We start from the raw sequence: 64,833 nt of genomic DNA, 5'->3' as shown, positions 1-64,833 counted from the left end.
AAAGAGAGGCTTCACGGTTCTCCAACCTGCGTAATCCCTCTTGAGCTCTTCGATGTTTCCCGGGGTCAACAGCTTAGTGTTCAGTTTCCATGTTCCCTTGCCCGCCCGCTGTTCGTCCTGTAGGTGACAGTCGGCCAGCAGGAAGCAGTGGTCAGAGAAGAACACTGGCTTGACGTCGGTGGATCTGACCGAGAGCGTTCGGGACACAAATCTATCCTTGAGCGGATAGACCTGTCTGCCCGTGACCAGGTGTATCTACGCTGCGCTCCATCTGCAGGGATGCTGAAGATGTCGTGCAGCTTGGCGTCTTTGACCGTTTCCATCAGGGCTCTGGACATAGCGTCTGGTTTACTGTCCCCCCAGCCGGATCGTCCATCTGCATCAATGATGCAGTTGAAGTCTCCGGCCAGAATGACCGGCCTGGACGTAGCCAGCAGCAGTGGAAGCTGTTGCAGGACGGCCAACCGTTCACTCTTACCCACTGGGCCGTACACATTGATTAGTCTCACGGGAGCATTTCTGTATTTAACGTCCAGGCAGTATACATCCGCAGTAGCAAACCCACACCATCCCAACACTACCTTCTTAATAAACAAGGTGTGGTCGAGTGGTGTATGATCCTCAATCTTCTTCACAGTCACCCTGACTGTATTTCGAACCCCCTGCCCAGGGCTGCGGGCAAATGTCGAGGCCATAGCTCTGATGTTGGCTGGTCCCTGAATTGGCGTTAGGCCGAAGCCAGCATGAAGATCCACGAAGAGCAGGTCAGCACAACCAAACGATCCTCCAGCGTCCAATCACGATCCAGCGATGATCTCTTCACTAGCTCTGAAGACTCGCAACTCGACACCTGTCCTGATAAGAACAGATACTTGATCCTAGATGATCTCTTCACTAGCTCTGATAATTCGCAACCTGTTCTGATAAGAACAGATACTTGATCCTAACCTCGTCCTGGGAGAACCCCCTTGGTGATCATGGTATCTCCCCTGCCAGGTAAGTATGGAAATCATTCTTTACACGTATTTGAACAAGTCGGGGTTATTTTGCTGAATTGAAGTGGTTGCACAAATGCATTTATTTGTGGGGCAACACAGTCCAAATTCAGGCACCAGATCAAGAAAGCAGTGAAATGTTCTTTTACATAAATCAGCATTGTAATGAACAAATAGAACAGCATAGAGTGTCCAAATACCGTTCCTAGTGTTTACAAAGCATGGAAGGTTTATTAATATCTTAACTTGACATTTGCATATCTCTAGTGGCTGATTTTGTGGGTGGATGAATGAGATGCTGCTGGGGAACGGTGTGTGGGGGGATGCAGGTAGTGTTGTAGATGGTAAAATAATTGTGATTCTGAAAAAAACTGCACAGAGCTGGTATCCCATTATCAGGTCACCTTTTATCTACATGTGCACAGTACACTGGCTGTGGGTAGCCAGCTCAGAATCAATTCCTGAAGTGAGGAGACCGAATTTCCTATTTTTTTTTCTTTTCTCTTAAACTATTTCAGATGGTGGTAATTCTGTGTGAAATTGTGCTCTGTTATTATCCTTATGCAGCCTGTTTTGGAAGTCAATTGCTCATTCATTCTCTTTGCCCAATCTGTCTAAATCATAGAAACCCTACAATGCAGAAGGTGGTGATTTGGACCATTGGGTCTGCCCTAACCCTTCAAACAGCATCCCACCTAAACTCAGTGCATCACCTTAACACTGTAACCCCAATTTACATGGTCAATTCACCTAGCATTGCACATCCCTGGACACTACTGCATAGTGAATCCACCTAACCTGTACACCTTTGGACTGAAGGAGGAAACCCACATGGACACAGGGAGAACATGCAAACTCTACTCAGACAGGGGGCGGAATTGAACCCAGGTCCCTGACACTGTGAAGCAGAGATGCTAATCACTGAGCCACCATGCCAACTTTCCCACAGATGGAAGAAACTGGAACCAAATCAATGAAAACAGAGGAGTAGTTGTGGCTATATCTTCACCCCAATATTGTATAATGTTGCAGAACCATTGGCATTACCTCAGTGTTCCTTAGCTTGTTGTCAAGGAAGAGCTGAATCTCATGGTCATTTTTACAATGAACAGACTTGTATAACAAATCTGTGTAATCACTGGATGGCTGTCTGTGAAAAGGATTGATGTTTACCCTCAGAAACTCAATCAAAAAGTAAAACTTGCTGACTTTACAGGTTCATGTCAGTCTCATTCATACCTTGTGTTGATCCCGTGGGAATTGTGTGAAATAATTGCTGGAATAGGGAAAGGTCCAGCAATTCCTTTCCCTCCAGCTCAGTCTGAACAGCATCAAGAAGCTGTGACTCTGGGACTGGAACAGATCTGCAGCAATCTCGGTTGGTTCTAACAAGTCAGTCTGACAGAGAGAGAGAGGTTTGTGTGTGGATGTGGGGATGTCACGGGCTGGATCCTGGTCACTGGATATCCCACACTTAGTCTAGGTTCAACCCTCCCTGTTCCACTAAACTGCCATCACCTGACTGGTCGCACTGTATACTGCAAAGATTGTGCATCCTGACAACATCAGTCTCTAAAAATTGTCACATGCCTAATAAAGGTGTGCCAGTACAGCTACAGTGCTGGCGTGGAATACAATGTCTACTGTATGAGATAACTGATGTATGGACAGTCCACAGTGTGCAACATATGTACTGTCTACAGTAATACAATATCTACAGGAATGCAACATCTATAATATTTGATAACTAATATACGGACACTCTGTAGTGTGCAAAGTGTGAACTTCCAACAGTGATTGCTGTCTACTGTGTGTGACAATGACATGTGGACAGTTAGCAGAGTGCACATTTGTATTGTCTACAGTAATCCATAGTCAACAGTGTGGGAGAGTGATATTTGAATATTTAGCTGAGTGTAGCCTGCATTGAACACATGGGTGCACAATGAGATGCTGGGTCCTTTCCAGTCTTTACCATTGGATGATGCACCATTTGTTGAAGTCGAAGACTGAATGGAGCCTTGTGGAGATCTGTGTTAGAGGCAAATATTTAACAGACAAATCAACAAAATTGCCTTTGGACTCTGACAAGTTGACCCGACCCTGCAACCAGACATGAGATAGGGACCAGAGATAGTCAAAGTGAATGCAGTGGGAGCATCAAAAAACGGCCTTTTAGGGACTGGGAGGTAGATTACTTAATTAATTTTCCCTTACAAATGTGATTTCTTTCAGAGTTTTGTTAGCGGGATTTCTGCAAGTGTCGGGGTCTCTAGTGTATTTGATGAGAGTGGGACAGGCACACATTGTGCAGATGGTCACTGGTTCCAAACTACGACCTGATCCTGACTGATTTTACACACACTGTTGATGCAGACCCTGTCATTCCCACAGGAGAACAGTTACAGCGCTGACCAATCTCTGACCCAGTATTTACACATCCTGTTGATGCAGACCCTATCATTCCCACAGGGGAACAGCTACAGCGCTGACCAATCTCTGACCCAGTATCAAACACAGACTGTCCACTTTGGTGGCAAGAACAGGAAGGCAGATTACTACCTCAATGGAATCAATTTAGGTAAAGTGGCAGTACAGAGAGATCTGAGTGTTCTTGTACACCAGTCAATGAAGGCAAGCATGCAGGTACAGCAGGTAGTGAAGAAGGCTAATAGCATGCTGGCCTTCATAACAAGAGGAATTGAGTATAGAAGCAAAGAGATGCTTCTGCAGCTGTACAGGGGCCTGGTGAGACCACACCTGGAATATTGTGTGCAGTTCTGGTCTCCAAATTTGAGGAAAGACATTCTGGCTATTGAGGGAGTGCAGCGTAGGTTCACGAGGTCAATTCCTGGAATGGCGGGATTACCTTACACTGAAAGACTGAAGCGACTGGGCTTGTATACCCTTGAGTTTAGAAGACTGAGAGGGGATCTGATTGAGACATATAAGATTATGAAAGGATTGGACATTCTGGCAGCAGGAAACACGAGGACCAGAGGACACAGCTTAAAAATACGGGTTAGACCATTTAGGACAGAGATGAGGAGAAACTTCTTCACCCAAAGAGTGGTGGCTGTGTGGAATGCTCTGCCCCAGAGGGCAGTGGAGGCCCAGTCTCTGGATTCATTTAAGAAAGAGTTAGATAGAGCTCTCAAAGATAGTGGAATCAAGGGTTATGGAGATAAGGCAGGAAGAGGATACTGATTAGGAATGATCAGCCATGATCTTATTGAATGGCGGTGCAGGCTCGAAGGGCTGAATGGCCTACTCCTGCACCTATTGTCTAATGTCTAAAGTCTAACGCTGGGAATAATTACACACTTGAACATATGGTTGTTTGTGTAATAAACATATGTTTAAGACAAATTGAATATAGCTTTATGTACAACTGAAGACAGGTAATAATAAGAAATAATTAATAACAAACAGGTTTATTGTTTATTGAACAAATTGCAGAGCATGGAGTACAGGTGTTGGAATGCCTTGTTGCAGGCGTACAAGAGTTCTTTGAAGAAGTAACAAAGAGGATTGATGAGGACAGAGCAGTAGATGTGATCTATATGGACTTCAGTAAGGCTTTGACAAGGTTCCCCATGGGAGACTAATTAGCAAGGCTAGATCTCATGGAATAGTGGAAGAACTAGCCATTTGGATACAGAACTGGCTCAAAGGTAGAAGACAGAGACTGGTGGTGGTGGAGGGTTGTTTTTCCGACTGGAGGCCTGTGACCACTGGAGTGCCACAAGGATCCTCTACTTTTTGTCATTTACATAAATGATTTGGATGTGAGCATAAGAGGTACAGTTAGTAAGCTTGCAAATGACACCAAAATTGAAGGTGCAGTGGACAGCGAAGAGGGTTACCTCAGATTACAACAGGATCTGGACCAGATAGGCTAATGGGCTGAGAAGTGGCAGATGGAATTTAATTCAGACAAATGCGAGGTGCTGCATTTTGGGAAAGCAAATCTTAGCAGGACTTATATACTTCATGATAAGGTCCCAGGGAGTGTTGCTGAACAAGGAGACCTTGGAGTGCAGGTTCATAGCTCCTTGAAAGTGGAGTCGCAGGTAGATAGGATAATGAAGAAGGCGTTTGGTATGCTTTCCTTTATTGGTCAGAGTATTGAGTATCGGAGTTGGGAGGTCATGTTGCAACCACTGTTGGAATATTGCATGCAATTGTAGTCTCCTTCCTATTGGAAAGATGTTGTGAAACTTGAAAGGGTTAAGAAAAGATTTACAAGGATGTTGCCTGGATTGGAGGATTTGAGCTATAGGGAGAGACTGAACAGGCTCGGGCTGTTTTCCTTGGAGCGTCGGAGGCTGAGGGATTACCTTATAGAGGTTTACAAAATTATGAGGGGCATGCATAGGGTAAATAGGCAAAGTATTTTCCCTGGGGTTGGGGAGTCCAGAACTAGAGGGCATAGGTTTAGGATGAGACGGGAAAGATATAAAAGAGACCTAAGGGGCAACTATTTCATGCAGAGGGTGATGCGCGTATGGAATGAGCTGCCAGAGGAAGTGGTGGAGGATAGTACAATTGCAACATTTAAGAGGTATTTGGATGGGTATATGAACAGGAAGGGTTTGGAGGGATATGGGCCGGGTGCTGGCAGGTGGGACTAGATTGGGTTGGGATATCTGCTTGGCATGGACAGGTTGGACTGAAGGGTCTGTTTCCATGCTGTATGACTCTATGACATGAGTGAGGTCACATTTGGAATACTGTACGCAGTTCTAGACGCTCTACTATAGAAAGTAACTATTAAACTAGAAAGAGGGCAGTAAGGATTTACTAGGATGTTACCTGGACTGGAAGGTTTGAGCTACAAGAAGAGATGAGATAGGATGGCACATTTTCCCCTGGAGCGCAGGAGATTTAGGGGTGACCTTATACAAAAGTATAAAATCATAAGAGGCGTAGATAAGGTAGGTAGCCAGCAGCTTTTCCCCAAGGGAGTCTAAAACTCTGGGGCATATGTTTAAGGTGAGAGGGGAGAGATACAAAAGGGTATAGAGAGGCAGTTTTCTTTACACTGAGGATGGTGAGTGTCTGGAATGGGCTGCCAGAGGTGGTGGAAGTGAGTGCAATTTCATCATTTAAGAAACATTTAGACAGGTGCATGGATGGGTTAGATACGGGGGGTACATGGACGAAACACAGGCAAAAGGGACTAGTTTAACGGTGAAAACTGGATAGCATAGTCACGCTGGCCGAAAGGCCTGTTTCTATGATGGCGATCTCTCGGACTCTTTTATAAAAGCTTCACAGTCACAGCTCCATCTCCCTGTGCTCGACGGTGAATATCACCCACACACCGACACTCACCAACTGCTACTGAAAGTTTCTACTGAATACTCCACATCGTTCCCATTCTATTTCACAATTCCAGGAATTGTTTTTCTTGAGTCAATGTAATATCTCATGTGTTTCACTTGATGGAGGTGAGAGAAATACACCTCTCAGTAATATCAAGTCCAAATAGTTAGCAATTTCTTCATCCTTTGATCACACAAATACTCGGACACCAGCCCTGCATTCTCTGAGTGATCGGAGCTGCTTCTTTCCATCTGAACTGAACTGATTCCTCCATAATCTAAGAAAGAAATTAATGATTAATAACCAACCAATTAATAAAGTTCAAATGACAGAATCATTCATAATTTTCCAATTGAAACACACATTTTGAAATCAAACTTTGAGCAGCTACACATTAACAAATGGGTGTAAGTGGTGGGGGAGAGAGAATCTAATGAGCTGCTGCACACACAGACAGTGCTGTAAGAAACTAAGGTGTTGATATTTGGGGAATGATGTAAATTGAGGATGTAGTTGGACTGGGGGAAATCACATTGGACTTGTAATGCAGTGACCTAGAGTACAAATACCAGCAACTGTCTGAATTTTATCTCAAATAATTAATCCATCTGGAATTGAAAGTTAGTTTCATAGTCACCATTGTAGAACCTAATCAGTGATTGCTGTAAATACACATCTGCTTCACTCATGTCCATCACCAAAGGGAATCTGGGAATCTTACCTGGTCTGGCCCAGAGGTATTTTCAGAAGATATTAAATAGTTCTGACTGATACATAATGTGTGGTTAAAGATGTATGTTTCAGATATGAATATGGAATGAAAATGGGATGGATATCTGGTTTCAACTTCGGCACTAAAAAGTTTACAACACACATAATTAACACGGTAATGACTCCTTCCTAACGACTGGTATCAAGACAGATATGGGCAAGGATTTTTATTTTGCTGATTTTTCATCACTTCACACTGAAATGTTGATTGCACTTTGAACACCACCTCAAAGACGTGCTTCAAATGGCAAATGGCAAAGACTGGGGAGCATCAGATTCTCAGTAGCAACACAAGGGACCAAATTCGTTAATTCGTGAGGACATTGTCAACCAGACTAGACCTGAAACTCACGCAAAGGGAACCAATAAGAAATAACAACTTGTTTCAACTTAATGAGATGGGAATCGCGGAGGCCATGGGGCTCAGCAGGTGGAAGAGCATCCACCAGAGGGTGGTAGTGAGAAGTGACTGAGGAAAATTCTGGGAGTTGAATCACTAGAACAGGGAAGGAGATTGCTGACTGTTCAGTGTCAAAGAACAGCTGGATTAACCCCTGGAAAGGGAGGGTGAACAGCAGTGTGTGTGATTCAGGTGGGAACTAACAATCAACAACTTTAAGGCAGAGCAAAGAGTGTCTTTCAGCAAGGTGACGGTCCTCCAGGAGCAGTTGATGTTTGTCTCAGTGTGCGTCCCGGGGAATAGACTGTAGAACACAGAGTCTTGCGTCATGGAGCTACTCAGGACAAACCTTGACAAAGGCCACTGCATCTTTCTCCAGACTTCTTTTGCAAAGACAAATTCCAGAAGGAGATGTGTGACAGTCTCTCTCCCTCCCACAACCCCTTAGAGAGTAGCATGCTGAGGCGAAGAGAGTCCGGGTGTGAGAGAGGCGCAGAGAGAGAGAGAGAGAGAGAGAGAGAGAGAGACAGATAGACAGAGGCAGAGAGAGAGAGACAGAAAAAGAGAAAAAAAAGAGAAGAGGATTCAACGACATGAGCAGGGCTGTCTAGTTGCCTACATGCAGTTGCCTTGGTGAGACCACACCTGAAGTCATGTGTATAGTTTTTGTCCCTTATCTAAGGAAGGACATTCATGCATAGAAGGAATGCAACAAAGGTTTCCCAGACGGATCGTGGGATAGCAGGACTGATGAATGAAGAGTGACTGGATCAGTTAGGACTATTTCCACTGTAGGTTAGAATAATATGGGGCACCTTTTAGAAACCTACAAAATTCTAACAGGAAAGGTCAGGGTAAACACAGGAAGGATGTTACCAAGGTCCAGAACAAAGGGTCAATGTCTAAGGATCTGGGGTAGGCTATTTCGAGCTGAGATGAGGATAAATTTCTTCACTCAGGTTGAGGTGAGGCTGTGATATTCACTGTCAGAGAGAATGTTTGTTGGCTAAAACACTGAATGGTTGGAAAGAAAAAGTTAAATATTGTTCTCAAAAAGAACAGAAATTTCTGGTGAAACTCAGCAGGTTTACAGATAGAGAAACAGAGTCAGCTGTGAAGAAGGATCACTGGACTCGAAACATTAACTTTACTTTCTCTTCACAGATGCTGTCAGGCTTGTTGAGTTTCTTCAGCAGTTTTGGCTTTTGTTTCAGGTTTCTACTATCTGTATTTCTTTGCTTTAGTATGTCATGTTGTGGCTGTGCAGGCCATTGCTTTGGCCACTTTTGAAATGCTGCATGCAGCTCTGGGCTTCTTGTTATCGGAAGGATGTTGTGAAAGTTGAAATGGTTCAGAAAGGATTTACAAGGATGTTGCTGGGGTTGGAGGGTTTGATCTAGAGGGAGAGGCTGAATAGGCTGGGGTTGTTACCCTTGAAGCATGGGAGGCTGAGGGGTGACCTTATTGAGGTTTATAAAACAATGAGGAGCATGGGTAGGGCAAATAGACAAGATGTTTTCCCCAGGGTTGGGGGAGACCAAAACTAGAGGGCATAGGGTTAAGTTGAGGGGGCAAGATTTAAAAGGGTCCTAAGGGGCAACTTTTTCACACAGTGGGATGGTATGAGATTGGAATGAGCTGCCAAAGGAAGTAGTGGAGGCTGGTACAATTACAGCATATAAAAGGCATCTGGATGGGTTTATGAATGCGAAGGGTTGAGGGGGATTAGGGCCAAATGCTGTCAAATAGAGTCTGTGATGATGCTGCTCCTTTAACAAGGTTCTGTTGCACTTGGTTTTGTTCCCCCCAGAGAGATCGTAAAAGACACAGGTTCCAAAAGGTTTGGGTTTCAAAGGGTTTTCGGGCCAGTTTGATTATAACTACAGATACTGCCTCCAGCAAAAAGTTTTATTTTTAAAAGAATTTGTGCAATGAAAGGGGAATGGTCACTTCCCCCAGCTCAGCTTTTCTCTGGTTTGATTTGGTTTGGTTTTTGGACGTCTGGCTATTCACTGAAAGCAGACAGGGAGTGTTTTGAGGCTGCTGATCCAAGAAACAGTTACGTGAAAGAAGCAGGTTCGTGCTGATCCTCTCTGTCTGACATCTCTCTCCTGTAAGACCCGGTGTTTGATGCTACCTTTTGCGCCACAAGGTGTTTATGGGGATTGTTGCAAGTATAGGGAACAACAGGTAAAGTCTGTTTGGTTTTTGGATAGGTGAGGTTATTCTGCATTCAGTTCTCTTTGCTTCTATTTCATTGGGTAATCTTGTAAATAAATTTGGTTTTGTTTAAAACGAAGTGGATTGACCAATGGCACCTCTCCTGGAATATCCACTTTACACTTTCTTAAAACAACGAGCAAAGTTAGGGTCTAGGCTACTTTCTTGAAATGTTTTGAGGGGGTCTGGCTTGGTCCATAACAAGTCAGAGACATGTACAGCACAGAAACAGATCCTTCGGTCCAACTTGTCCATGCTGACCAGATATCCGAACCTAATCCAAAAATCATTCAACACCAGGTTATAGTCCAACAGGTTTAATTGGAAGCACTAGCTTTTGGAGCACTGCTCCTTCATCAGGTGGTTGTCCGGAGCAGCGCTCCGAAAGCTAGTGCTCCCAATTAAACCTGTTGGACTATAACCTGGTGTTGAGTGATTTTTAAACTTTGTATACCCCAGTCCAACACTGGCAGCTCCACATCCTAACCTAATCTACTTCCATTTGCCAGCGCTTGTCCCATTTCCTTCCTATTCTTGTGCCCACCCAGATGCCTTTTAAACATCATAATTGTACCAGCCTCCACCATTTCGCTGGTTGCTCATTCCATACAAGCACCACCCTCTGCATGAAGAGGTTGCCCCTTAGGTCCCTTTTCAATGTTTCCCCTCTCACCCTACACCTATGCCCTCTAGTTCTGGACTCCCCCATCCCAGAGAAAGACCTCGTCTATTTACCCTAACCATGGGACTCATTATTTTATAAACCTCTATAAGGTCACCCCTCAACCTCCGACGATCCAGAGAAAACAGAGTTTATTCAGCCTCTCCGTACAGCTCAAAGCCTCCAACACTGACAATAACTTTGTAAATCTTTTCTGAACCCTTCCAAGTTTCACAACATCCTTCCTCTCGGAGAGACACCAGAATTGCGCAGAATATTCCAAAAGTGGCCTAACCAATGTCATGTACAGCTTCAACATGACCTCCCAACTCCTATACTCAGTCCTCTGACCAATAAAGGAAAGCATACCAAATGCCTTCTTCACTATCCTATCTACCTGTGAGTCCACTTGCAAGGAACTATGAACCTGCACTTCAAGGTCTCTTTGTTCAGCACAGTCCCCAGGACCTTCCCATTAAGTGTATAAGTCATGCCCTGATTTGCCTTTCCAAAATGTAGCACCTCACATTTATCTAAATTAAACTCCATCTGAACTAGATTAATTTGGGGTATCTGTTCAACATGGACAGTTAGACAAAAAAGCCTGTTTCTGTGTTGAACATCTCTATAACACCAGGCAGATAAAGTTCTTCAGGGTTAAAGGGGTCAAGGATATCAAGGAGAAAACAGGAATAGGGTTTAAAGTTGGATAATCATTCATGGTATATGTAATGATAGATCAGGGTCTATGGGCTGAATGGCCTGCTGCTGCTCTGATTTTGTATGTTCCGGTGAATTAATATGTTAAGCACCCCTGAAGAACTTGCTGTGGACATGATTTAAGGAAATTATTGTTTACAATACAATGGAAATGTTTAATGTTTTAACATATGCACTCACTGAATCAGCTCCAAATTCTTGCAGTTGATGATGAAGTTTCTCATTTTTGGAATGCAATCATCTGTGAATTTATTTCCATCCAGGAAAAGCATTGACAATGATTCGCTCTGACTAAATGCCATCCTCAGGTCTTCAATGCAAGCAAATGTCAGATTGTTATCCTGCAAACTAAAGATTGATAATTACAAATCAGTTTTCAATACAGCTTGAAAAGATAAATGAAATTCCACTGAGAAGGAAGAGCAATAATTGGATCAGCATAACAAAGTGAGAAAGCTTTTGAACCATCAGCCTCCTTTTCATTTTATTTGACTCAGTAATGATGAACTAATAATCAATTAACTTTAATGCTTTTAATCTTTAACACTATTATTCCTTAATTGAAAGGCATTACTCTTAATTTTGAAAAGAATATGCGTTCCTACAGCCTCACAGAATCAAACAGGGTACAGTGAAGGAGGAGGTGATTCGAGGCTCCGAATGAGCAATTCACTTCCTGCCACTCTGTATCCCGTGTCCCTGTGCACTGGGCCTTTCCATACCAAAGTTTAATTCCTTTTTGAACGCTTCAGTTGAACCAGCCTCTGCCATGATGTCAGTCAGGCACAACATTCCAACCTTAACCAGTCACTGTGCAGAAAAGATGATCTCACATTGTTCTTGCTTCTTTTGGCAATTTCTTGAATTTTTGTGCTGATATACTTGATCATTTCATGGCAGTGAACAGTTTATTGCTATCGACTCTTTCCACTGAAATTATCATTTTTACTACTTCATTTAAATTACATCACAGCTTCCTTTCCTTAATGGAGACAGATCCAATGTTTGCAATCTATCTTCAGACCTTATGTTCACGATCCATGAAATCCTTTTCATGAGTCATTTCTTCCTTTCTCCGATGCCCTGCATCTCTCCTCAAGCATTGTAACAACATGGGATGTAAACACATCAGCTTAGGCTAAATTGTATTAATTGAACAAAACAAATTAACTTTTTTACTTTCATCTCTGAATCTTAACAACTCTTTTTGTTGAGAATCTGAAAATTGTGCTTCTCTAGTTGGAAGAAGTGTGGTTTGAACTGGCTCCTGAATGATGGCTGAACTGTAACTTTAAAATAATGCTCTTTCCTCGATCTTTTAGCTAACGACCCAGTCCCATCATTCAACATTTTAAACATCTCCATTGGTTACCATGTGACCATAATTTCCACAAAAAGATTCTGATTCAATTTCTCCTTAATATCTTCCTGTTGAAATTTGATTGAAGTCTAATATATACTTGTTGTGCAGAACAGAACAGAACACTCCAGGTGCAGTCTAGCAAGATCGAAGAATGTGGTGCTGGAAAAGCACAGTCGGTCAGGCAGCATCCGAGAAGCAGGAAAATCGACATTCCGAACATAAAGCCTTCATCAGGAGTCCTAATGAAGGGTTTATGTTCAAAACATCGATTTTCCTGCTCTTCGGATGCTGCTGGACTGGCTGTGCTTTTCCAGCACCACACTCTTGACTCTAATCTCCAGCATCTGCAGTCCTCACCTTCCCCTATATATTCAACAGTGGTCATGCCAAAGATACAGCAAATTCCCAACTTGCCACAAATCATTGCACATAAAATTTGGGGTTAATGTTGGGAAGATTACCTACTCCAATCGCTTTGTTTTGCATTCCAAATGCGCCAATGATGCAGACAAAATGTTGACTCCTGTATCTCCAATGTTATTGTCATTCAGCCTAACAGCCAAGAAGAAAAAAACAATCTCTCTGATTAACATAGCATAAACTTCACCTTAAGAAACTCCATCCAATTGTTTCATACTGAGGCATGGGCAGATAGAACAGTGTTGTGCAGTATTAGAAAACAGATTGAAATCTTGCATAACTATTCTGACTGAATTAGTTGGTGACCAGTGAACACATATTTCAAACAGTAGATTAATTGCTTGAATGGTGAAAAATGAGAAGTGTACAGTTCTTGTCATATATTTTACTCAGTAAATTGCTGTTACTCGTTCACTGACTGAAAGGCTATTGACAGTACAACCCAGCACAATTCTGAAAAGACGAATTTGATATATACCTGAAGGAGAAAACATGTGATAGCTTTAAGGGAAGAGGAGGGGAAAAGGATGAAGTGTGTAGGCCATTTAAGGAGCCAGTGCAGACATAATTGACCAGATGGCCTTATTAGGTACTACCCATTTTATGATCTGGAAATAGAATATATATTTTAACCCAAAACTGGACACATGGGATTCACGGAGAGCTTGCCAACTGGATACAAAATTGGCTTAACAGCAGGAGACAAAGTGGAGGGTTGTTTTTCAGACTTGGAGGCCCGTCACCACCGATGTTCCACGGGGATCGGTTCTGGCTTATCTTTTGTTTGTCACTTATAGAAACAATTTGGATGAAAATACAGAAGGCATGGTTAGTAAGTTTGCAAATGATATCAAAATTGGTGGCATAGAAAAGAAGAGGATTTTCTAAGGGATTTTGACAAAATGGGTCAATGGGTTGAGAAACGGCAGATGGAGTTCAATCTAGATAAATGCATTTTGATACAACAAACTTGGGGAGAAGTTAATCAGTTAATGGGAGGGCTTTGGGCAGTGTTCAACAACAGAGGGAGCTAAGGATTCAGGAACATAACTCTTTGAAGTTTGCATTGGTGAGGCCTCTTCTGGAATACTGTGTCCAGTTATAGTCACTTCGGTAAAAGAAGAATATTATTAAGGTGGAGAAAGTTCAGAAAAGGTTTACCAGGAAGCTGTTGATATGGAAGGTTTGAGTTATAAGGAGAGACTGGATAGACTGGGATTTTTTCCCACTGGAGCATAAGAGGTTGAGAAGTGACCTCAGAGGATTATAAAATCATCAGCGGTATAAAAAGGCTGAAAGGTAGGTGTCTTTTCCCGAGGATGGGGATTTCAAGACTAGGGGCACATTTTTAAGGTGAGAAGAGACAGAGTTAAAAAAGTCACAAGAAGAAATTTTTTTAAACTCAGGGTAGTTCCTGAGGAAGTGGTGGATATGGGTGCAATTAGTGGCAGATGGAGTTTAATTCAGATAAATGCAAGGTGCTGCATTTTGGGAAAGCAAATCTTAGCAGGACTTATACACTTAATGGTAAGGTCCTAGGGAATGTTGCTGAACAAAGAGACCTTGGAGTGCAGGTTCATAGCTCCTTGAAAGTGGAGTCACAGGTAGATAGGATAGTGAAGAAGGTATGGTATGCTTTCCTTCTTTGGTCAGAGTATTGAGTACAGGAGTTGGGAGGTCATGTTGTGGCTGTACCAGACATTGGTTAGGCCACTGTTGGAATATTGTGTGTAATTCTGGTCTCCATCCTATTGGAAAGATGTTCTGAACTTGAAAGGGTTCAGAAAAGATTTACAAAGATCTTGCCAGGGCTGGAGGATTTGAGCTATAGGGAGAGGCTGAACAGGCTGGGGCTGCTTTCCCTGGAGCATCGGAGGATGTGGGGTGACCTTATAGAGGTTTACAAAATTATGAGGGGCATGGATAGGCTAAATAGACAAAGTCTTTTCCCTGGGGTTGTGTATTCCAGAACTAGAAAGCATAGGTTTAGGGTGAGAGGGGAAAGATATAAAAGAGACCTAAGGGGCAACTTTTTCACGCAGAGGGTGGTACGTGTATGGAATGAGCTGCCAAAGGATGTGGTGGAGGCTGGTACAATTGCAACATTTAAGAGGCATTTAGATGGGTATATGAATAGGAAGGGTTTGGAGGGATATGGGCTGGGTGCTGGCAGGTGGGACTAGGTTGGGTTGGGATATCTGATCGGCGTGGACAGGTTGGACCGAAGGGTCTGTTTCCGTGCTGTACATCTCTATGACTCTAAAAGATATTTTGATAAATACATGAGAAGGAAAGGTTCGGAGGGATATGGGCCTGGAGCAGGCAGGTGGGACGAGTTTAGTTTGGGATTACGTTCAGCATGGACTGGAAAGGGTCTGTTTCCATGTTATTTGACTCTGACAAGTTGAACGCAAGACAGAAAATTGATTGTCTTATATCCAATTTTTTTAAACATTTGTGCAATTTTATTCCATTGAACTCATCCATATGTAATCCAGCAAAGAGTAAAAGCAATGGTTAATTGTGAGGCATTATTGCCCTGCTTGGATAACACAACAAAGAAAAAGACTTATAGACATCAATCAATCAATAAATTCCTGCATCTCTATTGTATTTAACAATACACAAGCCATGTTTTCAGTTCCAAGCAGAATGGATAATAGTTCATCCCAACAGTCATGTAAAATATGTGGTGATGAGCTGCCCAATCTCCCTGCTGCTGGGGTGAATGGTGAATTTTGTGCTACCACAAAGGGCAGATCATGCCTGCTGTAAATCACAGACTGTTGAGCCTCTATTTCAAACCCACCCTGACCCTCACCCGTAACAGTTTCAGATACATGAATGGCAGCCTTGCTGTGTTAGCAACGTATTCTGCATTGAACTAGGTACAGCATTCACTTACTATTTATCGAGTGAATGGTTGGGTCAAATACAATACCAGATTAGCTTTGGTTTGTAAAAGTAAACTACAAAGGATGATATTCATCTCTGCAATGGCACACAATTGGTAACAGAGATTGGGTTTAACAGTTTGATTTGCCACCTGATCTCCATTGCTATTCTCTGTCAGTGAACTGTGTTCAGTCACACACCAGGTCTGTTCATTTAATTGAGGGCCTCTTAGGATTAGTGTTCAAACCTTCGCCAACTTTTCGTTTAATTTATTATTTCATCAATTTTGATTTGTAGCAGTGAACTGCAATGAGCTGGAAATGATCTTTGGATTGTGGACAGCAACTTGTGTTTCAACAAAACAAACAAACAAGCTGCTGTTTGTTCGCGAGGTGGGGCCTCACAGTTAATGGCAGGTTAGCTCTTGATCAATAGGATCCTGTAGATGTTTCAGCACGGTGGGAGAGCAGCACATTGAACCAGATAAGAAATGTTTGGGAATTGATCAGGCCAGTACCTGGGAATTGTTGTGAACAAGCCTGGGATAGAACATAAAATCAAAAGAATTGTGGATACTGGACATAAGAAACAAAAACAAAAATTGAGGGAAAAGCGCAGCAGGTCTGGCAGCATCTGTGGATAGATATATTTTGGTCCAATGAGCTTTCCTCAGAACACCAATTTCCATTTGTTTCTGGGAGAGAACGAGATGGTCAAACATAGGCATAGATCACGGTTTAGGTCGGTTTTTGGGACTGTGCTTTTGAGAGAATGAACCTAGCTATTGACGTTACAGCATGAAGATTTAAATGCTCCCTGCCTAACCTTGTACTTTATTTCAGAATTTCAGTCCTCAGAGTGAATTCAAAGGTGGCACAGATCAATATCTTCAGAAAATTAACAAAGAAACCATCAAATATACATTGAGAATAAGATATGAAAACCACTTAATCTGGCCAGTTTTGTTACTTTATTTTAATTATCCCTTCACTGTGTTTATTTGTCTGTTTGTCTGTCTTTTGTGTGAATTGCCCTGAAAACAAGGTTATTGGTTTCAAACTTTGTTGTTTAATTTTGCTCTGCTAAAGTTCCTATATTGGTAATAGATTGCTTTTTTTTTGTTGTTTCAGTTATTAACCCACCATCTAGGTTTCATTATCAACAGAGTCTGCGATTGGTTATAAAGTCTGGTTAGGAATTGTTGAGGTTAAAATCTTTGAAGGTTTTAATTTTACTCTGTTGTGAACACAGAGGTACGATGATTTGGCTCGGTTCTTTGTTTCCTTGTCATAGCACTAGTTAAAGACTCTGCCAGACTCCTTGTGGGTTTTGAATGTCTCACAATGTAAGACCAATTAAGTTAGCCTGGTGCTAACTTAATTGGTCTTACAATTAATAGTTTTCACTCAGTATCAAGGTCAATGCAGTAGTAGCATTAAAAATAAATAAAAAGCATGGAAAACTCCTTGACTCTCAGAAAAAAACCGAATAGTAATTGTGATTCAGCTACTATAGTGACAAGTGGCTCAACAGTTAGCACTGTTTCCTCACAGCACCAGGGATCTGGGTTTGATTCCACCCCTGGGTGACTGTCTGTGTGGGGTTTGCACATTCGCCCAGTGTCTGCGGGGGTTGCCTCTGGGTACTCTGGTTTCCTCCCACAGTCAACTATGTGCAGGTTAGATGGACTGATCGTGCTAAATTGCCCATAGTTTCCAGGGATGTGCAAACTAGATGGGTTATAGAGTCATAGAGATGTACAACAAGGAAACAGACCCTTTGGTCCAATTCGTCCATGCCGACCAGATATCCTTCATTTATCTAATCAAATTTGCCAGCATTTTGCCCATATCCCTCTAAATGATTCCTATTCATATACCCATCCAGATGCCTTTTAAATGTTGTAATTGCACCAGCCTCCACCACTTCCCCTGGCAGCTCATTCCATACCCACACCATCCTGTGTGAAGAAGTTGCCCCTTAAGTACCCTTTAAATCTTTCCCCTCTCACTCCCAGATCCCAAGGAAAAGACCTTGCCTATTTACCCTAAACATGTTCCTCATGACTTTATAAACTCTATATATAAGGTCACCCTCAGCCTTCAATGCTCCAGGGAAAACAGTCCCAGTCCATTCAGCCTCTCCCTAAGGTCAAACGCTCCAACCCTGGCAACATCCTTCTAAATCTTTTCTGTAGCCTTTCATGTCCCTTGGGAAATGCAGGGATAGGGGAGAGGTCTGGATGGGATGCACTTCAGAGGGTTGAAGCAGACGAGATGGTCCAAATGACCGTTTTCTGCTCTGTAGAGATTCTATGATCCTATGAAATTCATATCAGTTGGAATTTATAAGAGAAAATCAATGGGTCATTGCTGACATGTTATCTAATTTCACCCGGATCAAACATACCTTAGAACTTTGCACTTGTGGATTGCAGGGGCCAATCGTTTGATCCCCTCCTCCTGAATATAACATTTCTCCAAATTCAACTCCATCACTGATTCACAAAGTTGTACAACATGAGACATTACAAAACAGTCCATTGGGTTCAATCTCAGTGCATTCTTTGGATTGGGGTCCCCAAAGTTCAAACGTTCCACTGATCCAATGGTCTTCTGAACTAAAGCTCTATTCTGAGACTCCGACAAATAATGGAATGTGTTCAGCAGTTTCCTCTTTCCAGTGACTCTGTCCATGTTTTTGATTTCTGCCTGAACATTGGCCTGCAGCCAGTCTATCACCTGACAGGTCGTGTGATGAGACAGCGGACCCAGGAATGGTTCCAGATTTCGGGATGAAGTGGGTGTTGAAAGACCAACTAAAAATCGAATAAAAATCTCAAACCGACCATCATCCTTCTTAAAAGCACAGTGAAGCATTTCCACCACGTTCTGATGCTTTGGACTCAAATACTGAGCCAGGGCGGCCAAGAATTCCTGGATGGTAAGGTGGAGAAATGTGTACACAATGTTTTTAGCTGTGTCATCCCTTTCCAAGATCTCCATCATGAATCCTGAAATGAATTTGCTGGACTCCAGCTGATGCTGAATGAAGTGATTCTCATTAAAAACAATTCTCCTTTTCGAAACTCCCTGGTAAGCCAACTCCCCGAGTCGCTGTAAAACCATCCGCTGGTCCTCAACATCTCGCTTGTGGTTGTCCAAGAGATTGGAAAGGTAGATGGAGAAAAGTTGAGTGATGGTTTTGGGAAGAGGTTGCTTGCACTTCAGCTGTGTAAAGAGCGGGCCTAAGGTTGAGCAAATGATCCAGCAATATGAAGGGTTGTAGCACATGGTGTACAGGATCTCATTCTCCTCGACGTGTTTGAAGACATTGGTAGCGAGTTGCTCACTGCCAAAAAACTTTCTGAAAAACTCTTTTCTTTCATCAGCAAGAAAGCCCAGGATCTCAGCCCAAAGGTTGACATTGGCCTTTTCCAATGAGTCAAGGGCAGTCGGCCGGCTGGTAACCAGCACAGAACAACCTCTGAGCAGCTGTTGCTGTACCAGGGAGTGCACCATTTCAAAAACTTCACATCTCCAGTCAGGCGCAACACAGTGATTCACAGAGACATCACCAGCCACGTGGCCAGTGAAATCAATCTGGTGTTTGTACTCATCTAATCCATCAAAAACCAAGAGAAGATATTCAGGTTTCATCCAGATATCTTCAATTATCTTTTCTAAATAAGGGTACTGATCCAATACCATTTCAGTCAGAGAAACGGCTCTGTTGATGGCATTAAGATTTCGAAATGTGAAATGTAGAACAAATTGGAACTGAGGATAGATGTTTCCTGCTGCCCATTCATGGACCATCCTCTGCACCATTGTTGTCTTACCAATGCCAGCCACTCCGCTAACCACCGTGGTGCCAGACAGGCTGGAGTGACCAAAACTGCTCCTGAATAATTGATCAATCCGGATTTTTTCGAGTTCACTGGTGACGTACTTCCGCTGCCATTCTTCATGTTCTCTGCCTCTGGAAAGGAGCTCATGTTCCACTAGTCTCCGTTCACGCAGAGTGGAAATAATGATAAGCTCTGTATATCGATCAGTGAGGGAAATGGTCGTTATTTTGCTGTCTCCTTTGATGGTGTGTTTGACCACATGCTCGGTTTGATGGAGGAGGTGTTGCTTGTGTTGATCTTGTATACCTTTCATGACAATGATCAAAATTATGTTGGCATTGTTCTTATTTGTTAATTAACTACATTAAAACAATTAACGAGAAGCAAGGAGATTGAGTTGGGTAGCAATACAGAATATGTGAGTCAAATCCAAATTTTACTACGCTGTGCTAGAAATTAATCTTGCCGAATAAATACTGAATTATAGTAGATTTTACATTATAACAGACAAGCCCCTCCACTCTATCGTCATCTCCATCTCCATTTGAGGAGAATTTAACATTGGAACATCTGAGAAGCCAAATATTATCACATTGTTCACTTATTATTATTTACTGTATTCATTTTTGTTTTGTCTGTTGTCCCTAGTGGAGATAGTATCAGAGTGTTTATAAGATTGATGTCTGCTTCAATCTCAGACAATTTATACCTAATGTAAACATATGGCCCACTGGCTGAATACGGACTGTGCATAATGCTTTTTCAATGCTTACTGTTGGGAACAGGATGACAAACCAGTGATACAATTAAATGTGCTATGTGAACCATAATTATAAAATAACACTGTCGATGTATAAGGATCACATTGAGATCTTCCACCAATTTTATCAAGTCATTGTCCATTTCAGTGCGAAAGCTGAAGCCTCTCATTGTACAGTCTAAGATTGTATGTGAATGGACTCCCTATCTATTCTGATTCTTCGTGTGAATCTACCTATACCCAGCTTGACCCCATATTTGATTTCATGTTTTAACAAGTCCGAGACATAGATGAAGCAAATCTTATCTCAATATGAGCCTAAATATGTTTCCAAGTCAACTAATTGCCTAGCCAGACAATTGAGTACAGTCTTTGACACAGCCACTTGACGTCAGTAAGATTTCAGCAAATATGGGCTCTTCACAAATCCAATGTTTCAGCACTGTGTGTAGAAATGTGTTTCTGGGATATGTGACTTATTGAAAAACAATTCCTTATCTAGTCCTGGTTGATCAATTAGGTCAAGCTAATATCATTGTAGCCCTATTTGTGCCTTTATTCAATGCCCAAACAACATGTGTGCAATCTGATACATGTTGAACTCTACTACATATGCAGTTGGTAGAAATATGACACTTGGATGTTTAAAGATTCTGTTTCTATACGTGACCCATATCCTCACCTTCTTTAGGTCAATGTGTGTTTCAAGTCATTGCCCAGGGTGGAGCCGACATATGAATCAAGACCTTCTTCAACCAGTACATACATATCAGTTCAGTCTGTCCACACTATGGGACCACACTCTAACTTCTGTATTCACCAGATCTGACTTCATCAGTAACTAGTCTAGAACCAAATGTGATCCGATAAATGACATCATCTTTACTCAGTCTGTCATGTATTTGATTCAAGCTTTAACTGGGTCTGGAGCTCTATGTGACTCCAGCCCAATATAGACATTGTAGACTCTGAGTCTCTGGTGATATTGAGGTTTACATTTGCATAAAGGCACCCTAAGGCCAAGTATTGACAGTAAAAGCAAGACTTCTTTTCAGACCCTGATGTGACTGAAGGGAAAAGAAATAATGGCCTGACAAAGTACCAGGGAAGATTTTGAAACCAACTGACTTGCAAAACTGATTGTGACCTTGTGGTTCAGTATCTAAAACTGGAAAGTTGGGCTCAGTCTGCTCCAGAGCAGCTGGGAAAATCAAAATGAGCATTCAGCAATTTCCAACAAAGCTCAATATCACACATGTGGCATATAATTTGTGGCAGATAGAACACTGTCCATGCCCAAGTTCCAGTTCATTTGCTTCGTGTTGTAACTTTGATCGCATTTTATAGAAACAGTTCATGGTAATAATTTGGAGGGTTTGTTTCCTTTCAGTGATGAAATGTGAGACACAAATAAAATGTTAGAACTTAATTAATGCAGTACATTTTTATGATTAATGATTACTTTTATTTTGACTTACCTTTGAGGTGATCTGATAGCTCTCCTTCCATCTCTCCCATGCGTGCATTATAAAGCAAGTCAAAACCTGGGAAAGATGTTTCATTTCATTAGTAGTGTGTAGCAGCCTCACCCATTAAAGAGGCAATCATGTTTGATTGCTAGAAATACTTGGACTGTACAATACCTCTGCTCTGAATTTCTTTCAGAATGAGTTTCAGTTTTGGCTTTGATTCTTGCATTTTCACCAATGTTTCCCAAAATATTCGTTCTCTGCAGCCATTGGTTTTGGACACTGTGTTCAGAAGATGTTTTGCTGCTTCCTTTCTCTGTTGATGCTCTGACAGATTACGGATATACTGGAATAAAAGAGAAGAACAGGTAAAATAGAAAGGGAAACGGGAAAAGGGAAACAATAGATGAAGGAACGGAATGGAAGAATTAATTGATGGAGGAAATGAGGGAAAAAGATGGGAAAGAAAGAAACAAAGGAAGAACAATGGAATAAACCAGAAAAAGAAGAAATAGAAAGGAAAACAATGAAAGAGAGAAAATGATAAACAGCAGTGTCGGAATTGTGAAAAGCTGTTACATTAATGATGTTCCGTTGGTGAAGAATATTCATCTCAGCACACTGATGAGATCTTCCCTCCCCTTGTGAAGAAGTACTATGAGGGAGACATTAGTAGTAGGCAAAAACAAGGGCTGCAGATGCTGGAAACCAGATTCTAGATTAGAGTGGTGCTGGAAAAGCACAGCAGTTCAGGCAGCATCCGAGAAGCAGGAAAATCGATGTTTTGGGCAAAAGCCCTTCATCAGGAATAGAGGAATCTATTGGATATGACATGAAACTTGCAGTTAACAAGTTATGTGATAAACAAAACCAGACTCTACAATATTGGAAGTGGAAGTTTTGGGGTTTGGGTTTGAATCCATAACACTTGAACTATGATGCAAACATGAGATCCATGTTGTCACTTTAATAGCTAGAACCACAACACTTTCATTGAATTTCCTACATTAAAAGTGGACTAGTTTCACTGCTATATCCAAAGAAACAAAAAGGAAATCCAAAACAATAAATTAGAAATTTTGTAGGAAACATTGAAAAGTTTGTAATTACCAGGATTTTATTGCAGTAAGAATTGAAAGGATATCAACGGTCATTATGGTATTTGGGACAATTTGGGTAACTCGTTCTGATAACATCATGAAACTCCAATAATTGAAGTCATAAATATCCTTCAGCTCACCAACAGATACAATATTAACATCACTGCAACTGCATGAAGTGTTGCCTTTTCAACACGTGTGCTTACAAAGAACGAAGAACAAAGAGAATTTACAGTCCAGGAACAGGCCCTTCAGCCCTCCAAGCCTAAGCCGATCCAAATGTACTGTCTAAACCTGTTGCCCAATTCCTAAGCATCTGTATCCCTCTGCTCCCCACCTACTCATGCATCTGCCCAGACGCATCTTAAATAAATCTACTGTGCCTGCCTCTACCACCTCTGCTGGCAACGCACTCCAGACACCCACCACCCTCTGTGTGAAGTACTTGCCGCGTGTATCCCCCTTAACTCTTCCATCTCTCACCTTGAAAGCATGACCTCTTGTTATTGAATCCTTCACCCTGGGTAAAAGCTTATCTCTATCCACCCTGTCTATATCCTTTATGATTTTGTGAACCTCAATCAGGATCCCCCTCAATCTCCTTTTTTCTAATGAAAATAAACCTAACCTACTCAACCTCCCTTCATAGCTAACACCTTCCAGACCAGACAACACCCTCGTAAACCTTCTCTGCAACCTCTCCAAAGCGTCCACATCCTTTTGGTAATGTGGCGACCAGAACTGTACACAGTATTCTAAATGTGGCCGAACCAATGTCTTGTACAATTTTAACATGACTTGCCAGCTGTTATATTCAATACCCCGTCCAATGAAGGCAAGCATACTGTATGTCTTCTTGACCAGTCTATCCACCTGTGCAGCAAACTTCAGGGTACAATGGACCTGCACTCCCAGATCTCTCTGCTCATCAACTTTTCCCAAGGCTCTTCCATTTATTGTATAATTCACTCTTGAATTAGTCTCGCCTAAATGCATCACCACACATTTGTCTGGATTGAAAACCATCTGCCACTTTTCCGCCCAACTCTCCAGTCTATCTATACCCTCCTGTATTCTCTGACAGTCCCTTATGCTTTCTACTACTCCACCAATCTTCGTGTCATCTGCAAACTTGCTGATCATACCAACCTTCCAGATCATTTATGTATATCACAAACAACAGTGGCCCCAACACTGACCCCTGTGGACTACCACTGGTTACCTTTCTCCATTTCAAGAAACTCCCTTCAACTACTACTCTCTGTCTCCTGTTGCTCAACCAGTTCTTTATCCACCTAGCGAGAACACCCTGCACACCATGTGACTTCACTTTCTCCGTTAGTCTACAATGGGGAACCTTATCAAATGCCTTACTAAAGTCCATGCATGCATCAACAGCCCTTCCTTCATCCATCAACTTGGTCACTTCCTCGAAGAACTCTAATAAGTTAGTAAGGCATGATCTCCCCCGCACAAAACCATGTTGTCTATCACTGATAAGCCCATTATTTTCCAAATATAAATAGATCCTATCCCTCAGTACCTTCTCCAGCAACTTTCCCACCACTTTTGCCAGGCTCACTGGTCTGTAGTTACCCGCAATATCCCTACTACCCTTCTTGTAAAGGGGGACAACATGAGCAGCCTTCCAGTCCTCCGGCACCTCACCTGTATTTAAGGATGAGCTGAAAATTGTTGCTGGAAAAGCGTAGGTCAGGCAGCATCCAAGGAACAGGAGAATCGACGTTTTGGGCATAAGCCCTTCTTCAGGGTTACTCTTCGGAGGGTCAGTATGGACTTGTTGGGCTGAAGCGCCTGTTTCCACACTGTAAGGAATCTAATCTAATCTACCAAGTCAAGAAAACTTCACAAGGGGTTGTAATTCCTCACTTTCGATGATCTGGACAGGACACTTCTTCAAGAGTCCCTCAACATTACCTGCCTCAGTGACATGAGTGGCACCTTACTGGTACTTCAACTTGAACTTCATAAGGTGACCTGTTTAAAACTTGACAACATATTTCTTATTTTTTTTAGATTCCCTACAGAGTTCAAATGGGCCCTTTGAAGAGTAACCTACCCAGACCCATTTCCCTCTGACTAACGCACCTAACCTATGGGCAATTTAACATGGCCAACTCACCTGACCTGCACATCTTTGGACTGTGGGAGGAAACCGGAATACCCGGAGGAAACCAACGCAGACATGGGGAGAAATGTGCAAACTCCACACAGGCAGTTGCCTGAGGCTGGAATTGAACCTGGGACCTTGGCGCTGTGAGGCAGCAATGCTAACCACTGAACCACCGTGCCGCCGGTGACAATGTTTCACTTATTTCTAGGTCGAGCCAAACTTAGCTCTCTCAGTTCTAAGTGACACAATGACCATAGTGTTAGGGCTTAAACCAAAAGCTGCATACAACATAAACTGAAGAATTCCATCATAATCGATTTGGAAACTGAACTCACTGGGTATTCCAGCGTCTCCCTTAAAACCGCTGACACCAATCCCTCCCCACCATGGTATTTTTATTTGTGCTCTCTGCTCGAACCTTGTTGCTTGCAGAGCACACACAAGCTATTCTTCCCAGTGAAATATTCATCATGGCATTTCTTCCATCTCGCTAAAACTGATCTGTTATCCTGACATTCTCTGTCATGTGGTTTTCATCATCACATGATTTCATCCACTAACCACTAAGCCATGGGGTCCCACCTCACTAATTTCCATTTTGCTCTCAGTTCATTATCGGTCCTTCAAGTAAACAACTTTTCATTATTTTTTTTTCTTTGAAAATAATATTGTTTCAGTATTTTCTATTTTCTGGTGCTTTTTTTATTTTTGTACCCCTGACCCTTACTTTTACGGTTTTTCATATCATTAACGAGATGCACAACCTTGTTACTTTTCCTTAAATTTCCAAAGGTTCCTTCAAATACATGCCCACTTCAATCATTTTACTGATTAATAATAGAATAATGGAAAAATTCTATAATATAACTTACAGCATAATTTCCATTGCTCAATGAATCAGTTGCTGTTAATGTTAGGGCAATGCTCTCCACCAAGTCTAATATTGCATCCTCCAATCTCTCACAGTAGAATCGGGTAATCAGGTTTAACTCTCTGTCACTGTAACTATTGAGCAATTGACTAATTCCTTTTCCATCATCGTCTGTCAGAAGAAAGTGAACAAAACATGCAATTAAAAAATCTGATGTAAAAAGCTAAAGAAATATCACACCGAAAACCTTCTACTTTCAACCATTGATACAAAATATTAATTTGCAATAAATAATTGTGCGATTTTACTTGCAGACTCTTCCTGTCTTTATGTAGCATTTTCACAAGGATTAATGGTCTCTTTCTCCTCCTACATGACAGAGTCAAAAACCTAAATTGTTTCAGTTCTCATTAGTTATTTCTAATCACTCTGCCCATAGATATTACACATTTAGGGTAGCAGGCTGAACTTGAACACACTTAAGAATTCTAACCCTGCACCATAGGAGCCCTTCATTGCTGTGTTTTATTAGTATATGTTTCTACCCAGAAGTGTTATCACACAAAAATGAGTTCTTTCCCACTGCAACTTCTTTTTTTTTTGTATAATGAGCAGCCACCACCAGTAAAAACTCATGTGTATTCAATTGATGATTTACAAGCGCAGCCTTTTTTGGGCAATGCAATACCAAATATAAACGTGGCAGCGGACGTAGTAGGAAGAGAGGGAAGGGATAAAATCGAAATGGAGTTGGACGGGAAATAAAGCACTGTATGCCTCTGTGGTGCTCCATCCCTCTAAAGGCATTGAGAAGGACATTCTGCGCCCCATCTCCAAGGACACCCGGGCTTGAATGGAACCACAGAAGGACAGATAGTTACCTCCCTCCACAGCCACACTGCCAAGACCTGTTTACAACCAGCCTGACCATCCAATTGATGTTATGAGCTGGTTCAGTAAACTGAATTCTGTGTTTCCATGTAGCAGGATCGTGAGCCTAGATGATCTCTCCTGCTGCCACAGATCATGTATGAGGGGATAAAACAACTGTTTTTGTTCATAGATGGTCTGTCCAGTGGCCAAGCACCAAATACCATTCATCTGCAAGTTGTGCTCAGGCTATGCAGTCTCCTGAGATGCCTGCCATGCTGTTTCCCATTCTGATAGTAACAGTGACTTCTCAGCCTTTCCTGAAATTGTAACATTCTATCCTGGAGGGTCTGATACTCATCAGGGAATATTACCAGTAACACAGCTGATCTTTGAACTTTACCTTGTCCACTTCTTCCTTTCATTGAAGTACATTGTATTTGTCCCACATTTACTCCATCCGTCATAATTTTGCATTTGTTCACAAGCTAAACAAAAGAATATGTACCATTGTTGTTAGACTGATCAAGATGCTGGCGGAATTTTGTTGCTGCTGCTATTCAACAAATTGAAGCAAACTACATTCTAATAACAGCAAAATGATCGTGTTGATATCAAAATGCAATGACACTAAAAATATTTAACTGTATTGATTAAGATGAAGAGTCATCTAGACTCGAAACGTCAGCTTGTTCTCCCTCTGTGAATGCTATCTGACCCGCTGTGATCTCCAGCATTTGTTGTTTTCAGTTCCGATTCCAGCATCTGCAGTCATTTGTTCCAGCACCTTGATTAAGATCTCAGAGTGTTACCTTCTGGTTATATGATTGTCGTAGAGATCGACAGCACAGAAGAAGGTGATTCCGATTTAGCCCCTTTTTCACACCTCTCTCAGTGACAGGTTGAGCAGATTAATATTTAACCGACACTGTCAACACCCAGCACAGTCAAGGCTTCCTGTGACCCGGCATGAAACGGTCTCACTCAGTGGGAGCTTCCACATCAATCCCGAAGGAGCGGGCTCGGGTTTGAGGACACACCTTGAGGGGCTGAGGCAGCGGAAGTAGCTTCCGGGGCCAGACCTGGAGGGGAGTGACGTCACAATGCCAAAGTAACGTTTTGGACAGAAGGGCTGCTGATTGGTCAGTAACGGTCAGATGACTCACTCTGTTCTTACCTGAAACCACCATTCACCTTGCCCTCCCCATCAGGTTTAAGGGCAATGGGAGTCAGGCTGGTGGGGGAGCAGTACAGTCCTGGGATTAAGAGTGGGACCGAGACTGCTATTTCTAGAATTAATTGCATATTTAATGTTCTTTAATGAGATTCTAACTCTAGGGCTATCTAGTTTACTGTAAGTTAATTTTAATAGACATTAATTTTCAATGAAATAGTTGTGAGAAGATTAAAATGGCAGTTCACTGGGTAGTTTGCTTATCATGTTGAATGTGGGAAATGAGAGACAGTTTGAACAGTCATGCCAACCAAACCTGTGGGAACTGTCTAGTTGGAGCTTCTGTCAGATTACATGGGTCAGTTTGGGGACACACCTCGGGGCGTTCAGGAAAGTGTCATAGACAGGAGTTTTAGAGTCGTGGTCACTACCAAGGTTCAGGCAGGTAGCTGGAAGGGACAGGCAGTTGGACACTGGGACACCCCTGTGGCTAAACCATCTCCAACAAGTATACCGTTCTGGATATTGAGAGGAGAGGAGAGGAGTGGTGGGTAAGGTCCGATCAGGGGATAACAACAGCAGCTGCCAGAACAGTGCTACCACAGCTGGCACTGTTGTTCAACAGGCAGGATCAAATTACAGAAAACCAGTACTAATAGGGGTCTCCATAGGCATTTCTGTGCCTGCAAAAGGGACCAGGATGGTGCATGGCCTCCCTTGTTCCAGGGTCAAGGGTGTCTGTGAGTGGGCATAGAACATTGTCAAAAGGAACAATGAGTTGAAGCTGTACAGGACATTGGGTTGTTTCAGAGAATATCTCTAGGACACTTTTGGAATATTGTGTGCAATTCTGGTCTCCCTCCTGTAGGAAGGATTTGTGAAACTTGAAACATTTCAGAAAAGATTTGCAGGAATGTTGCTAGGGTTGGAGGATTTGAGCTATGGGGAGAGGCTGAACAGGCTGGGGCTGTTTTCACTGGAGTGTCGGAGGCTGAGGGGTGATCTTATAGAAGTTTATAAAACCATGAAGGGGCATGGATGGGATCAATCGACAAAGTATCTTCCCTGGGGTGGGGGAGTCCAGAACTAGAGGGCATAGGTTTAGGGTGAGAGGGAAAAGATAAAAAAAGGGACCTAAGGGGTAGCGTTTTCACACAGGGTGGTGCTTGCATGTAATGAGCTACCAGAGGAAGTGGTGGAGTCTGGTACAACTACAGCATTTAAAATGCATCTGGAATGGGTACATGAATAAAAAGGGTTCAGAAGGATATGGACCAAGGTGCTGGCAAGTGGGACTAGATTAGGTTAGGAAATCTGGTTGGCATAGATGAGTTGGACCAAAGGGTCTGTTTCCATGCTGTACATCTCTATAACTCTGAGTAGCCAAAGAGTGTGGTACAGGTTGGTATGAATAACATAGGCAACCCCTCTGGGGTTCACATCTCGGGATTACTCCATGAGCCAGTGAGGCGAGGAATAGGAAGACAGTGCAGTGAAAAACATTGCTAAAAGGCTGTCGGATGGAGGGCTTCCAATATGTGGATCGTTGGAATGTCTTCCAGGGCAATTGGGACCTCATCAAGAAGGAAGGATTTAACGCAAATTGGAGAGGCACCAATATCCTGGCAGGGAGGTTTGCTGGTGTCACTCGGTAGGTGTTTAAAGCAGGGTGGGAGAAAGGGAGGACTGCAGCTGCTGGAGATCAGAGTCGACTGTGGTGCTGGAAAAGCACAGCAGGTCAGGTAGCATCTGAGGATTAAGAGAGTCAACGTTTCAGTCATTATCAGGGCTCTTTATCAGGAATGAGGCTTGCGGGCCAGGGGTCTGAGAGATAAATGGGAGAAGGCTGGGGGGGGAAAGTAACTGGAAATGTGTTCGGTAGGTGAAAGTGGCAGGGAAAGGTGATAGGATGGAGTGGATAGGTGGGAAGGAAAATGGACAGGTCAAGAGGGTGGTGCTGAGTTGGAGGCATGGGACTGGGATAAGGTGGAGGGAGAGGAAACGAGGAAACTGATCCATATTGATCCTGTGTGGTTGCAGTGTCCCAAAGTGGAAGATGAGGTGTTCTTCCTCCAGGTGTCAGGTGGTTTGGGTTTGGTGATGGAGGAGGTCCAGGACCTGCTTGTCCTTGGTGGAGTGAGAGGGGGAGTTAAAGTGTTCGGGGGGAGGTGTACGTGGGATCGATGTGGATTTCATTTATCTCTCAGCCCCCCTGAACTACAAGCCTGATTCTTGATGGAGGGCTTTTGCCTGAAACATCGAGTCTCCTGCTCTTCGAATGCTGCCTGACCTGCTGTTCTTTTCCAGCAGCGCACTCTCAGTGAAGTAGAAGAACAGACAGGAAGAGGTTACTGAACACTGCAGGACTGGTGATCTGAAGTGAATTTGTTCTATTACAAGGATTATGGCACATTAAACAGATGAACTTAGGGCTTGGATTCATGCAAATAACTATGACATTGTAGCTATTACTTGGTTCAAAGGAAAAGAATGGTAGCTTAATGTTCTATATTTTGTCATGCAAAATAGAGAGGGATGTAAAAGATGTTGAGGATTATTGATTAGGGAGAATATCACAGGTTTACTGAGGGAGGACATCTTGGAGGGCTTATCCAGTGAGGTTATATGGGTAGAGCTCAGGAATAAGAGGGCTGCAAACCTTTCAGTGGGTTTGTATTACAGGCTTCCCAACAGCCAGTGGGAGACAGAGGAACATATCCATGGAGAGTCAATGGAAAAATGTGAAAACACCAGGGTTGTGGTGATGTGTGATTTTAACATTCTAGAACTTGACAAGGACTCTCTTAAGAAAAGGGGCTTTTGTGTGGCTGGGGGTAGAATGTGTTAATTGAGTCCAAGAGGATTTCTTGAAGCAATATGTCTCTAGTCCAATTGAGGAAGGGAAATACTTGACCCGGTATTAAGGAATGAGCCCAGTCACATGATCAAAGTTTCAGTGGAAAAACATTTTGGGAACACTGACCATAATTCTGCAAGTTATACATTACTTATGTTGAGGATAAAAGTGGTTCCTGGCGAAATTGGGAGAAGCTAGCAATGGCGATATTAGTCACAAACTGGAGCATAGAGATGGGAGTAGCTGTTTGCGGATAATATGAGACTCTTTTAAAGACTAGTGAATTCCAGACCAGCGTTTCCTGTGAAAGTGAAGGATAATAATGGCTAGATTCAAATGCTTTGGATGACAATTGGTTAAGCTACTTTTGGAATACTGTGTGCAATTCTGGTCTCTCTCAATGTGTTGTGAAACTTCAAAGGGTGCAGTAAAGAATTACAAGGATGTTGTCAGGGTTGGAGGCTTTGAGCTACAGGGAGAAGCTGAATAAATGGAAGCTATTTTCCCTCAAGCATTGGAGGCTGAGGGGTGACTTTATAGAGTTTTATGAAATCATGAGGTACATGTATAGGGTGAATAGTCAATGTCTTTTTCCCAGGGTATGAGAGTCCAATGTCAGAAGGCATCGGTTTAAGATGAGAGAGGAAAGGTATAAAAGGGACCTAAGGGGCAATGCTTTCACACAGAGAGTGGTGCATGTCTGGAATGAACTGCCATTGGAAGGTATGGAGGATGGGACAATTACAACATTTAAAAGGCATCTGGATGGTCCATGTATAGGAAGGGTTTCGAGGGATATTGGCCAAAGCTGGAAAAGCGCAGCAAGTCAGGCAGTATCCAAGGAGCAGGAGAATCGATGTTTCGGGCATAAGCCCTTCTTCAGGAATGAGGAGGATGTGCCAAGCAGGCTAAGATAAAAAGTAGGGAGGAGAGACTTGGGGGAGGGAGGAGGGAATGCGATAGATGGAAGGAGGTTAAGGTGAGGGTGATAGGCCGGAGAGGGGGTGGGGGCAGAGAGGTCGGGAAGAAGATTGCAGGTCAAGAAGGTGGTGCTGAGTCCGAGGGTTGGGACTGAGATAAGGTGGGGGGGAGGGGAAATGAGAAAGCTGGAGAAATCTGCATTCATCCCTTGTGGTTGGAGGGTTCCTAGGTGAAAGATGAGGCACTCTTCCTCCAGGCATCTTGTTGCCATGGTCTGGCGATGGAGGAGGCCAAGGACCTGCATGTCCTTGGCGGAGTGGGAGAGGGAATTAAGGTGTTCAGCCACAGGGCAGTTGGGTTGGTTGGTGTGGGTGAGGGAAAAGCCAGGTCCAGTTGTGGACAAAGAAGGAAATTTCTGTACGAAGCCAGAGGATGTGGGTGAGGACCTTAGTGAATAATTTGCATGGGTATTCAAAAGAAATGGACCTGGTGAATAGTGAGTCTAGAAAAGGGTATGTCAATAATTCAAGGGCATGTCTATATAAAACAAGGAGGAAGTGTTGGGCTTTTCAAAAAACCATGAGGTTACAAGTTCCCAGGAGCTGATGGTAGCTATTCTAGGGAGGAAATTGCTGGGGCCTTGTACAAAATCTTTAAATCCTCTTTAGTTACAGGAGAGGTCCAAGACGACTGGAGAATAGCCAATGTTGTTCCCTTGTTTCAGAAGGGCAACATGGATAATATGGGAAATCCAGTGAGCCTTATGTCAGTGGTAATTTAACATACCTGGTCAGTATGGATGGGTTGGACCGAAGGGCCTGTTTCCTTGCTGTACAACTCCATGACTCTATACCGCCAAGGCAAGAGATCTTGGAGAAGATTCTTAGGGCCAGGGTTTACTCACATTTGGGAAAAAAAAGGACTAATTAGTGACAGGCAGCAAGGCTTTGTGTGGAGAAGGTCATGTCTCACAAACTTGATTGAGATTTTTGAGGAAGTGGCAAAGATGCCTGAAGACAGCAGAGTGGCAGATATTGTCTCACTGGACTTTAGCAAGGCCTTTGTCAAGGTCTGTCACGGTAAGTGGATACTGGGGGTGAAGTCATATGGCCATATGACCAGTGTTGGTGCACAGGGATCAGTATTGAGACCCCTCATTTGTTTATAAATAATTTGGAGGAGAATGTCCATCGTCTGATCAGTAAGTTTGCCGATAACACAAACATTGAGGGAGCTATGGATAATGTGGAGAATTGCCAGAGGATACAGCAGGATTATAGATAATCTGGAGATTTGGGTGAAGAAATGGCAGATGGACTTTAATCTGGAAAAATATGAGCTGATATATATGGAAGGTCCAATGCATAAGGGAAGTTACACAATAATTGGCAGAACCCTTAGAAGCTTTAAGTACAGGGGCTTGAAGCATACAGGTCCACAGTTCCCAGAAAGGGACAATGTCAGTGGATGAGGTAGTCTAAAAGGCATATTGCATGCTTGCCTTCATTGTTTCGGACACAGAGTATAAAAATTGGCAAGCCATGTTGCAGAGCGTAAGCAAGGTGTACAGTTGGAATATTGTGTACAGTTCTGGTCATTGCATCATGACCAGAAACATGTGAGAGCATTGGAGAGGGTACAGAAAATGTTCTCCAGGATTTTGTCTGGTTTGGGAGGAATTATCTGTGAAGGAAATTGGACAAGATTGGTTTTTACTTGAACACCAGAGGCTGAAAGGCGGCCTGATAGAGATTTACAAAATTATGAAAGGCATGGATAGAATGCAGTTTTTTTTCCCCCAGGATAGAAATCTCAATTACTAGGGGACATAGATTTAAGGGTAAAGGGGGAATGATTAAAGGAGGTGAGAGGGGCAAATTCTTTTTCCACAGAGGGAACTTCCTGAGTAAGTGGTGGATGTGGGTTTAATTATAATGTTTAGAAAGAAATGAGAGAAGCACATGAATAGGAAAGGTTTGGAGACTTGTAGGCCAGGAGCAGGCAGGTGAGACTAGTTCAGTTTGGGATTATGCTCGGCATGGACGGGTTGGACTGAAGGGTCTGTTTCCGTGCTGTATGACAATATGACTGACTCAATGTGCCTGGAATGCGCTTTCAGAGGAAGTGGTCGAAGCAGACACAATAGCAATGTCTATTGGCATTTTGACAGACATGATTGGCAGGAAATAAAAGGATACAGACAATACAATATACAATACTGTTCACCTCCATCAACATCGACCTGGCAAAGGAAACACTTACCACACTTTTAGAAGAGACCATCACACACACCCCAACCACCATCCAATCACATTACCAATGAAAATATCATGAATCTAGTGGACATGTGCCTCACCACCCACTTCACCTTCAACAACATAATCTACAAACAAACCAACGGCACACCCATGGGATCTCTACTGTCAGGATTCATAGCGGAAGCGGTAATGCAAAGACTAAAACAAACAGCCCTACCAACCATCAAACCAAAAATCTGGGTCCGCTACACAGATAACACCTTTGTCATCACAAAACGAAACAAGATAGAAGAGACATTTAACATCATCAACAACACCCTCACAGGAATAAAGTTCACCAAGGAGGAAGAAACCGACAACAAACTCGCATTCCTGAACGTCACAGTCGAAAGAAAGGACAACGGAGAACTACAAACCTGCGTATACAGAAAACTGATAAACACTGACCAAATACTTAACTACACCAGCAACCGTCCCAACACACACAAACGAAACTGTATCAGAACACTATTCCAATGAGCCACCACACACTGCAGCACAGACAAACTTTGGAAAACAATAGACAATAGATGCAGGAGTAGGCCATTCAGCCCTTCGAGCCTGCACCGCCATTCAATATGATCATGGCTGATCATTCCCAATCAGTATCCTGTTCCAGCCTTATCTCCATAACCTTTGACTCCACTATCTTTAAGAGCTCTATCCAATTCTTTCTTAAATGAATCCAGAGACTGGGCCTCCACTGCCCTCTGGGGCAGAGCATTCCACACAGCCACCACTCTCTGGGTGAAGTAGTTTCTCCTCATCTCTGTCCTAAATGGTCTACCCTGTATTTTTAAGTTGTGTCCTCTGGTTCGGCACTCCCCCATCAGCGGAAATATGTTTCCTCCTGCCAGAGTGTCCAATCCTTTCATAATCCTATACGTTTCAATCAGATCCCCTCTCAGTCTTCTAAACTCAAGGGTATACAAGCCCAGTCGCTTCAGTCTTTCCGTGTAAGGCAATCCTGCCATTCCAGGAATTGACCTCGTGAACCTATGCTGCACTCCCTCAATAGCCAGAATGTCTTTCCTCAAATTTGGAGGCCAGAACTGTACACAGTACTCCAGGTGTGGTCTCACCAGGGCCCTGTACAGCTGCTGAAGCACCTCTTTGCTTCTATACTCAATTCCTCTTGTTATGAAGGCCAGCATGCTATAAGCCTTTACTTCACGACCTGCTGTACCTGCATGCTTGCCTTCATTGACTGGTGGACAAGAACATCCAGATCTCTCTGAACAGCCCCTTTACCTAATTTGATACCATTGAGGTAGTAATCTGCCTTCCTGTTCCTGCCACCAAAGTGGATAACCAGACATTTATCCACATTAAACTGCATCTGCCATGCATCTGCCCACTCACCTAACTTGTCCAGGTCACCCTGTAATCTCCTAACATCCTCATCACATTCCACCCTACCACCCAGCTTTGTATCATCAGCAAATTTGCTAATGTTATTGCTGATACCATCTTCTATATCATTTACATATATTGTAAAAAGCTGCGGTCCCAGCACGGATCCCTGCGGTACCCTATTGGTCACTGCCTGCTATTCCGAAATGGAGCCGTTAATCACTACCCTTTGTTTCCTATTAGCCAACCAATTCTCTATCCAATCTAGTACTTTGCCCCCAATACCGTGCGCCCTAATTTTACTCATTAATCTCTTGTGTGGGACTTTATCAAAAGCTTTCTGAAAGTCCAGGTACACTACATCCACTGGATCTCCCTCGTCCATCTTCCGAGTTACATCCTCAAAAAATTCAAGAAGATTAGTCAAGCATGATTTCCCCTTCATAAATCCATGCTGACTCTGTCCTATCCTGTTACTATTATCCAGATGTGCCATAATTTCATCCTTTATAATAGACTCCAGCATCTTTCCCACCACTGAGGTCAGACTAACTGGTTTATAATTTCCTGCTTTCTCCCGCCCACCCTTCTTAAAAAGTGGCACACATTAGCCGCCCTCCAATCCTCAGGAACCGACCCCGATTCTATTGAACTCTGGAAAATAATCACCAGCGCATCCACGATTTCCCGAGCCTCTTCCTTCAGTACCCTGGGATGCAGGCCATCAGGTCCCGGAGACTTATCAACCTGCAGACCTAACAGTCTCTCCAACACCAAATCCTGGCAAATATAAATTCCCTTAAGTTCAGGTCCTTCAGCCACTGTTACCTCAGGGAAATTGCTTGTTTCTTCTCCAGTGAACACAGATCTGAAGTACCCATTTAATTCCTCTGCCATTTCTTTGTTCCCAGTAATATATTCCCCTGTTTCTGTCTTCAAGGGCCCAATACCTCCGATAGTGCACCCTCAATACCTCAGAAAGTGCTTCCTCAGTACCACAGAATGTGCTCCCTCAGTACATCAGATAATGCTCCCTCAGTATGTCAGATAATGCTCCCTCAGTGCCTCACATAGTGCTTCCTCAATTTTTGTCCTAACCATTTTTTTGCCTTGGACATACCTAAAAAAGCTTTTACTATCCTCCTTTATATTCTTGGCCAGTTTACCTTCGTACCTCATAGGAGAACCACCTATACAACGCATTCAAGAAGAACGGATACTCAAAAAATACAGTCCGCAGATTCCTCAAGAACAAACCACGACAAGCAGACCAAACACACCCAGAAACCCTAACCACCTTACCATACATCAAAGAAGTTTCAGATATGACAGCCAGACTACTTAAGACCCTTCGGAATCCTAGTAGCACACAAACCCACCAACACTCTCAAACAAAAACTAACAAACTTAAAAGACCCAGTACAACCCATGGACAAAACCAACATCATCTACAAAATTCCATGCAAGGACTGTCACAAACACTACGTAGGATAAACAGGAAGAAAGTTAGCCACCAGGATCCACGAACACCAGCTAGCCACAAAAAGACACGACCCTCTCTCCCTCGTAACCCTACACATGGGTGAAAAAAACCACCAATTCGACTGGGACAACACATCTATCCTGGGACAGGCTAAGCAAAGACATGCCAGAGAATTCCGAGAAGCCACTCCAACCACAACGCCATAAACAAACACATCGATCTAGGTGCCATCTATCAACCCCTCAGAAAAAGAACAGGAAATGACATCACCACAAACCTCAGGGACCCCATCCAGGACAAACATATAAATAGAAAGCAGGAGACAACAGCTTCGCTTCACTTGGAGGTCACCACTGATGATGTTACCTAGCCAGGTAATGAAACGTCTGGATATCAAACCTACAGCTCAGTGAGCAAACCTACACCCTAAACCTCAACCTGAGCTACAAACCTTCACAAACCTTGCACATACAATACTAGTCCGAGTAAAACACCCCGATTAAGATTTACAAAAAAAAACTTCTTATCTCAAAACCAGGCAGCTTTTGTTCTTCTCTGTATTTCAGTCTTCTTTCCTTCTCCTTGAGGATATTGTGTCACAAGTTACTGATCGATAAAGGGACCTTTTTTAAGAGAGCTATTTTGCTGGGCAGTGTGCAGATGCTGTTGCAGTTGAGAAGATGCTCCTCCCAACTGTTCAAATTTCCCTGGTCTTATACCCCTAAAGCACTGGATTGTATCATTTTAAGATCGTCAATAAAGCAAATTCAAACTGGATTGGAGTTCGGTATTTTTTGGGGTATAATTTAAACTGATTGGCCTAATTCAATTCTGTTTTGTCGTTTCCCGGCAACCAGCTACCCTAGCTACACCAGTAGCTGGGGCACGTTACATTATCTTTTTTTTTCTGTCTGGTAGTTCTGTAGCTTTTAACTCTCTTAAAAGTACAGTACACCCCACATCTTCACAACACTCACCCAAAATTAACTTGTAGGATAAATTAATTTTGTACTTATGGATGCTTCTTAAACTCACATTCAGATACGTTGTGGCACAGCTCTGAAGTAGATGGGTTTTAAACAGAGGCCTCTGGGCTAGGGGAAGCAATGGCCTAGTGCTATTGTCACTAAACTGTTAATCCAGAGATGCTGGTCATGAGCCTGGTCCCCAAGTTCAAATTCCACTGTGGCAGCTGGTGGAGTTTGCATTCTATACAAAATCAGGAATGAAGAGTCTCACAATGACCATGAATCCTTTGTTGACTTTTGGGAAAAGCCCTCCTGGTTCACTGAAGTTCTTTAGGGAAGGAAACTGCCATCCTTTCCTGGTTTGGCCTACATGTGACTCCAGACCACCTAGCCAATGTGACTCAATCACAACTGGCCTCTGGGCAATTAGGGATGTGAATTAAATGCTTCCTGAGCCAGCAAAGCCTTTCTCCTGTGAATGAATATAAAAACCCAGCCACAAGAGTCTCTAAATATTTCAATCAATCTGTTCAGACCCATCTTTGGAGAAGCTGGGTCTTGAACCCAGGACTCTTGGGCCAGAGATAGAAGCACTGCAAGAGCCCAATTTTGCTCCCGTGTTGAATATTTAGGAATTCGAAGCAGCTGAAATCACTTTGCAACTAATGAGTAATAATGTTTGGCTGTGAATGAATGCATTGGCCAGATTTGTGAATCAAACATATTCAAACCATATTGTCGAGTGGGACAATTATATTCCTGCCAGTAATTGGATATTATTGCAAACATTGTGACTGCCACTTCGGAGTAGCAATCTAAATTTTTCACAAGTACTTAAAGGTTGCGGTGCAATGTTACTAAGCGTAATGTGCCTTCAGAGTCACATTGTGCAGTGGTAATGTCCCCATCTCTGAGTCAGGTGGCCAGAGTCCGAGTCTTGCCTGCTCCAGAGGTACGCAATAACATTTCTGAACAAGTTGCTTTGCGGAAAATAAAATGAACAGAATAGTTAGTTTTCAACCATCATTTATTGGTGCACTGTTGCTCAGAATTTGAAATGCCCATTTTTCGGATAGTGCTTTTACCTCCAAGGCAGAAACATATGGGATCCTGCTCCCAAAACCTGCTCCAGGTGGATGCTTGTTGCATAATAATAATGGAAAGTTACTCATCATCTGCGACATTCTCTGGTGTAAATTTAAAACTCCATTACAAGAGCCAGAAAACATCACACCACTGCTCGTTCAGTTTGGGGAAAGCTGGGCGGCATGGACAAGTTGAACCCAAAGGTCTGTTTCTGTGCTGTATGATTCTATGACTGCAAGATTAGAAGCATTTTGAGCTGAGTTCTGTCCCTCAACTAACAACCCAGAGGTCACAGACATTTCATGTGATGTCTCTTTATAAATTTAGAAGTTTAAGAGGTAATCTGATCAAACTCTTTGGGATATTAACAGGGAAAGACAGGGTAGATAGGGATCAACTCTTTTCACTGATTCAAGAACTAGGTGATATAGTCTGTGGATAGGACAAAAGGTGTTAGGAAGCACATCTATGCATAAGACAGGTAGATATTTAACATCCCCTTCCACAAATAGCTGTGGATGCTGTATCAGTTCTAATTTCAAATCTGAGGTTGATAATTTTTTGTTAAGCAGAGATATTAAGGGATCTGCGTCAAAAGCAAGTAAATGAGGTTAGGCCACAGATCAGCCATGATCGCAGTGAATGGCAGAAGAGTCTTGAGGGGTTGATTGGCCTATTCCTGTTCCTATGTTTCCTTTCATTTTAGTGTTTATTGGGTTGTCAGTGAAACTGTTGTCAATTTGCCCACCTCTTGACCTCAGCAGGTTTGTGAAGCATGGCAGAGAGTATTTACCAGTCAATCACACTGTGGGTCTGCCAAAACAAAATGGGATGGCAGATTTTCTTCCCAAATGGAAGTTGCTGAAAAAATAATCAGCTTTGATGGAAATAGCTGTTACATTCACTGTCACTGAGGTATTCCACGTTTATTCATAGATTTCAAATTCAATCAGCCAACACAGCAGAATTGGTACACTGTCTAGAGCTTTCATCCTATTAGTTCAAGAACTACAATACAACAATACTGCCTCTGTGCGAAATAAATGTTCTTTACGTCTATTCGTTTCAATAATGTGAAAGGATTTCAAAGTCTGTGAGAAGATTTGTAGCTCATGTGCTCGTTGTTGTGATTCTGTTCACCGAGCTGTGAATTTGTGTTGCAGACGTTTCGTCCCCTGTCTAGGTGACATCCTCAGTGCTTGGGATCCTCCTGTGAAGCGCTTCTGTGATCTTTCCTCTGGCATTTGTAGTGGTTTGAATCTGCCGCTTCCAATTGTCAGTTCCAGATGTCCGCTGCTGCAGTGGTCGGTATATTGGATCCAGGTCGATGTGCTTATTGATTGAATCTGTGGATGAGTGCCATGCCTCTAGGAATTCCCTGGCTGTTCTCTGTTTGGCTTGTCCTATAATAGTAGTGTTGTCCCTGTCGAATTCATGTTGTTTGTCATCTGCGTGTGTGGCTACTAAGGATAGCTGGTCGTGTCGTTTCGTGGCTAGTTGGTGTTCATGGATACAGATCGTTAGCTGTCTTCCTGTTTGTCCTATGTAGTGTTTTGTGCAGTCCATGCATGGGATTTTGTACACTACATAGACAGCTAATGATCCGCATCCATGAACACCAACTAGCCACAAAACGACACAACCAGCTATCCTTTGTAGCCACACACGCAGATGACAAGCAACTTGAATTCGACTGGGACAACACTACTATTATAGGACAAGCCAAACAGAGAACAGCCAGGGAATTCCTAGAGGCATGGCACTCATTCACAGATTAAAACAATAAGCACATCGACCTGGACCCAATATACCGGCCACTGCAGCGGACAGCTGGAACTGACAACCGGAAGCGGCAGATTCAAACCACTACAAATGCTGGTGGAAAGATCACAGAAGCACTTCACAGGAGGCTCCCAAGCACTGAGGATGTCACCTAGACAGGGGACGAAACGTCTGCAACACAAATTCCCAGCTCGGCAAACAGAACCACAATAATGTGAAAGGATACTCATACAGTGTCGTGTTTAGGGATGACAAAAGATTAGGTATAGCAGCTTAGGAATTGGGTTTTGTTTGGCTTATCAACAAATAGAAGTGCCGTGGCAATGTATGCTCCAAGTGCAGTCATGTTTATAGTTGTTTGAAGTAGTCACGATCAAATAACAATTGAAAGAACTAGGGATGCTGGAAATCAGAAACAAAAACAGAAATTGCTGGAAAAGCTCAGCAGGCCTGGTCACATCTGTGGAGAGAAATCAGAGTTAACGTTTGGGATTCAGTGACCTGTCCTCAGAACTATTCTCTACTTCTCTTTGTTACAATAATTTCAAAAGGTTCCCTTATACAGTGTAAATCATTCTGAGGGAGGATCACTAGACCCGAGCCGTTAACTCTGATTTCTCTGCACAGTTGTTTCCAGACCTGCTGAGCTTTTCCAGCAATTTCTGTTTGATTCAGTCACTATCAAATATCCTCCATTTAACACTGAGACTCCGGTAATAGCTGCAGATTCAACCACATCAATATCTGGCTTGGGAAATTAATGTGATCAATTTTCCATCTTCTCTGCTGAGCTTTTTCTGACAACTTGCTTCGGAAGGAGGCTGCAAAGAGCAGAGGACAAGTCTGACCGTCTGTGAAAATACCCGGAATAGATAACACTCTCATTTATTCTTATTTAGAAACAAAGTGACGCAGTAATCAGACTGATGCCTCAGGCTGTTGTTTTTTTACTCAAATTAGTGGGACAAGTAGAGTTTTACTGGAATCATGGTGTTTAGAGCCATGCTTCATTGATTGATTTTGTTCCTACCTCATAACGAGCACTGTGCAAAGTGACACAATTGGATGTATACAGTATCATATTAACCACACAGCCTAACCAAAGTTCACTGATTGAGAGTCTTCTTCCCGTCCTTACAGTCAATTTGTCCCACTCCCTGGTCAAAGTTGAGACTCCGATTACAATTACCAAGGGTGACTCAATCTGATAAGCACTAGTTTTTATTGATTTGTAATTATACTTGTTGATAGGGAGCCATCAATTTATGATCTATCATTGCAAGTCCCGAACAAAGGTTACACAAACGGGCTTCAATCTTTCAACTTTGAGGGCAGGATACATGCAAAGGAAAAAGAATAATGATTGATCAGATCCACGTGAGAAGGTTGTGATGACAACTATTTTTCCGCAGTCAAGAATTATTTCTAGATGCCTGTAACGGTTACGGACAGTTAAAAACAAATGTTTCTGTGGCAGCAATCGAGACACCAAAGTGGTGTGTTGCCTTCCTGGTGCCAGGCTCAGGGACATCCCTGAGTGGTTGCATGAAATTCTTAAGGGGAGGGTGAGCAGTCATTGTACATATTGGTACCAACTGCATGGTTAGGAAAAGGGATTAGGTCCTGAACAGTGATAGTAGGGAGTTAGGCAGAAGGTTAAAATGTGGGACCTCGAGGGCAGTAATTTCTGGACTATTTCCGGTGCCATGTGGAAGCGAGAGTAGGAATAGGAGGATTTGGCTGATGAGTGCGTGTCTTGAGAGATGGGGCAGGTATTCAGGTACTTGGATCATTGGGATCTCTCCTGGCATAGAGATGATCGGAACTGGAGGTTGGGAGACCTGCTATAACCACAAGAGATGGATGAGATCCTAAATGAATATGTCTTGTCAGTATTTACTGTTGAGAAAGGCATGGATGTGAGGGAATTTGGGGAATAAATTGTGATGTCCAAAGTACAGAAGATTAGGTGCTTGAAGTCTTAACGTGAATTAGGGTTCAATCCCTAGGACCTGATGAAATGTCTTCCTGGACTGTGAGAGGCTAGGGAGGATACTGAGAGGTCCCTGATGGAGATATTTGTATCATCGACTGCCAGGGATGGAATGCTCAAAGATTGAAGAGTGACTAATGTTGTACCATTATTTAAGAAAGGCTGCAGGGAAATGCGTGGGAACTTTCCACCATTGAGCCTACTATCTGTGGTAGGTAAGTTGCTACAGGGGATTCTGAGAGACAGGATTGAAGGTATTTGGAAAGGCAACGATAGTCTGGGATGTCAGCATAGCTTTTTGCATAGGAAATCGTGTCTCATGAATTTGACTGAGTTTTCGAAGAGGTGAACAAGAAAGTAGATGAGGGCAATGTAGGAGATGTTGTCCATATGGACTTTAGTGAGGCTTTTGACAAGGTACCACCTGGTAGATTGTTGAGTAAGGTTAAAGCTCATGCGATTCAGGGAGAGCTAGCCAACTAGATCCAAAATTGGTTTGACAGATGGTGGTGGAGGTTGTGTGTCCACTGTTATTCATCATTTATTTAAATGATTTGGAAGTGAATTTAGTAGGAATGATTAATCAATTTGTGAATAAGACCAATATCGATGGTATAGTGAATGGTAAAGAATGTTATCTGGGAATACAGCGAGATCTTGATGAACTGGTCCACTGGGCCGAGAAATGGCAGATGGAGTTTAATTTAGACAGGTGCAAGATGTTGCATCTTGGTCGGGCAAACCGGGGCAGGAGTTACAGTCATAGGCCTCTGGGCAGCGTTATACAACAACGGGATCTGGGGATACGGGTTCATAGTTCCTTGAAAGTGGAGTCACAGGTAGACAGGGTGGTAAAGAAGGCTTTCGACATGCTAGCTTTCATTGGTCAGAACACTGAATACAGGGATTGGGGCTTTTTATTGCAGCTGTACATTGGTGAGGCCACATTTGGAGTACTCCATGCAGTTCTGGTCACCCTGCTATAGAAAGGATATTATTAAACTAGAAAGAGTGCAGAAAAGATTTAGGAGGATGCGACCGGGACTGGAAAGTTTGAGTTATACAGAAAGACTGGATAAGCTCGAACATTTCCTTGGGGCGTCAGAGAAGGAGGGGTCCCCTTATAGAGGTCTATGAAATGAGAGGCACAGATAAGGTGGATAGCCAACTGCTTTTCCTCACTGTTGGGGAGTCTAAAACTAGACAATATAAGTATAAGGTGAGAGGGGAGAGGTACTAAAGGATCCAGCGGGGCAATTTTTTATCACACCGAGGATGGTGTCTGGAAGGAGCTGTCAGAGGTTGTGGTGGAAGTGAGGGCAATTTCATTATTTGTAAAACATTTGGGCAGGTACGTGAATGGGATAGGTATGGAGGGATATGGACTAAACGGCCTGTTTCTATGCTGTAAAAACTCAGTGACTAGGAATGGCTGATGTGCACAATTTCCTCATGACTTTTCCTAACCATCCCATATTTTTTCCATCTGACTACTAGCTTTATCCCAAATAATTGTTCCCCAGAATTAAACTGACAAGGTTGTAATTGCCAGGATTAGCCTTAGGTTTTCAACCCTTTTTAAAACAAAGCTGTAATGCTGGCAACCTTCCAGTCTCCTGACACTTCCTCCCAGTCCAGGGGAGACTGTAATGTTATAATGTTTATGGGCGGCATGGTAGCACAGTGGTTAGCACTGCTGCCTCACAGTGCCAGTGTCAATTCCCGCCTCAGGCGACTGACTGTGTGGAGTTTGCACATTCTCCCCGTGTCTGCGTGGGTTTCCTCCGGGTGCTCCGGTTTCCTCCCACAGTCCAAAAATGTTCAGGTTCGGTGAATTGGCCATGTTAAATTGCCTGTAGTGTTAAGGGCAGGGGTAAATGTAGGGGAATGGGTCTGGGTGGATTGCGCTTCGGCGGGTCAGTGTGGACTTGTTGGGCCGAAGGGCCTGTTTCCACACTGAAAGTAATCTAATCTAACCATAAGAAGTAGGAGTGGAAGTAAGGCCATTCGGCTCATCGAGGCCACTCCGCCATTCAATCATGGCTGATGGGCATTTCAACGCCACTTACCCGCACCCTCCCTGTATCCCTAATTCCCTGCGAGATTAACAATTTATCAGTCTCTGTCTTGAAGACATTTAACGTCCCGGCCTCCACTGTGCTCCGTGGCAATGAATTCCACAGGCCCATCACTCTCTGGCTGAAGAAATGTCTCCTCATTTCTGTTCTAAATTGACCTTCTCTAATTTTAAGGCAGTGCCCATGAGTCCTAGTATCCCCGCCTGACAGAAACAATTTCCCAGCATCTACCCTTTCTAAGCCATGCATTATTTTGTAAGTTTTCATTAGATCTCCCTTCAACCTTCTAAACGCTAATGAATACAATCCCAGAATCCTCACCCATTCGTCGTACATTAGGCCTACCATTCCAGGGATTATCCGTGTGAATCTCCACTGGACACGCTGCGGTGCCAGTATCTCTTTCCTGAGGTGTGGGGCCCAAACTTGGACACAGTATTTTAAATCGGGCCTAACCAGAGCTTTATAAAGTCTCAGTAGCACATCACTGCTTTTACATTCCAACCCTCTTGAGATAAATGACAACATTACATATGCTTTCTTAACCACGGACTCAACCTGCAAGTCAACCTTTAGAGAATCCTGCACTCGCACTCTCAGACCCCTTTGTACTTTGGCTTTATGAATTTTCTCACTGTTTAGAAAATAGTCCATGCCTGTGTTCTTGTTCCCAAAGTGCCTCACATTTGCTCAGATTGAATTTCATCAGCCATTTCTTGGACCATTCACCTAAACTGTCTAAATCTTTCTGTAGCCTCCCCACCTCCTCAGAACTACCTGACTGTCCACCTATCTTCATATCATCGGCAAACTTCACCAGAATGCCCCCAGTCTCTCTGTCTGCATCATTTATGTAGAAAGTGAACAGTTATAGCCCCAGTACTGAACCCTGCGGGACACCACTTGTTACCGGCTGCCATTTTGAAAAAGAACCTTTTATCCCAACTCTCTGCCTTCTGTCAGACAGTCAATCCTCAATCCATGCCAGTACCTCACCTTGAACACCATGGGCCCTCACCTTACTCAGCAGCCTCCTGTGAGGCACCTTATCAAAGGTCTTTTGGAAGTCTAGGCAGATAACATCCACTGGGTTTCCCTGGTCTAACCTGCTTGTTACCTCTTCAAAGAATTCTAACAGGTTTGTCAGGCATGACCTCCCCTTCCTAAATCCATGCTGACTTGTTCTAATCGATACTACACTTCCATGAATTTAGAAATCTCATCCTTAACGATGGATTCTAGAATTTTACCTACAACCATAGTTAGGCTAATCATCTATAATTTTCCATCTTTGTCTTGATCCTTTCTTGAACAAGGTGGTTACAACAGCGATTTTCCATTCACCTGGGGACTTTCTCTGACTCCAAAGATTATAACCAATGCCTCCACTATTTCTTCAGCCACCTCCCTCAGAACTCTAGGATGTAGCCCATCCGGGCCAGGAGATTTATCAGTTTTTAGACCTTTTAGCTTTTCAAGTATTTTCTCTTTTGTAATGGCTACCATACTCAACTCTGCCCTTTGACTATTGTTGGGATATTACTCATGTCTTCCACTGTGAAGACTGACACTAAGTATTTATGAGGTTCTTCAGCTATTTCCTTATCTCCCAGCACTCGCCTTCCTGCATCAATTTGGAGCAGCCCGATCTCTAATTTTGCCTCTCATTTGTTTCTTATGTATTGAAAGAAACTTTAATTAACATTTCTAATATTACTGGCGAGCTTACCTTCGTATTTGATCCTCTCCTTCCTTATCCTTCTCTTTGTTATCCTGTTTGTTTTTGTAGTCTTCCCAATCTTCTGATGTCCCCGTGCTCTCAGCCACTTTATAGGCTCTCTCTTTTTCTGAGTTCCTTCATCAGCCATGGATGTCTAATGTTGAGGGCAGAGATGCAGGACATGGCTGAGATGCATTGGAGAGCATTTTCAACCACGTGGAATGGGACATTACGGTCTTTAAAGAAGGAGGCCATCTGGTGTCTTCTCTGGTAGAACTGGTTTCTATTTCCCCTCCCGCCACCTCACTCCAGTTCCAACCTTCCAGTCAGCACTGTCCCCATGACCTGTCCCACCTGTCAATCTTCCTTCCCACCTACCTGCTATATCCTTCTCTCTGACCTATCACCTTTATCCTCACCTCCATCCACCCATTGCACTCTCAGCTACCCACCCCTCTTCCATTTATCTCTCCACCCCCAAGGCTCCCAGCCTCATTCCTGATGAAGGATTCCTGCTCGAAAGGTCGATTTGCCTGCTCCTCGGATGCTGCCTGACCTGCTGTGCTTTTCCAACACCACTCTAATCTTGACACCATGAGAGTCCTCAGGGCGGGCCTTGGTTCCCCATCCCACTCTGATTGGTTAGAAAGTCTGTCTATCTCGAGCTTATAGTCAATAGGAAGTGTGGTCCCACCTTGGGAACGTCATTTGGATGTGAATGTGAATGAAAAGAGAAATCGCTTGAGAAACTCAGCAGGTTTGGCAGATTCTGTGGAGTTAAAGCAGAGTTAACATTTCAGATCCAGTGACCCTTCATCGTAACTGATAGGAGCTAGGAAAAGGTGCAGATGTGGGGGGTGAGTCATCTCACTGCTGCAATAGGTGGAGACAGAGCCCAGAAAGAGACAGAAGAGCAGTCAGACAGATAAAGGGGACCGATAATTGTGAGGCAGGGAGAAAGGAAAAGCTGATCACGGGGCGACAGATGAAAATGGAGTTGGCTGTGCCTCCATTTTGACAGAGCGGCGAGGAGAGAAGGTGGAGTGAAGCGAGGGCTGCTGGGAAGGTAAGGGCTTCATTTATATTTGGGCAGTGGCTAAACCTGAGATACTACATGTGTAGTATCTCCCTCCCGCAGACCCCCCCACCCCCCCACCTCGAACCGGGAGAAAAAGATTCTGTAAAGCTTTTATTTTTTCTTTATCTTTCTTTTTCATATATTTAAGTGCATTGTTAGGTTTTAGTTAGTTGATATAAAGCTAAGCCTACAATGGCAGGGGACCTCAGACCAGGGGTTGATTGGAGTAGTTTGTTTGCAGGTAAAGGGACCTCCAGCAAGAGGGAGGCCTTGTTAGCGAGAGTTCAGGATCGATATGTTCCTGTGAGGAGGAAAGGGCAAGATTAATAGGAATAGGGAGCCATGGATAACAAGAGATATTCAGGCTTTGACCAGCACCAAGAAAGAGGTGTGGGTCACATACAGGCAACTGGGGTTATTACAAAGGATATAGGAGTTTACTGCATATGGAAATCAGACGGGTGAAATGAGGGCTGAGAAGATTAGGGTGATTCAAAATCGGTTCCTTTAGTATATTAAAGGAAAAAGAATAACTAGAAAGGGAATAGGGCCCCTCAGGGATGAAAGCGGACATGTATGTGTAGAACCGCAGTAGATGGGCAAGGTCCTCAATGGATATTTCTCCTCTGTGTTTACTCTGGGGAAAGACATGAAGACTGGGAACTGAAGGAAGTCAGTGGTCATATCCTGGGCTCAGTCCATAATCACAGGAGAGAAGGTGCTGGGTATATTAGAATGTATGAAGGTGGATAAATTTCCTGGTTCTTACCAGATATATCCAAGATCACTGCAAGAGGCTGGATGATACTTTTGGGGATGTTGGACAAACTGAGACTTTTTTCTATCAAGCACAGGAGACAGAGCAGGATTTCTTGCTGGAGTGTAAAAGAGTACAAGATCATGAGATGTATGTATGGGGAGAAAGCACTCAGTCTTTTTCTCAGAGTTGGGGAATCAAGGACTGGAGGGGAAAGAATAAAAGGGGACCTGAGGGGCAACCTTTTTTACACAGAGGTTGATATCCATATGGAATGAGCTGCCAGCAGGAGTTATTCAGGCAGGTACCTGAACAACATTTAAAAGGCAATTGGACAAATACATGAACAGGAAAGGTTTAGAAAGACATGGGCCACATCCTGGGAAATGGGGTGAGTGCGGATGAATATTTTGGATGACATGGACCAGTTTGGTACAAAGGCCTTTCTCCATGCTGTCAGCATCTATGATTCTGCGACTTCTCCATGTCAAAGATGTGGTTCTGTCAACCTGCACAGGTCCCAGTTGTATCGGTGTCTTTTTGGATTTTATGGATATTCCTTGGTCAAGTTTTATTTGGGGCTGTACCCTATGGTGCTATTCCTGCTCTTGCCAGAATTTTAAAAAACACATTAATTTCTAATTTCTATCCTTCTCTCATTGCCACCTGATCTTTCCTTGACCTCTGTGTTTCCATTTCTGGAGAAAGATTGAACACCAATATCCATTACAAACCCACCGACTCCCACAGTTACCTGGAATACACTTCCTCACAGCCTGACTCCTGTAAAGATTCCACTCCATTCTCCCTGTAACTCCATCTTTAGCTGTTCTGGTGGTGTCACCTTCCACCCCCATGTATCCAACATGAGCTTCTTGATCCTTAACTGAGGATTCCCCTCCTCCACTCTGGTTAACAGGGACCTCACTGATATACTCAATGGATCAACAAAAGAGGCAATAAGTGTTCAGCTGAGAACTTTCAAAAAGGTGGCAGACACACTGCTTGTGGTTTATTGTCGATAACCAAATCCTCTGAGAAAAACCGAGTAGCAGTATGTCAGACATTTCTAAATGTTAAACAATAGAGCAGGAATAGTTGGGGATTTTATCTCTCAACTATCAATTTGGGAGAGAAACAGTGTGCAAGGCACTCAGAGCACAAAATCCTTGTATTATATTTCATTAACCTCTTTTGCACACAGTGAGAGGGAGAGCAATTCTCGATTTAATCTTCTGAAATGAAGTTGGTCTTGTGAATGAATTGCCAGGGAGGGACTATCTTTGAGTGGGTGACATTACTTCAGGTATATTTCGTGTAAGCATGGGACGCAATAAAGATAAGAGAGGGTAAAGCTTTGATGGTTGATGGCGACAAATCTTTAAACTCACTGAGATATGTTAATTTGTTTTTATGAAAGCTTATGAACTGATGGGCTAAAATATTTCATATAAGACCCTGTTAGATCCAAGATTACAAGTTTCCTATTAATAATCCCAGGATTGTACCTCGTTAGCAGGTGCAGACATGATGGATTCAGCGTTCTCCTGCTGTTCCTTAAACATCCTGTCATATTCTGCGCCAATATAGCAGGCTGGTCTATAAAGATAAACTCATGAGCTCCATGGGACAGTTCCAGGCTGGATTGAAACTGAGTGCAAAAACTACTCACACTATCCAATCACTATTTAATGGATTTGATTGACCGTCTACTCTGCTCTGAAAATACATGCAGTTTCATTATATAAGGAACAAATCAAGCCTCCCGTTATCTCCCAATTGAATTGTTGCTTGGTGCTGGCAATGATGGTTTTCCATGATCTATCGTGTGGGGCTGGGTCAGAATTGTTCTGATTCTCTGAATATTGTTCCTGTGCTGCTTCCCATTTTTTATTAAATTATTGATTCCTGTATAGGGGCTGTTCTGTTGTTCTGACAGCGAGATACTGCTCACTGGGAAACTTAAATAAATAGATGAGTATTTCCAATTCAGTTACAACATTTCAGAGGATTCTGCATGGGAACATGAACAGGAAGGAGTTAGAGGGTTAGGGGCCAAATGCTTGCAAATGGGACTGCAATAGATCAGTTTAAGTTATCTGTTCGGAATGGATAAGTTGGGCCAAAGGGTCAGTTTCTCTGATGTTTGACCTATGACTCTAAAAGCTGCTGTGGAGACAGGCTGAGGGAAGATTAAAATATCAGATCTATAAAAGCTTAACATATGGCTACTCAATCTGGAGCTTTGAAATAGCCAAAACACCCGAGTTTCTCATTTGTATTTAAAATTAATACTTACATACCGTCCAAACTAATGTTCAGAGTTTTCTGTTGTGCAAATATTGCACAATCTTGAGTAACATATAACAGGGCAAGTTCACAAATATCCAAACACCATTCTTCATTATATATAATAGATTGTTTTGTTTGTAAATCGAAAAGTGTACCAGTCTGAGTGTGGAGAGGACAAACAGAACCTGTTTGTTCACGTGAGCAGCCTCGTTACCCCTGACAGCTTCTGAGCATTTCTGCAGTTTGGTTGCAGTTCCCACTTGTGGCCAGTAGCGGTCAGTAACCTGCGAAACAGTGAAGCTCCAGGATCAGAGAGATGGAGACAACAGACAATAATTATTCCCCTTGTGTTGGACAGTGTGAGGGAGAAATAACAAGGGTGGGGACCAGATGCTATTACATTTCCAGGGCCAGGAAAATGAATGGAAAATAACTCTGAAAGGCATTATAAATGACCATTTACAGTGGGTGCCTTTTTACTTTCATAAATGTACTTTATTCATTAAAAAATCTGCATATATACATAGCCACAAAAGCAGTCTGGTTCTGTATAGGAGCATATGAGGAAACAAACAAGCATTGGAGTTTGAGTCTATCCAACAAACAAACCAAAGGCATCTCTTATTTGTACAAAAGTATATTTACATGCATTGGAGGCATCAGGAAGTTCTGATAACTGAACGGTCCCGAATTTAACTTTGGCAGGAAGACTTCTGACAGTGGGAGAGATTAATCCAGGACCTTCAATATGCATTTGTTAAGGGACGATTGTATCTGATGAACATGACTGACTTTTGTTAGCAGGAACTAGTCTGATCACAGTGATCTGATTTTGATGTGGAGCAAATGAATTTTGGGAAGGTTGTTGGGTGTGATTGGCAGAAACAGCTTAGCTGTCCTGGGATTGAGCAAGAATTGTTGTTGCTTTACTGTTGCCAGAACGGTGAGTGGCAAGGCCTCTTTCTGTGTTGTACATTTTCCATGATTTCTGCTCCTGAACATGAAACGCACAGCTGCTACTGAGCATTGGTGCTGGAGAGACTGGATGTTCTACCCCTTATTCTGGGCTTCATCTAATGGTTTTCAATCATGGTGGAAATCTCGAATATAAACCTTCTCACAATACTAACCATGCAATGATCATGGAATGTGCTAATAAAATCCAGTTGTTCATTAATTAATTTGTGACTTGACTTCAGTGTGAATCCAGACCCTGAGTGGGTTATGGGAGGCTCGAAGAGCCATATGCAATAACAGAGCAAACCAGTCAGTGATAGAATTAAGAATGTGTCCAGAATGCTGCTCCTTCCTTAATGACGTGATCAACGTCGGAAGACACAAACGGAATAAAGGGACAGATGCATGTTCAAAAATAAGCAAAGACCTTTTTCTTTCTTGCTGACTTCAAGCACAGATATGCAGATAATCACAAACTCGTCTGAGTACATATTGTGGTTCTTTGTTTTGTCAGAATTGCAAGTCTGACAATGCTGCTCCTTTAGCAAGGTTATGCTGTCCTTGGCTTGTTTTTTTGTCAGAGAGGTCATAAAAGCATCAATTCTGAAAAGTCTAAGTTTGAAGGGTTTGAGGGCAAATGTTGATTGTAGCTTACAGATACTGCTTCAGGGAAAAGGTAAAAAAAACACTTGTACAATGAAAGGGGAGTAGCCAGTTCTCCCAGCTCAGCTTTAGTTGGTTTGATTTGGCTTGGGTTTTAGCAGTTTGGCTGTTTACTGAAAGCAGTCAGTCGGTTTGAGACTGCTGGTCCAAGAAACAGCTACATGGAAGAAAGTATTCCATGCCAAATCCCTCTGCTCTCTCTCTCTCTCTCTCTCTCTCTCTCTCTCTCTCTCCTATAAGACCCTGTGTTTTATTTTACCTGTTTTTGTGCCAAGGGATATTTATGAGGATTTTTGCATGAATTTGGAACAGCACCATTAAGTTGGGATAATCTGTTGGGTTTTTGGATATGTTAAGTTATTCCATATTCTGTTCTTTTTTATTTGTGATTCATTCAGTATTATTGCAAATAAATTCTGTTTTGTTTAAACTAAGTGGTTTGACGAGCTGCATCCCTCCTGGAATATCCACCTATGTCTACTTAAAACAACTCACAAAGTTAGGGTCTGGGCTACATTCTTGAAATGTTTTGAGAGGTCTGGCCTGGTCCATAACAGAAGTGACATTGCCATTTGTATCATGACATCTCCTTCCCCGTGCTTCCCCACCATCACAGACATTCTGAAGATTCTGCAATGCCCACTATATTTCCAGCTTCCATCAGTTGTGATGAACAGTCATCAGCTTGAACTATTCATTCTGTTTGTTTACACCTATTCACTCTCACCTGCTGTGTGTATCCAGCTATTAGTGTAGTCACTGACAGGCAGAGTACACTGAGAGGATTTCTGATCTGGGTCATTCAGTGAGACATCTCTTTAAACAGCAGAAGTGGGAATCCTCCACCTAGAAAATGTGAGGCTGGTAAATAGGAATATGAGAGAGAGAGAGAAACAACAGGGAATTATAGGCCAGTTTGCCTGATATCAGTTGTGGGGAAAATGCTGGAGTCAATCATTAAGGATATAATAACTGAGCATTTGGAAGATGGTGACAGAATCGGTGCTAGTCAGCATGGATTCATTAAAGGGAAACAGTGCTTGATAAATCTGCTGGAAATTTTTGAGGATGTGACCAGTAGAGTAGATAATGGTGAATCAGGAGATGTTGTGTATCTGGACTTTCAAAAGGCTTTTGACAAGGCTTCACACAAGAGATAAGTCAGGAAAATTAAAGCTCATGGTATCAGAGGCAGTGTGTTGACATGGATGGAGAACTGGATGGCAGACAAGAAGCAGAGAGTTGGAATAAACATGTTCTTTTCAGAATGGCAGATAGTGACAATAGCTATTAACAATATACATTAACAATTTGGACAAAGCATTGAAGATAGTGTCTCCAAATGTGCAGATGATGGCACGGTGGCACAGTGGTTAGCACTGCTGCCTCACAGCATCAGCGACCCAGGTTCAATTCCCGCCTCGGGCGACTGCCTGTGTGGAGTTTGCACATTCTCCCCATGTCTGCGTGGATTTCCTCCGGGTGCTCCGGTTTCCTCCCACAGTCCAAAAATGTGCAGGTTAGGTGGATTGGCCATGCTGAATTGCCCGTAGTGTTAGGTGCAGGGGTAAATGTGGGGGAATGGGTCTGGGTGGGTGCGCTTCAGCAGGTCGGTGTGGACTTGTTGGGCCGAAGGGCCTGTTTCCACACTGTAAATAATCTAATCTAATCTAATGACTCCAAGCTGGGTGGCAGTGTGTGTGTTGTGAGGAGGATGCTAAGAGGATGCAGGATGGATTGGCTGAGTGGGCAAATACTCGATAAAGGCAAAATAATGTGGTCACAAAAATAATAGGCCTGTTATCTGAATAATGGCAGATTAGGAAAAAGGTGAGGTGCAACAAGATCTGGGTGTCACTGTGGGACACACAGGTGCAACAGGCAATGAGGGAAGTTAATGGCATGCTAATCTTCACAGTGAGAGGATTTGAGTGCTGGAGTAAGGATGTCTTACTGCAGTTATACAGGACCTTGGTGAGGCCACACCTTGAACACTGTGTGTAGTTTAGGTCTCCTAGTCTGAGGAAGGACATTCTTGCTATTGAGGGAGTTCAGTGAAGCATCTGTGTAGGGAGAAACAGAGTTAATGTTTTGAGTCTGTAACCTTTCATTAGAACAGGGAAAAGTCGGAGATGCAACAGGTTTTGAGGAAGGGCTGGGTGTGAAAAGGTCAAAAGGAAGGTTTGTGATCGGGGTAAAGACAAGAAAGATTGAATGACAGAAGAGTGAGTCTTCCTGGCTCAAAGGGAATGATGATGGACCAGACAAGAAACGCAAATGTATGGAATGATCTGCCAGAGGATGTGGTGGAGGTTGGTACAATTGCAACATTGAAGAGGCATTTGGATGGGTATATGAATAGGAAGGGTTTGGAGGGATATGGGCTGGGTGCTGGCAGGTGGGACTAGATTGGGTTGGGATATCTGGTCGGCATGGACAGGTTGGACTGAAGGGTCTGTTTCCATGCTGTACATGTCTATGACCCTATAAAAACTAACGATGTGCATGGAGTAGGTGTGCTACTGACGGAAGGAAATCAAACAGAAACAAACAAAGAAATGGAAACAAATGGAGACAAAGTTTCTGTCAAAATGCAGAACCCAGTTTTCATCCAGAAGCTGGAAACTGTCTCATTAAAAGATGAGGGACTGTTTCTGAAGTTTATGTTGAGCCTCACTGGAACAGTGCAGTAGATCAAGGACAGAAATGTTAGTGTGAGACCAAAGTGGAGATTTAAAATTGACAGGAGGCCATAGTCAGAAAGGGGGTGTTCCACAAAGCAGTCACTCAATCAGTGTTTGGTCTCCAAAATGTCGAGGAGACCACATTGTGTGGAGTGAATACAGTTGACAGAAATAGTTGCCTTGCTTTCAGATATATGGGTATAACTCCCCCACCATTCTGTTTTGTCAATATCAGAACGACATCGGCCTATTGCTGAAGACATCCAGGAGCTGGAGGCAGAGGGCAGGGTCTGACACCAGCTGATTGAGAGAACAAGAAAGAGACAGCACTGAGAATTCATCCTGTTGTTGGAAATGCTGTTCCAATCCACACTAAATAATCCCATCTTCTGTAGTGTGTCACAATACAAACAAAATAACGAGGTGCTCCTGAACAAATCATGGTCAGTTTTAAATCTTAAAAATGGACTTGATGCCTGTTAATATTATGAGACTGTTTCTGTTGCAGGTGTTTCATTGAATCTTCCCACACAGTGAGAGGTCATTTGGCCCATTGTCTTCCTGCTTGCTCTTTAAATGAACCATTTCATTCCATTGCTGCTCATTTCCTGCAGTCTCACACATTTCCTGTTTTAAATATATATCCACTTCCAATTTTAAAATGAATGATGGCAGAATATTCTCAATTTCTTCCATCACTCTTTCAGGCAATCAGCATCACTCCCTGTGGCCACATTCTCCCAAATCCCTCTCAGGTGTTTCTGAGCTTTTTTTTCACTTATGTTGGTGGTTATATCGGTGACCTCCTAACCTGGGTATGGCCCTCTGGTATTTTGGGAAGGACTTCACCGACTGACACTGACAAAAGAACAACTACTGCAGCCAAAGACTGAAAAGCCACCTTAATGGTCACTATGCTCGCTAGATACCCAAGACCAAGACAGGATCATCCAACTCAGGAGGTAATTAGTCGGCTCAACAAGAAGAGGGAGGGAAAGGAGAGAGAAAGAACAGAGAAAGAATGGGAAAGGGGACAGGGAGAAGAGAGCAGAGATTAGGAGAGAAAGGTGAAGGGGGAACAGAGAGAGAAACACGGGAGGGGGACAGAACTTTGGGAGGGGAGAGAGGGTGTAAGGGGGGTAACATAGTGCTAAGGCAGACATCAGCCAGGGAGGGGAAATTGCAGTGTTGGGTAGGGATCAGTCAGAGAGGGGGGATTGCAGTGTTGACTAGGGATCAGTCAGGGGGTGATTACAGTGTTGGGGAGGGATCAGTCGGGGGTGATTGTAGTGTTGGGTAGGGATCAGTCAGGGTGGAGTGATTGTAGTGTTGGGTAGGGATCAGTCAGGGTGGAGTGATTACAGTGTTGGGTAGGGATCAGTCAGGGAGGGGTGATTGCAGTCTTGGGTAGGGATCAGTCAGGGATGGGTGATTACAGTGTTGGGGAGGGATCAGTCAGGGTGGAGTGATTGTAGTGTTGGGTAGGGATCAGTCAGGGTAGAGTGATTACAGTGTTGGGTAGGGATCAGTCAAGGAGGGGTGATTGCAGTGTTGGTTAGGGATCAGTCAGGGAGGGGTGATTACAGTGTTGGGTAGGGATCAGTCAGGGTGGAGAGATTACAGTGTTGAGTAGGGATCAGTCGGGGGTGATTGTAGTGTTGGGTAGGGATCAGTCAGGGTGGAGTGATTGTAGTGTTGGGTAGGGATCAGTCAGGGTGGGGTGATTGTAGAGTTGGGTAGGGATCAGTCAGGGAGGGGGGATTACAGTGTTGGGTAGGGATCAGTCAGGGAGGGGAGATTACAGTGTTGGGTAGGGATCAGTCGGGGGGTGTTTACAGTGTTGGGTAGGGATCAGTCAGGGTGGAGTGATTACACTGTTGGGTAGCGATCAGTCAGGGAGGGGTGATTACAGTGTTGGGTAGGGATCAGTCAGGGAGGGGTGATTACAGTGTTGGGTAGGGATCAGTCAGGGAGGGGTGATTGCAGTGTTGGGTAGGGATCAGTCAGGGAGGGGTGATTACAGTGTTGTGTAGGGATCAGTCAGGGTGGGGAGATTACAGCGTTGGGTAGGGATCAGTCAGGGTGGAGTGATTGTAGTGTTGGGTAGGGATCAGTCAGGGAGGGGTGATTACAGTGTTGGGTAGGGATCAGTCAGGGAGGGGTGATGACAGTGTTGGGTAGGGATCAGTCAGGGAGGGGTGATTACAGTGTTGGGTAGGGATCAGTCAGGGAGGGGTGATTACAGTGTTGGGTCGGGATCAGTCAGGGAGGGATGATTGTAGTGTTGGGTAGGGATCAGTCAGGGAGGGGTGATTACGGTGTTGGGTAGGGATCAGTCAGGGTGGAGTGATTACAGTGTTGGGGAGGGATCAGTCAGGGAGGGGAGATGACAGTGTTGGGTAGGGATCAGTCAGGGTGGAGTGATTACAGTGTTGGGGAGGGATCAGTCAGGGAGGGGTGATTACAGTGTTGGGTAGGGATCAGTCAGGGAGGGGTGATTACAGTGTTGGGTAGGGATCAGTCAGGGAGGGGTGATTGTAGTGTTGGGTAGGGATCAGTCAGGGTGGAGTGATTACAGTGTTGGGGAGGGATCAGTCAGGGAGGGGGGATTACAGTGTCGGGTAGGGATCAATCAGGGAGGGGTGATTACAGTGTTGGGTAGGGATCAGTCAGGGAGGGGTGATTACAGTGTTGGGTAGGGATCAGTCAGGGAGGGGAGATTACAGTGTTGGGTAGGGATCAGTCAGGGAGGGGAGATTACAGTGTTGGGTAGGGATCAGTCAGGGAGGGGTGATTACAGTGTTGGGTAGGGATCAGTCAGGGAGGGGTGATTACAGTGTTGGGTAGGGATCAATCAGGGTGGAGTGATTGTAGTGTTGTGTAGGGATCAGTGAGGGAGGGGTGATTACAGTGTTGGGTAGGGATGAGTCAAGGAGGGGTGATTACAGTGTTGGGTAGGGATCAGTCAGGGAGGGGAGATTACAGTGTTGGGTAGGGATCAGTCAGGGAGGGGTGATTGCAGTGTTGGGTAGGGATCAGTCAGGGAGGGGTGATTGTAGTGTTGAGTAGGGATCAATCAGGGAGGGGTGATTACAGTGTTGGGTAGGGATCAGTCAGGGAGGGGTGATTGCAGTGTTGGGTAGGGATCAGTCAGGGAGGGGTGATTGCAGTGTTGGGGAGGGATCAGTCAGGGAGGGGTGATTGCAGTGTTGGGTAGGGATCAGTCAGGGAGGGGTGATTGTAGTGTTGGGTAGGGATCAGTCAGGGAGGGGTGATTACAGTGTTGGGTAGGGATCAGTCAGGGAGGGGTGGTTGTAGTGTTGGGTAGGGATCAGTCAGGGAGGGGTGATTGCAGTGTTGGGGAGGGATCAGTCAGGGTGGGGTGATTGTAGTGTTGGGTAGGGATCAGTCAGGGTGGGGTGATTACAGTGTTGGTTAGGGATCAGTCACGTAGGGGTGATTGTAGTGTTGGGTAGGGATCAGTCAGGGAGGGGTGATTACAGTGTTGTGTAGGGATCAGTCAGGGAGGGTTGATTGTAGTGTTGAGTAGGGATCAGTCAGGGAGGGGTGATTTCAGTGTTGGGAAGGCATCAGTCAGGGAGGGGTGATTACAGTGTTGGGTAGGGATCAGTCAGGGAGGGGTGATGACAGTGTTGGGTAGGGATCAGTCAGGGAGGGGTGATTACAGTGTTGGGTAGGGATCAGTCAGGGAGGGGTGATTACAGTGTTGGGTCGGGATCAGTCAGGGAGGGATGATTGTAGTGTTGGGTAGGGATCAGTCAGGGAGGGGTGATTACAGTGTTGGGGAGGGATCAGTCAGGGAGGGGAGATTACAGTGTTGCGTAGGGATCAGTCAGGGTGGAGTGATTACAGTGTTGGGGAGGGATCAGTCTGGGAGGGGTGATTACAGTGTTGGGTAGGGATCAGTCAGGGAGGGGTGATTGTAGTGTTGGGTAGGGATCAGTCAGGGTGGAGTGATTACAGTGTTGGGGAGGGATCAGTCAGGGAGGGTTGATTACAGTGTTGGGTAGGGATCAGTCAGGGAGGGGTGATTGCAGTGTTGGGTAGGGATCAGTCAGGGAGTGGTGATTACAGTGTTGGGTAGGGATCAGTCAGGGAGGGGAGATTACAGTGTTGAGTAGGGATCAGTCAGGGAGGGGTGATTACAGTGTTGGGTAGGGATCAGTCAGGGAGGGGTGATTACAGTTTTGGGTAAGGATCAGTCAGGGAGGGGTGATTACTGGGTTGGGTAGGGATCAATCAGGGTGGAGTGATTGTAGTGTTGGGTAGGGATCAGTCAGGGAGGGGTGATTACAGTGTTGGGTAGGGATCAGTCAGGGAGGGGTGATTACAGTGTTGTGTAGGGATCAGTCAGGGTGGGGAGATTACAGCGTTGGGTAGGGATCAGTCAGGGTGGAGTGATTGTAGTGTTGGGTAGGGATCAGTCAGGGAGGGGTGATTACAGTGTTGGGTAGGGATCAGTCAGGGAGGGGTGATGACAGTGTTGGGTAGGGATCAGTCAGGGAGGGGTGATTACAGTGTTGGGTAGGGATCAGTCAGGGAGGGGTGATTACAGTGTTGGGTCGGGATCAGTCAGGGAGGGATGATTGTAGTGTTGGGTAGGGATCAGTCAGGGAGGGGTGATTACGGTGTTGGGTAGGGATCAGTCAGGGTGGAGTGATTACAGTGTTGGGGAGGGATCAGTCAGGGAGGGGAGATGACAGTGTTGGGTAGGGATCAGTCAGGGTGGAGTGATTACAGTGTTGGGGAGGGATCGGTCAGGGAGGGGTGATTACAGTGTTGGGTAGGGATCAGTCAGGGAGGGGTGATTACAGTGTTGGGTAGGGATCAGTCAGGGAGGGGTGATTGTAGTGTTGGGTAGGGATCAGTCAGGGTGGAGTGATTACAGTGTTGGGGAGGGATCAGTCAGGGAGGGGGGATTACAGTGTCGGGTAGGGATCAATCAGGGAGGGGTGATTACAGTGTTGGGTAGGGATCAGTCAGGGAGGGGTGATTACAGTGTTGGGTAGGGATCAGTCAGGGAGGGGAGATTACAGTGTTGGGTAGGGATCAGTCAGGGAGGGGAGATTACAGTGTTGGGTAGGGATCAGTCAGGGAGGGGTGATTACAGTGTTGGGTAGGGATCAGTCAGGGAGGGGTGATTACAGTGTTGGGTAGGGATCAATCAGGGTGGAGTGATTGTAGTGTTGTGTAGGGATCAGTGAGGGAGGGGTGATTACAGTGTTGGGTAGGGATGAGTCAAGGAGGGGTGATTACAGTGTTGGGTAGGGATCAGTCAGGGAGGGGAGATTACAGTGTTGGGTAGGGATCAGTCAGGGAGGGGTGATTGCAGTGTTGGGTAGGGATCAGTCAGGGAGGGGTGATTGTAGTGTTGAGTAGGGATCAATCAGGGAGGGGCGATTACAGTGTTGGGTAGGGATCAGTCAGGGAGGGGTGATTGCAGTGTTGGGTAGGGATCAGTCAGGGAGGGGTGATTGCAGTGTTGGGGAGGGATCAGTCAGGGAGGGGTGATTGCAGTGTTGGGTAGGGATCAGTCAGGGAGGGGTGATTGTAGTGTTGGGTAGGGATCAGTCAGGGAGGGGTGATTACAGTGTTGGGTAGGGATCAGTCAGGGAGGGGTGATTGTAGTGTTGGGTAGGGATCAGTCAGGGAGGGGTGATTGCAGTGTTGGGGAGGGATCAGTCAGGGAGGGGTGATTGCAGTGTTGGGTAGGGATCAGTCAGGGTGGGGTGATTGTAGTGTTGGGTAGGGATCAGTCAGGGTGGGGTGATTACAGTGTTGGTTAGGGATCAGTCACGTAGGGGTGATTGTAGTGTTGGGTAGGGATCAGTCAGGGAGGGGTGATTACAGTGTTGTGTAGGGATCAGTCAGGGAGGGTTGATTGTAGTGTTGAGTAGGGATCAGTCAGGGAGGGGTGATTTCAGTGTTGGGAAGGCATCAGTCAGGGAGGGGTGATTACAGTGTTGGGTAGGGATCAGTCAGGGAGGGGTGATGACAGTGTTGGGTAGGGATCAGTCAGGGAGGGGTGATTACAGTGTTGGGTAGGGATCAGTCAGGGAGGGGTGATTACAGTGTTGGGTCGGGATCAGTCAGGGAGGGATGATTGTAGTGTTGGGTAGGGATCAGTCAGGGAGGGGTGATTACAGTGTTGGGGAGGGATCAGTCAGGGAGGGGAGATTACAGTGTTGCGTAGGGATCAGTCAGGGTGGAGTGATTACAGTGTTGGGGAGGGATCAGTCTGGGAGGGGTGATTACAGTGTTGGGTAGGGATCAGTCAGGGAGGGGTGATTGTAGTGTTGGGTAGGGATCAGTCAGGGTGGAGTGATTACAGTGTTGGGGAGGGATCAGTCAGGGAGGGTTGATTACAGTGTTGGGTAGGGATCAGTCAGGGAGGGGTGATTACAGTGTTGGGTAGGGATCAGTCAGGGAGGGGAGATTACAGTGTTGGGGAGGGATCAGTCAGGGAGGGGTGATTGCAGTGTTGGGTAGGGATCAGTCAGGGAGTGGTGATTACAGTGTTGGGTAGGGATCAGTCAGGGAGGGGAGATTACAGTGTTGAGTAGGGATCAGTCAGGGAGGGGTGATTACAGTGTTGGGTAGGGATCAGTCAGGGAGGGGTGATTACAGTGTTGGGTAAGGATCAGTCAGGGAGGGGTGATTACTGGGTTGGGTAGGGATCAATCAGGGTGGAGTGATTGTAGTGTTGGGTAGGGATCAGTCAGGGAGGGGTGATTACAGTGTTGGGTAGGGATGAGTCAGGGAGGGGTGATTACAGTGTTGGGTAGGGATCAGTCAGGGAGGGGAGATTACAGTGTTGGGTAGGGATCAGTCAGGGAGGGGTGATTACAGTGTTGGGTAGGGATCAGTCAGGGAGGGGAGATTACAGTGTTGGGTCGGGATCAGTCAGGGAGGGGAGATTGCAGTGTTGGGTAGGGATCAGTCAGGGAGGGGTGATTACAGTGTTGGGTAGGGATCAGTCAGGGAGGGGTGATTGCAGTGTTTGGTAGGGATCAGTCAGGGAGGGGAGATTACAGTTTTGGGTAGGGATCAGTCAGGGAGGGGTGAATACAGTGTTGGGTTCGGATCAGTCAGGGAGGGGAAATTGCAGTGTTAGGTAGGGATCAGTCAGGGAGGGGAGATTACAGTGTTGGGTAGGGATCAGTCAGGGTGGGGTGATTGCAGTGTTGGGTAGGGATCAGTCAGGGTGGAGTGATTACAGTGTTGGGTAGGGATCAGTCAGGGAGGGGAGATTACAGTGTTGGGTAGGGATCAGTCAGGGAGGGGTGATTACAGTGTTGAGTAGGGATCAGTCAGGGAGGGGTGATTTCAGTGTTTGGAAGGCATCAGTCAGGGAGGGGTGATTACAGTGTTGGGTAGGGATCAGTCAGGGAGCGGTGATGACAGTGTTGGGTAGGGATCAGTCAGGGAGGGGTGATTACAGTGTTGGGTAGGGATCAGTCAGGGAGGGGTGATTACAGTGTTGGGTCGGGATCAGTCAGGGATGGATGATTGTAGTGTTGGGTAGGGATCAGTCAGGGATGGGTGATTACAGTGTTGGGGAGGGATCAGTCAGGGAGGGGAGATTAGAGTGTTGCGTAGGGATCAGTCAGGGTGGAGTGATTACAGTGTTGGGGAGGGATCAGTCTGGGAGGGGTGATTACAGTGTTGGGTAGGGATCAGTCAGGGAGGGGTGATTGTAGTGTTGGGTAGGGATCAGTCAGGGTGGAGTGATTACAGTGTTGGGGAGGGATCAGTCAGGGAGGGTTGATTACAGTGTTGGGTAGGGATCAGTCAGGGAGGGGTGATTGCAGTGTTGGGTAGGGGTCAGTCAGGGAGTGGTGATTACAGTGTTGGGTAGGGATCAGTCAGGGAGGGGAGATTACAGTGTTGAGTAGGGATCAGTCAGGGAGGGGTGATTACAGTGTTGGGTAGGGATCAGTCAGGGAGGGGTGATTGCAGTGTTGGGTAGGGATCAGTCAGGGAGGGGTGATTACAGTGTTGGGTAGGGATCAATCAGGGTGAAGTGATTGCAGTGTTGGGTAGGGATCAGTCAGGGAGGGGTGATTACAGTGTTGGGTAGGGATCAGTCAGGGTGGAGTGATTACAGTGTTGGGTAGGGATCAGTCAGGGAGGGGTGATTACAGTGTTGGGTAGGGATCAGTCAGGGAGGGGTGATTACAGTGTTGGGTAGGGATGAGTCAGGGAGGGGTGATTACAGTGTTGGGTAGGGATCAGTCAGGGAGGGGAGATTACAGTGTTGGGTAGGGATCAGTCAGGGAGGGGTGATTACAGTGTTGGGTAGGGATCAGTCAGGGAGGGGAGATTACAGTGTTGGGTAGCGATCAGTCAGGGAGGGGGGATTGCAGTGTTGGGTAGGGATCAGTCAGGGAGGGGTGATTACAGTGTTGGGTAGGGATCAGTCAGGGAGGGGTGATTACAGTGTTGGGTAGGGATCAGTCAGGGAGGGGTGATTGCAGTGTTTGGTAGGGATCAGTCAGGGAGGGGAGATTACAGTGTTGGGTAGGGATCAGTCAGGGAGGGGTGAATACAGTGTTGGGTTCGGATCAGTCAGGGAGGGGAGATTGCAGTGTTAGGTAGGGATCAGTCAGGGAGGGGAGATTACAGTGTTGGGTAGGGATCAGTCAGGGTGGGGTGATTGCAGTGTTGGGTAGGGATCAGTCAGGGTGGAGTGATTACAGTGTTGGGTAGGGATCAGTCAGGGAGGGGAGATTACAGTGTTGGGTAGGGATCAGTCAGGGAGGGGTGATTACAGTGTTGGGGAGGGATCAGTCAGGGAGGGGTGATTGTAGTGTTGAGTAGGGATCAGTCAGGGAGGTGTGATTACAGTGTTGGGTAGGGATCAGTCAGGGAGGGGTGAATGCAGTGTTGGGTAGGGATCAGTCAGGGAGGGGCGATTGCAGTGTTGGGGGGATCAGTCAGGGAGGGGTGATTGCAGTGTTGGGTAGGGATCAGTCAGGGTGGGGTGATTGTAGTGTTGGGTAGGGATCAGTCAGGGAGGGGTGATTACAGTGTTGGGTAGGGATCATGTCAGGGAGGGGTGATTGCAGTGTTGGGTAGGGATCAGTCAGGGAGGGGTGATTGCAGTGTTGGGGAGGGATCAGTCAGGGAGGGGTGATTGCAGTGTTGGGTAGGGATCAGTCAGGGTGGGGTGATTGTAGTGTTGGGTAGGGATCAGTCAGGGAGGGATGATTGTAGTGTTGGGTAGGGATCAGTCAGGGAGGGGTGATTACAGTGTTGGGGAGGGATCAGTCAGGGAGGGGAGATTACAGTGTTGCGTAGGGATCAGTCAGGGTGGAGTGATTACAGTGTTGGGGAGGGATCAGTCTGGGAGGGGTGATTAAAGTGTTGGGTAGGGATCAGTCAGGGAGGGGTGATTGTCGTGTTGGGTAGGGATCAGTCAGGGAGGGGTGATTACAGTGTTGGGTAGGGATCAGTCAGGGAGGGGTGATTACAGTGTTGGGTAGGGATCAGTCAGGGAGGGGTGATTACAGTGTTGGGTAGGGATCAATCAGGGTGGAGTGATTGTAGTGTTGGTTGGGATCAGTCAGGGCGGGGTGATTACAGTGTTGGGTAGGGATGAGTCAGGGAGGGATGATTACAGTGTTGGGTAGGGATCAGTCAGGGAGGGGAGATTACAGTGTTGGGTAGGGATCAGTCAGGGAGGGGTGATTACAGTGTTGGGTAGGGATCAGTCAGGGAGGGGAGATTACAGTGTTGGGTCGGGATCAGTCAGGGAGGGGAGATTGCAGTGTTGGGTAGGGATCAGTCAGGGAGGGGTGATTACAGTGTTGGGTAGGGATCAGTCAGGGAGGGGTGATTAC

The 64,833-nt window shown here is 44.5% G+C and overlaps 1 protein-coding gene across 5 annotated transcripts; it reads right to left on the bottom strand.

The window, feature by feature from the left end:
• Nucleotides 1-4,413: 4,413 nt before the first annotated feature.
• Nucleotides 4,414-27,905, bottom strand: LOC140454415 (NACHT, LRR and PYD domains-containing protein 3-like). 5 transcript variants are annotated; one of them, XM_072549121.1, is made up of 9 exons: nt 27,640-27,905; nt 27,231-27,315; nt 25,959-26,128; nt 22,027-22,198; nt 21,862-21,927; nt 18,183-19,929; nt 12,924-13,010; nt 11,276-11,443; nt 4,414-6,600 (listed from the first exon to the last, which is right to left on the bottom strand). In XM_072549121.1, the coding sequence occupies exons 2-9, from the start codon at nt 27,292-27,294 to the stop codon at nt 6,513-6,515; spliced, it is 2,562 nt and encodes an 853-aa protein (XP_072405222.1). In that variant the 5' UTR covers nt 27,295-27,315; nt 27,640-27,905; the 3' UTR covers nt 4,414-6,512. The 5 variants fall into 5 exon arrangements, with proteins under 5 accessions (XP_072405222.1, XP_072405223.1, XP_072405225.1 ...); XM_072549122.1 differs by lacking the exon at nt 27,640-27,905 and adding an exon at nt 27,473-27,631; XM_072549124.1 differs by lacking the exon at nt 27,231-27,315.
• Nucleotides 27,906-64,833: the final 36,928 nt, after the last annotated feature.

Source organism: Chiloscyllium punctatum, chromosome 29 (assembly GCF_047496795.1).
Source record: "Chiloscyllium punctatum isolate Juve2018m chromosome 29, sChiPun1.3, whole genome shotgun sequence".
Taxonomy (NCBI): domain Eukaryota; kingdom Metazoa; phylum Chordata; class Chondrichthyes; order Orectolobiformes; family Hemiscylliidae; genus Chiloscyllium; species Chiloscyllium punctatum.
Note: the sequence above shows the minus strand (reverse complement) of the source record. Positions and strands in the feature narration are given on the sequence as shown.

Excerpts from the sequence above, each read along its gene's own strand:
- LOC140454415 (XM_072549121.1), bottom strand. The coding sequence starts at position 27,294 with ATGACGGATGGAGTAAATGTGGGACAAATACAATGTACTTCAATGAAA. Across the intron at positions 26,129-27,230 it reads GAAAGGAAGAAGTGGACAAG|ACGATGATGGAAAAGGAATT; the intron begins GTAAAGTTCAAA and ends TTCTTCTGACAG. Across the intron at positions 22,199-25,958 it reads TGAGCAATGGAAATTATGCT|TATATCCGTAATCTGTCAGA; the intron begins GTAAGTTATATT and ends CTTTTATTCCAG.